The sequence below is a fragment of the Chelonia mydas genome, chromosome 18, assembly GCF_015237465.2.
Source record: "Chelonia mydas isolate rCheMyd1 chromosome 18, rCheMyd1.pri.v2, whole genome shotgun sequence".
Classification (NCBI taxonomy): Eukaryota; Metazoa; Chordata; order Testudines; family Cheloniidae; genus Chelonia; species Chelonia mydas.
In genome coordinates this window covers 23148655-23220743 of record NC_051258.2, presented here as the reverse complement: position 1 = coordinate 23220743, position 72089 = coordinate 23148655, and the positions used below count along the sequence as shown (strand labels likewise).

General features: G+C 42.6%; 1 protein-coding gene and 2 long non-coding RNA genes across 5 annotated transcripts; 2 read left to right on the top strand and 1 right to left on the bottom strand.

Annotated features, from left to right (window-relative positions):
• Window positions 1–9545: 9545 nt before the first annotated feature.
• Window positions 9546–26307, top strand: LOC119563950. Its single transcript, XR_005222738.2, has 3 exons — window positions 9546–9836; window positions 12744–12852; window positions 22719–26307. It is a non-coding gene; the product is annotated as an uncharacterized LOC119563950 (long non-coding RNA).
• Window positions 22259–32317, bottom strand: LOC122463287. The gene is made up of 3 exons (XR_006286485.1): window positions 32183–32317; window positions 29961–30052; window positions 22259–22378 (listed from the first exon to the last, which is right to left on the bottom strand). It is a non-coding gene; the product is annotated as an uncharacterized LOC122463287 (long non-coding RNA).
• An 11581-nt stretch (window positions 32318–43898) lies between these two features.
• Window positions 43899–60924, top strand: ERRFI1 (ERBB receptor feedback inhibitor 1). 3 transcript variants are annotated; one of them, XM_027822750.3, is made up of 5 exons: window positions 43915–44042; window positions 49254–49384; window positions 55760–55955; window positions 56087–56163; window positions 58266–60924. In XM_027822750.3, exons 2-5 carry the CDS (start codon window positions 49312–49314, stop codon window positions 59462–59464), a joined length of 1545 nt encoding a protein of 514 aa, XP_027678551.1. In that variant the 5' UTR covers window positions 43915–44042; window positions 49254–49311; the 3' UTR covers window positions 59465–60924. The 3 variants fall into 3 exon arrangements, with proteins under 3 accessions (XP_027678552.1, XP_043387791.1, XP_027678551.1); XM_027822751.3 differs by lacking the exon at window positions 49254–49384 and having other exon boundaries at window positions 43899–44042; XM_043531856.1 differs by lacking the exons at window positions 49254–49384; window positions 55760–55955 and having other exon boundaries at window positions 43904–44042.
• Window positions 60925–72089: the final 11165 nt, after the last annotated feature.

Here is a 72089-nt window from a genome sequence, read left to right as displayed (position 1 = left end):
AGAAAGATGAAGCAATTGGGTTTGGAATTTACATTTTGCATCAAGGTTATTGTCTCAGACTTGTTGAGTCTCTAAAGTCTGTGTACAACATGACCTGTACATCTCAACTTTCCTCCAGCTGAGTCAGAAAACTACCTGCCTGTGACACAGTTAAACCATTTTCAGTCAGCCAGTCCTAACTGATGACATAGGGATTTTACTAGACCAATCAAGAGATTTGGAAGGGACACAGCCTTTCAGCTAGTACAGAATTTAAATGGAAATCTCCATATTGCTCTTTAAAATATGCTCCCAGTAGTTTGTGTAAAAATTAGAAGGCCAAGCCCTCTGCTTTATGTACAGGGGTATGTTCAGTATGACTGGCTGTATGTATAACAGTGCAGTGTAAATAATATATCAGAACTGAGTCACGTACAGCTCAGTGACACTGAATGAAAAAGGAATGCCTCTCAGGCTGGTCACATTGCCTAATATGGATGGGCAGGTAGATGTTATTGCAAAAGGCAGCATCAATGACCCAGATGAGCTCCTCCCCATCAGGAAATTGTTCCTGATTTTCTGGACAAGACAAGACAAGAAAGGGGATTTGGGAATAATTTTCTCTGCAGAGTCATCTGCAGTAGAACAGAACAACTATCAATTTGACTTTGTGAAGGATCTGCAGAAATGCCAAAGCCATCTAGCACAGGAATTCTCAAACTCATCTGAGATATGGAGCACATACCAACTAAAAGATTGTCATGGAGTAACAGCCCTTCTTATTTGGGACACCACAGACTCAACTACCCTCCCACTGATGGTTACATCACTGTAGCACCTGCATCAATTGCTTTCATGGAAAACTCACATTTGGGAAACATATAATCTATTTTTAGCTTTTAATGCATTTAGCATCTGGAAATGTCCTCCAGGATCAATGGGTTTATCTCATGAGGGTGTTTCTAATTAAGCCAATCACCTGTGACAATCTGGTCAATTGCTTTTGAAGTCAAAATGGTCAAGAGTTTGTTTCTGCAATGGAGGAAGAAATGACCAGTGAAAACGTGTGAAAAGGCCATCTCTGCATTCTGTATGTCAGTGGTAAATGTAAAATTGGTGCCTGGCATGTCCAAATATTGTCCAAAATTGCTTAAGCTAGCCTCCTCATCAGGCAGTTGAAAACCCTGAACGTCAATATCTGTGCCTTATCTGAGGTGCACTGGCCAGGAAGTAGGGAAAACAAAGTTGAGGACTATACATTTTTGTTCTCAGGCAGCCCTGCTAGGTTGCTTGAGCAAGTGTAGATCATGGTACTCTCACCCAATGGCAGACAAGAATTGTAGGATTGGCACATGATTAATGAGCAATTTATCAGTGTTTGATTCTGTACTGACTGCAGGCATCATACCATCATCTCTGTGTATGGTCCCACCAACGCCAAGATCAATGATGCAGCTGCAGATAATTTGTATCAGCAATTGTAGACAGTTGATAATGAAATCTCGATAAAAGACGTTGTCATTACAGTGAGCAATGTTAATGTACAGATAAGAAAGGATAATGCCACCTGGGCAAATATGCTCAGGAAGTTTAGTATGGGACAGAAGAACAGGAATAGGCAGGTATCGCACTGTTGTTGGTCCCAGGGAAAATCTTTATTTCTGAGGTAATGTCTAGAATCAGTATTGCACTTCATGGCAAAGTGTGGCTTAGTGCACCTTTACACACACTATCGACCAAATCTTTTCCTTGAGAGAGCTTTATGAGAATTTAATAAGCCGTGCAAAGCACTCATAGACTTTCCTCAGGCCTTTGAGTCACTGCATGGAGCAAGTTTATGGGATCCGATGCGGCAACTTGGCATCTGTGCAAAGATAGTGTCATTGATAAAAGAGCTATATAATGGAAGAGAAAGCAGTGTTCAAGTCAATGATACATGGCATGGTTTCTGTCCCCAAAGGAGTTACTCAAGGCTGCGTTCCAGCACCACTGTTGTTCAATATTGGCGTATATTGGTTGATGAATAACTTTGAGGATGCAGCCACTGGTGGCAATGAACTGAACACCATTTTACTTGGAGCCCTGAAATGCATTAATGACATTGCCTTGTTGGCTTAGATGGGTGACTGCTGGAGCTGATGGCTGATATGGTCAGGAAAGAAGTAGCATGCATTGGTCAGGTTATTAATCTAGATAAAACTAAATCCCTGACCTTACCATTAAGCAGTATCCAATGCTAGATTACAACCTGTTCAGTAGTAACCTGTCCAAAGAGGATATCGCACAGGTAGCATCTGTTAAGTACTTGGGTAGCATCACAGACAGGACTGGGATATGTTCAGAAGATGTGGATATTCATATAGCAGCTGCTGCCACCACATTCTGGGTCCTTCTGCGGAGATGTCAGGACATCAGGTTTACTACAATGCTGTGGATATACAGAACCACGATTATACCAACTCTATTGGAAGGCAGTGAAACATGGGTGCTAAGAAACACTAAAGAACAATGAATTGACATTTTCAGTTTGCATTGTTTTTGTCAGCTGCTCCATATTAAGTGGTAGGACAAGATCAGCAATGAAGATATTCATAGCCAAACCCAGCAACCATCTCTGTTAGCACTGGTTTAATTTTATCAGCTTTCTTGGTATGGATATATTACTAGACCAATGAATTATGAAGTGCATTTGCCAAGGAAAGCCGCTATGCAGTCAACAATCATACTATTGCCAAAAGCTTTGAAGGTGTGCTAATCTCACTAATGACTGAGGTAGACTGAACACCCAGACAGACCATATTAAGGACCTAGCTAGAGATCAATTCAGGTGATGCTCAATCTGCAAGGAGGTTACGTCCCTTTTGGATTTGTCTTGATGATGATGTGCATTTGGAAATGAAGAGGAGGAGACAGCAATGTGTGACCAGCCAGCTTTCTCCATGTAGCAGTTGGAGAACCTCTGCTCTAGCAAACACTTCAGAGTCATGGGGGTTTGATGCTTGGTGCATAGAAAAGTAAATTCCAAATGCTCCAATGACTTCCTGGAGCTCACCAAGCATTCTCTGCAGTTGCCTAGTTTTTTTAAGCTCTTCCACACCATCTTCATATACTCCCTTTTCTCATGCTCCCTATGCCCTGATCTAGGTTTCTTCATTTGTCCCATGGTCCTCTATCCCTGTTTGACTCCCCAATACCCTTCCCTTGATCTTCCATGCTCCTCTTTCCATGATACTTCCACGCTCTGTACCTCTCCTCAACACTCAGTACTCCTACAGATGTTTTTGTAAGTGCACCTTTCCCTCATTCATGATTCATTAACACCCAGTCATGGGCCACAGAAAAGGTGCTAGCTCCTTTCCTCCATGTGATTAAAAAAGAGCTGTTAGAAATTGGAAAGTGGTTCATTTACTGGAGATGGGCAGTCAGAAGATTGGGAAATGACTCACTTAGATGACTCCAACCATATGGACTTTCCAGTCACTGGGCTTCATACCAAGGCCAATGCTGTTTCTAAACCTTCTTTCTTTGTTAAATTTAAAAAATTGTTGTTTTGTAAAATGCAAACAAATGGAAAAGAAAGTATAGAGATAAATGTGTTATGTAATGAGAGAAGATGGGGTAGGGCTGGTTCACACATGTGCTGCATAAATGTCCATATTTAGTTTTATAGATTTATGTAAAATACCAACTGTTAATTGCTTATTTATTTTAATTAAAGTAATAATTCACTGGTGTCATGATACTAAGTGAAGGCTCCAGCTTATGTTTGTAAACATAAATGCTCTCAAAATTGTATATTACAAGGATGGAAGGTATCCAGTGTTTCATAAGTAATTGAGAAGTCCTTGGTAAAATAATTTCAGTATCTATTAACAATATATCTGTAAAAGTTTCCTAATGTTCTTACAGGTTTCAGAGTAACAGCCGTGTTAGTCTGTATTCGCAAAAAGAAAAGGAGTACTTGTGGCACCTTAGAGACTAACCAATTTATTTGAGCATAAGCTTTCGTGAGCTACAGCTCACTTCATCGGATGCATACTGTGGAAAGTACACAAGATCTTTTTATACACACAAAGCATGAAAAAATGGGTGTTTTACCACTACAAAAGGTTTTCTCTCTTTCTGCTGGAAATGGCCCAACTTGATTATTATACACATTGTAAGGAGAGTGATCACTTTAGATAAGCTATTACCAGCAGGAGAGTGGGGTGAGGGGAGAGAAAACCTTTTGTAGTGGTAAACACCCATTTTTTCATGCTTTGTGTGTATAAAAAGATCTTGTGTACTTTCCACAGTATGCATCCGATGAAGTGAGCTGTAGCTCACGAAAGCTTATGCTCAAATAAATTGGTTAGTCTCTAAGGTGCCACAAGTACTCCTTTTCCATGTTCTTACAGTTTGTTTTTTACTGTAAATGATCTGAGTATTAATAAAGAAATATTCAGTGTTAGATTATTTTCTCTGTGTTGAGCATTGCAATAGTAGGTTGAGTATCATCCCTTCTACGTAGAAGTCATAGACAGCCCATACTTTACTAGTACTTTACAGTATACAATCAGTTCATGATCAGTAAGCAAGTTCTACGTAAACTGCATTTCTCCCTGAGAGTCTGACTATCTGGTCAGAGAGTTGTTCCAGAGGCCATAACTGGTCAGGTTGTTCATCGTAACCCATGGATGGAATCTGGACAGGAAAGGCAGTCTCTTAGTCATGGGGACACAGTGTGTTGTGCAATTCATTTAATCATTCATGCATGCCTGGAAGCAGCTGGATGAGCATGGGCATGACTGTAAAATAGACTTGCTTTAATAATTTTCAGATAGTGTTATTTCCTGCCAGCAGGAAGGAGGAGCCTGGTGCAGTTGTCAGAGCCCATCAGAAGCTGACATAGGAGTGAACCTCCATCTAGCCAAATAAGAGCAGGAGTATTCATGAATGATTCATAAACTGGTTTTCAAATTATAAAAGACAGGTATGACTCATGGAGGAAAAGCTTTAGTGCCCTAAATTCTGATGTTTCTGGGATCTAGACTAGTGTCTTACTATACAAACTCACGTATGGCACTAATTAGCATATTTTTACTCATCTTGCTTCTAGTAACCACAATGTGGTATTGGTGTAATATGACACACTGTTCAAAACCTCGTGTTTGATGATATCTGTTAAACTGCCATGTTTGGCTACACTTTTCAGCATGTTTCAGAGTAGCAGCCGTGTAAGTCTGTATTCGCAAAAAGAAAAGAAGGACTTGTGGCACCTTAGAGACTAACCAATTTAGTTGAGCTTAAGCTTTCGTGAGCTACAGCTCACTTCAGCATGAATCACCAGAAAACATCTGGTTTAAAAGTAGATGCTACAATTATAGCCACAGCTGACATACTGAGCAATGCTCTTGAGATAGCCTCCTTGTTCTAATGGGTGTGTTTGCTGCTGAAGGCAAACTGACGTGAAATTGAACAATATGGGCACAAGTGCAAATTATGACACAGAAAATGCCACCAATGATCTTGTCAGTCTGCTCCCCAGACACAAAACAAATGCTGAAATAGTATTTCCAAGCGTTTGTGATTTGGCACATAGTCAAATAATCCAGAGGAGCAGGATTCACATAGAAAAAAAATGCAGCATGTTAACAACCCTCAGAGGCCTTCTGTCTCTGGACGGTCCTACAGGGAGACACCAAGGCCAGCATGTCACTGTGCTGTGCTAGAGCCCAAGCCCTGTCTGAGATTTACCCTGTGAAAGATCAGCAATACCTGCAGCCAGGACCTAAGGGACACAGCACCTTTTATTTAGATTTTCCTTATATCAGGCTGTGGAAGGAATATTCTCAAGCCATTTTTCACTCACATTTTACCGCTGGTGCAAACAAACATGGTCAATGTATTTAACAGGGCAGCAGCCATAACCTTTCACTTTGTAGCATGCCACCTCCCCTTAATGAATCATATACCTTACTCCTAACAACATCAATGGTAGTCTCTCTCTCTCTCTCTCACACACACACACACACACACGACTGATGTGTCTTTAAGATAATCAAATGTCTTCATGCTGTCTTCTTCCAGAGCAACAGCTTTTGAATGGATAGGACAAGCAATTTGAAATCTCTCTGAAGTATTTGATTTCCTCCAGTAATGCAGTATTATCTCCCCCCCATCTATCAGAATCTGTGCAGTTGCTACATGCTGAGAGGACTGATCAGTTTTAATTTAGAGTGTAGTGTTGGCTTTTTTTAATATGTAAGAGGTTACTGCAGTCAACTGCTTGTATGCCTCTGCCAGAATGTTCATAGACTAGGAGCCTCAGCTCTTGTCCAGGGAAATTTTTCATTCTAACCCTGAAGTATAATTATTGTGTAAGACAAATAGTAATGGATAGCGCCCAGTAACTGGGAGAACTACAGAAGATTATTATGTACCAGGTCAGTAACTTGCCAAAGACAAGGCTGGCAAAGGGTCAAGAGAAAATGTCTATTCTGGCTTTTCCACCTGCATCTGGGAGCTCAGTTAAAATACGCTATCACTCTCTCTGATAGCCCAGTGCATCTGGATTCTGTTGAGCTGCAGTGACTCCTCACTGTATGGACTAGACCAGTGGTTCTCAAACTTTTGTAGTGGTGACCCCTTTCACACAGCAAGACTGAGTGCGACCCCGCCCCGTTATAAATTAAAAACACTTTTTAAAAATATTTAACACTATTATAAATGCTGGAGGTAAAGCGAGGCTTGGGGTGGAGGCTGACAGCTCGCGACTCCCCCAGATAATAACTTTGCGACCCCCTGAGGGGTAACGAGTGTTCCACTTTGTTTAGAAAATATTTTTAAAAGCCTTTTCTGACAGCGGTTTATGCATACTAGATCTTTCACAGGGGATAGATCGGAGCTAAACAAATGGTACTTTTCCAAGCTCTGCCCATGCGAATCACCAAAATCAGATGCCAGTCACAGCAGCTTGTGCAGCTATTTAAAATATAATTGTGTTACCACTTGGCTACACAAGTTCCTTGAGCTTGAATATACTCAGGCATTCTAGCAGGCTCTTTGGCCTTGTTTTCTCCTTGGTGGTGTCTCCCAATTGCTGCCTGCTTATGGTACCAAAATGAGACATCACTTGCAGTAAATTGTGTAGATCTGTGATGCTCACAATCCTGTCACATATGAGGCGTGAAATAGTTAATTCAGATGCCCAATGATTATAATTTAAATGTTTACGTTGTTGACTCCTTGCTGAGATGAATAGGGTAGTTCACACCTGACTGAGCTATTAGTCTAGGCTCAATGCAGACTCAGGCAGACATCTCTGCCTTGGCTGCACTCGGTTAATACTTTTTAGGCTTTCTTCACAATAATAATAGACTTACATTTTTAATAAAATCTGAAATTCTAGAGAACAAGATAGTAATTTCAGAGAGGTGCCAGTTCAGCAGAGATGCATGTCAACTGGTTTTGAACCCTGCCCTTTAAACTACTACAGACTGAGTTACTGAGAACTAGATTTGAATTGCATTTAAACAAGTTTGCAGACAAGGTTTTCCTATATAGCGAAGTAGGTCACAGTGAATCCAGAAGGGAAAATCCTGCCCTGGTGAATAGATGTTTCAAGACTTAAACTTCTCTGCTAGAAAATATTTTCTGCATGTGTTACAAGAATGTAACACAAAATTGCTAAGGAATGCTCCACATTTAGTGTAGATTTTTCCTTTTGTTTAAAAGTATAAAAGGGTTTTTTTCCCCCCTCGAAATCACAAACTTGCAGCAGCTCTGGGATTCAGCAGAAGCCGCATAGCCCAGATGTGTATCATTTCTATGCTTGACTTGAAATTCTGGGAGCATGCCTCTAATTAGCTGGGTTAGGAAACAGGCTCAGACTGAGAGTTTTAAACAGGAACCAGTTTCTTCATTTTCCTCCTACTCTCCAGGCAGCCAGTGTGGGTGCTTAATAGTCACTTGATCCAATGAACCCACCCTTTATAGAAAGGAAATGACCAATCCTCCTCCAGTGAGAGACTGCTAGGTCTTTGGGATGTTATCAAAAATCCCCCTGACAGCTAAACAGAAAGCAGATAATGGGATATAAATGCTTCAGCCAACAGAGAAAGAGAAAAAATTGAAGAACAACAAATAATCCCTGTAAATTACACAGCTACTCAGAACTCTGATCATAACAATAGTTGTTCAAGTCTCACATCCCCACCCCAAATTAAATACAGTAACTGTCAGAGTATAGCTGAAGCCAAAACATTTTCAAGAACACTCAGAAGGAAGACTGCATCTCCACTCTGATGCTTTTCTGTTGTGCCCAGCGACTGTAGCCCGTATGTTCCTTTGTCAGTGCCTCATACATAACACGTGAGGAACAAAGTCCTGGCACAATCAGGTTTCTCTAAATGTAACAACCAGGGCCATCCTTACCCACACGCAAAATACGCAGCTGCATAGGCCACGAGGAAATTTGGCAAATTTCCTGCTCTGCGCAGCTGCCTGCCGCTCCAGCCCCTGCTCTGCCCCAGCCCCGCCCCACTCTCCTGAGCTCCGTGGCAGGGCGGGGTCGGCACTCACCATGGCAGGAAGTGCAGCAACCAGGCCCCAGCCACGCCACCGGGGAGAGCTGGGGGGTGGTGCCCCCCAAGCCAGCCCCAGCCCCCCACGGAGGCCTGCCCCCACCCCCTGCGGGGGGGGGGGGCCGCGTAGGGCCCAGAATTGCTAGGGACGGCCCTGTAACCACCAACAGCAATGCTTCTCTATGTCATTCCCTTTACTGTGATTCTTCTGTGCATGTCTTTTTCAGTGGTCCAGTCCAGATTCTTCACACTACATATACATATTCTCCCCGAGATCCAAAGAGCTTTTCTAATGAACTCCAGATATAGGCACCCGTGTGCACCCTGTAGGGCAGGCATCCCATTCACAGGATTGGGGTGTAAAAATAGGGTTACCAGTTTTGGTTGGATGTATTCCTGGAAGTTTCATTAGATGACATAATCTTTCATTAAAAATTAATCTTTAATTGCTGGAGACTCCAGGACAATCCTGGAGGGTTGGCAACTCTAAGCCAAGCAAACCCAGAGAACAAAGATCCTACTATTCATAGACCAGTGCTCTCTCCAGTTACTGTGAGTTATGTGCATGCCCAAAAATGCAGAGTCAAACGCTGAAGTTCTTACACAGAGAAAATTCCCATTCACTTCCAAGAGACTCTTACCAGGGTAAGGACCTCACAATATGGTCCTCAGAGCACACTCACACATACACAGCATATACTCTCTCTATCACACACATGTGAATGTACACACACACACAGCATAGAATTTCTTTCTGGGAAGATAGTCAGCCTTATTAATTTCCCACTGCATTTGATGATAATTATCGCCATGCAAGTAGGATTTATATGCAGTACCAGGACAATGGTGCCAAGGGCACCGTACCCACATTCAGAAGGGGCCCTGGTGCCTGGATCGTGGCCCCGCCCCACCCTGCTGCTCTGCCCATGCTCCACCCCAAGGCCCTGTCCCCACTCGGCCTCTTCTGCCCAAAGGCCTACCTGCCGCTCGGTCCACTCCGCCCCCTTCCCCTCTCACTTCCTGCTCGCTTCTCTCCTCCTCCTCCCACCATGCAAGCAGCAGGCGGAGCCTCGGGGGAAAGAGGGCCAAGTGGGGCACGGTCCAGGTGCCGGGGCCCACAAAAGATTAATCTGGCCCTGTTCATGTGATGGTTTCTTCTTATTATCTTTGGGACAGTTCAGGTTTCAGGGGCTTAAATAGTGTTTTTTTTTTTCCCATAGATCTTGCCCCTGTTGAGGCCAACTTAACTTTTCACTCAGCAGCACTGCTAAGAGAACATCCTCTTTCTAAAAGGTAAGGAAACATTGCTGTGAACTAACTTGTTCAAGTGGTAGCAGAAAAAGGGTCATAACTCCTTTATGGCTCTTTGAAAATTAATAGCTAAAGGCAGGACTGAGACTGTTTTGAAAACAGGCTAGTGTCTAGGAGTGCAAGGGTAGGGTAGGTCAGGCAGCAGAGGAAAAATTTTGCCTGCATTGTCTGCATGAATTCAGAGTGCAAAAGGTAGAGAGATTAATATAAATGAATCACTGGTGCCGTCCCTTTGGGGCTGACAGGCAGCAGGCTCTTGTTCAACAACATTTCTCTCCCCGATCAAAAGAAAGACACTGTGTCTGACAAAGACACAGGCACATTGTGTTAGAATTAGAAGCGGGGAGGGGGGTAGTTTTCTCTAGTGTCTTTTATTGAGTGCAATCCCAAATCATGTAATACAGTAGGGAGTTAGAGTCATAGAATCATAGAATATCAGGGTTGGAAGGGACCCCAGAAGGTCATCTAGTCCAACCCCCTGCTCGAAGCAGGACCAATTCCCAGTTAAATCATCCCAGCCAGGGCTTTGTCAAGCCTGACCTTAAAAACCTCTAAGGAAGGAGATTCTACCACCTCCCTAGGTAACGCATTCCAGTGTTTCACCACCCTCTTAGTGAAAAAGTTTTTCCTAATATCCAATCTAAACCTCCCCCAGTCTAACAGTCCCTTGTCACTCAACAATAGGCACACAGGATCAGATATTGAAGAGGCTAAAACTGAGGCTTTCTTCCAACCTCTCAGCACGTTAACTACAATAGGAATTAAGTTACACATGGAGAAGGTGGACCCTCTTCTCCATGTATAACTTAATTCCTGTTTCACATCACTCCAATTTACTGCAAGTGATGTCTCATTTTGGTACCATAAGCAGGCAGCATTTGACCCATCAGCCTAGGTAGACATAAGTCACGCCCCAGAGGGCTGGCACAGGAGGGTGTTGCAAGCAAAGCAACTAATGCAGGGATGGGGAGGAGTGTAACATAGGTGTCAGTGAAAGAAGCCCCTTTCCCTGCTTTCACATGTTTGCACACAAAAAGCAAATATGGACTCTCAGCCTAGGTGATTTACTGTAGATTAAGGAAATATAAATACAGAGCATATCCCTTGTTCTGCAAGAGCCTCTATCTTGCAGGTCGTCATGGCCCTGGCCCTTTGCAGACAGTGGAAACTGCACTGAGATGACTTACACACACAGATGTAACACATGGACAACAGAAGTGAAGATGCATGTACATAACTTACACCTACTTATGCTTTCATCCTGCTCCTGATCTGGCCTTCTTCTGGCTGCAACTTTATCCTGACTGACACCAATGCATAATCCCTGAGATGTATACCCATTTATCACACATAGGTGAGGGTGTAAGTTACAGGTTGCTATATGGGAGGGTCTGAGCTGGTGTAACAAACATTGATGGGTCAGAAGAAGGTGAAATTTACACTAATGCAAGTGTCCTCTAGACATACCTGGACGGACTCAATTCTGAACTAACTGTGCTAACTCAAACCATCCTGAGGCCTTCTTTTCACTGCAGTGCTGCCTTCTAACCTCCCCTAAGGCTGCTGGGCCATGGAGCTAAGCCACGGTTACCGTATTTGCAAGTATTTACGGGATGGAACCTCCACCACCAGGATTTGAAGGGTATCCATAATTAAATGGCAAAAATAGACATAGGGAATATCAGAGTGCGCAGGTATATGGCACCATAACAGTGATTTAAAAACTAACAGCGCAAGCATGTCTTGGCGGCAGCTGTCGGCCTGGCAATGGCAGCTTACTGGCTTGGCAGAGTGGGGACAATCACCTGATGCAGACGTGTGACCTTTATGCACCAGGGAGTCTGCAGCTCAAAGTTCCAGCTTCTAACCCTGAACTTAGATGTGTTCCGAGGAAGCCCTGCCAGGCCTGAACAATCCCCGTTGGGGGAAAGAGAATGAAATCCTGGCTTCAGTGGCGTTAATGATAAAACTCCTGTTGACTTAAATGGGGCCAGGATTTCATGCAGAGAGTGGAGCCTCCCAGCTCTCAGCCAAGAGACTGAACCCGGTTGATGTTGTTCCAGCTGACCAAAATTAGCCCTATTAGACAGGAGACTTTATCCTCCAACTGTGGAAAGGCCCAGTGAATATCTGTTTCCTGTGGTGTGTGGAGGTGAATGTAGCTTCATTGCCAGCTGTAGAAGTCACTTAGTGCTGGGGAAATGGAAATGTCCTGCCACCCAGCTATTGGTAGCTGGAGAGATGCAGGGAAAGGGTGTTCAGTTCAGAATGGGATGAAGAACGAGTTTTATTTGCTCAGAACTAACTCAGTCTGTGTATTACTAGTCAGAATTCAAAAGGAAAGGATATTATCTTTGTCTCAGGAGTGAGCATCCCTCCCATGATTTTATGGACTCGTGTATGATGGGTGGCATAAGCTATGTTCAGCTGTAAGGTGTGTGAGGACCTGCTTTCTCATGCCAGTAACCTCAATTGACCAGGCTCTTTAAAGCTGTCTGCTATTTAAACACTGGGTGTCAGCTATGCCATAATAATCAAGCTCGAAGAGGGACCCACTGTTGAATAAACATCTCAAGATGCACCTGCCAGTTTGGTGCTGTCACCATTTTGTGATTGTAAAGTGCACATTTGCACATCTTGTAACTCAGTTTCTACCTACAGAGTGCTGTGAAAATATAAATTGCTCTATTTGAGAAGGATTGTTATTAAATTATTCTGCGTAAAGGCCTATGTGAAAATTTGGCCCTAAAACTTCAGCTTAATTGTGTAGCTGCATTGTAGGGCTTTTGTATTGTGATGCCTATGCATATGCCAACTACACATCTCTTCAAATATGTACCCCCTAAATAACTGCCCTTGTTTTGATATGTGTGTTTATTACTATTACAGACTGCGATCTGTCTCTGAAAAGACTCAGTTGTGACAGAAATGCCTAGAAGACCAAGTAGTTGTGTGAAACTCAGTGATGGCCAGAATTATTTTCATCTGTTTGCTACTGGTGAGTGATTCCAATAAATAGCATGTAGTGCACACAGAAGAATGAAGCATTCTGAAACAGTAAAAAAGACTGCAGGATACGCGCTCTTATAATTAGAGACAAGCCAATGCGGGAAAGTCATTTTCCTGTTCAGCAACCACAGCATGTTGCTTTGCAGATATTCCAGGGTTTACTGCACAAACAGTCACTCAAAATGAGATTCTAAGAGATAATGTGTTTTCTGATCCATAAAATACAATCTCTTTCTTTAAAATGTTTTTGGCAACATCTTCTCTGTCCTTGCATACCCAGTTCTCCTTTCTATTGAGTCTGGAGGGTGCTAGTGGGGTCTGTAAGGACTCTCCAAACCATTCACATACAACTACAGACATAGCCAGGAGTTGGGGGCTCAATGACTAAGGCTAAGATTTTGTCAGGGATATTTTTAGTAAAAGTCACAGACAGGTCACAGGCAATAAAGAAAAATTCACGGAAGCCCGTGACCTGTCCCTGACTTTTACTAAAAATATCCCTGACAAAATGGGGAGCCCAGCTGCAGGGTCCCCACACCACCTGCAGAGGTTAGGCAGCTATGGGGGCTGCTCCAAGTTCTGGGGGCTCGGAGCTCCAGAGTCCCCCGGCTTGGAGCTCCAGGGTACCCCTGCCACCCACGGCCAGGAGCTTTGAAGGACCTCAGGCACCCACGGCAGCTTGGAACTCCAGGGGCCCCACCGCCCTTGGTGGCTCAGAGCTCAGGGGTACGCCTGCCACCCGTGGTGACCATGAGCTTCAGGGTACCCCCACCGCCTACAGCGGCTTGGAGCTCCCGGGTCACCCTGCCGCTCGCTCCTGGCCTACAGGGCTGAATTCATGAAAATTGCTGGATGTCACGGATTCTGTGACTTCCGCAACCTCCATGAAAAAATCATAGCCTTATCAATGACCCATGAGTTCACTGCACCTGACTGCATTCTCTGAAGTGAGGAGGTAACTTACAAATGAAAGGAGTGTAGTGAGTTCAATATCTCCTCCAATGGTTTTTCATAAACATCAGAAAACCATCTCTGGTATCAGGTACAACTGCCGGTGATTAGTGCAGTGGAAGTGGAGCAGAAGGGGTTTTGCTGGGCAGGGTTAAGGTGCTTTGGCAGAATTGGGTATCAGGGTCAGGAATGGAGTTGCAGCAGGAGAAAGCTGCAATAGCAGAGTTTATGGATAGGAGTGGATAGGCTTAGGACCAGTGCAAAGTTCATATAAAGCCTGCAGCCTTCACGTCCAGGTTCATTCAATTATATCATTCATTATTACTTAGATGGTAAGCTCTTTGGGGTAGGGACCATCTCTTTCACTCTGTATGTACAGCACTGCGCACAATGGCATCTTGAGCCATGATGGGGGCTTCTAGGCACTACCATAATAGAAATAAATAATAATTATAGTAATAAAGGTTACAGACTTTTAAAGTCTCATCCTCTCTCTCTCTCCTTATCAACCATGTTCCCTACTAGCCTATATCCAGGTACGACTGCTCTCTCCCTGTCTCTGGGAGTGCAGATAAATGTATTAGGGTGCTGATTAGAAAAGGGAGTAGGCTGTGCTGTCAGCTGGGCCTGGGCTGGTATAGCTGATACAGTTTCCTCATTTAATTGCTAAATAAACTGATCTAATGAGTCAGTTGCTGCAATAAAATGATGTAATGTGTAATAAATCTGAACTAGTAACCTCTGGTGTTCTGTCTGCCTGCACAGCAGTAACCTTCATGCTTTCCCTGGAAGAGGGAAATGAAATGCATGCAGCTTCCTTGGAGACTCAGAAGCAAGAGAAGAGGCTCTGTGCCTCAGATAGATTCATATACCACTGATATATCCTAGATGTTAGAGAGACTATTCTGGATGAGGGGTTATCTTTTATTGCACCAACTTCTGTTGATGAGATAGACACGCTTTCGAGCTTATACAGACATCTAAAAACAGCATCCTGGATGATCATTCTGAAAGCTGCAGACTCCCTCTTCTGAAGGGGGAAAGCACATGGGGCATACAGACCGTGCTGGTTGTGGGGTCAGTCCTGGTTTTTAGAGCTCTTCTAAGTGTAGTCCATGGATATACTCATTGGAGGGTTTGGGTGTTAGGGGAGCACACACATCTTTTTCCTTCTGTCTCCTACAAAAGAATGCCAACTGTGAACATATTTAAAGTGTTCTATACAAAGTTCAAATCCCACATCCAACTTTCACTTTGCTCTGGCTTTGTTTACTTTGTGCTTAAACTCCTCAGTCAGAGAATCTCTAGCAGAAGCAAAACCCCATGATCTGGTGCAATTTGCAGGCGATCTGCTGCAGTTAGAAGTAACTGACACTTAGACATTGAAAAACATACAGGGAGGTGTCTTCTATTGTCTCTCTATATAGTCAGAAATGGCTTCAGCCAATATTTATATAAGGGTTGATATGTCTGAAGGGCAGAGGTCAATAAAACTGCACAGGCTGTGTATAGGACCCACCAATGAGACAAGAGCATGAGGGAATTAAAATTCCCAAGAACAAGTGGCCTGATGCCCTGGGTGCAGTCTCTGAGCCAAGCAGCCGTTTTACACAAAACTAAGTATTTACCAAGCACTGGGTTGAAAACTACTCCAACTAGAATCAGTGAGCAGTTCCGCCAGTTGAGCACTATTCAGTTTATAATTAGCATATCCAACACACTGCATATGTAATATCTCATTTGATATGCCAAAGAAGTATGAAACTATTGAACATAAATTCAGTAATAAAATTGCATCTCAGCAACCATAATAGGAAAGGATCAGATGGCTCTGTCAGTCTTACTGGGGCTGCATCTCTCTGCACTAGATCCTAAGATAAGCATGTGAAACCAGAGGCAATCAGGAAATAGAGGTGAGCCTACAGCAAATTCCCATGCAGATAGGAGCAGTCCGTCTCTCCAACATGCATCCTGCCACAAAGTCTCCAGTATAAGGTAACTCTGTGCAAATGGGGTCATACAAATAAGGCAGAATAGAGAAAGATGTGTAACAGGTAATCAGGACAAACAGAACCCTCAGCCATGGCACCTGCATTGCATGCATCTGATTCTTTGTGAATTGAACTCCAGTGTTCCTCTTCAAATTCCAGTTTAACTGAAGAGAGTTAAGACAGGTTTCAGAGTAGCAGCCGGGTTAATCTGTATCCCAAAAAGAACAGAAATACTTGTGGCACCTTAGAGACTAACCAGTTTATTTGAGCATAAGCTTGCGTGGGCTACAGCCCACTTCATCGGATGCATAGAATGGAACATATAGTAAGAAGATATATATATATATACACACATACAGAGAATATGAAAAGGTGCAGTAAGAGGCTAATTAATTAAGATGAGCTATTATCAGCAGGAGAAAAAAAAAGATACAACCGCATTTGCTCCAATCCATCAGACAGAGACAAACACTTACAAGATCTCTATCAAGCATTCTTACAACTACAGTACCCACCTGCTGAAGTGAAAAAACAGATTAACAGAGCCAGAAGAGTACCCAGAAGTCACCTTCTACAGGACAGGCCCAACAAAGAAAATAACGCTACTAGCTGTCACCTTCAGCCCCCAATTAAAACCTCTCCAACGCATCATCGAAGATCTACAACCTATCCTGAAAAATGATTCCTCACTCTCACAGATCTTGGGAGACAGACCAGTCCTCACTTACAGACAGCTCCCCAATGTGAAGCAAATACTCCCCAGCAACCACACACCACGCAACAAAACCATTAACCCAGAAACCTATCCTTGCAACAAAGCTCGATGCCAACTCTGTCCACTTATTCATTCAAGTGACACCATCATAGGACCTAATCACATTAGCCACGCCATCAAGGGCTCGTTCCCCTGCACATCTACCAATGTGATATGTGCCAGCAATGCCCCTGTGCCATGTACATTGGCCAAACCGGACAGTCTCTATGCAAAAGAATAAATGGACACAAACCTGACATCAGGAATCATAACATTCAAAAACCGGTAGGAGAACACTTCAACCTCTCTGGCCACTCAGTAACAGATTTAAAGATGGCAATTTTGCAACAGAAAAGCTGCAAAAACAGACTCCAACGAGAAACTGCTGAGCTTGAATTAATATACAAACTAGATACAATTAACTTGCGTTTGAATAGAGACTGGGAGTGGCGGGGTCATTACACATATTGAATCTATTTCCCCATGTTAAGTACCCTCACACCTTCTTTTCAACTGTCTAAATGGGCCATCTTGATTATCACTACAAAAGTTTTTTTCTCCTGCTGATAATAGCTCATCTTAATTAATTAGCCTCTTACTCCACCTTTTCATATTCTCTGTATGTATATATATATCTTCTTACTATATGTTCCATTCTATGCATCCGATGAAGTGGGCTGTAGCCCACGCAAGCTTATGCTCAAATAAATTGGTTAGTCTCTAAAGTGCCACAAGTACTCCTGTTCTTTTTGAAGAGAGTTAAGGCACTGGCTTTAATGAGGATTTCCTGTTACACTGTTTGCAATGCGGTAATATGCCTAGGCAGATGGTTTAGCTGTGCCTTTGAGAGCTCACATTTGTAATTGTGATCAGCATATACCAATGATCATAATCCCACTCCAGTTGTGATAATTTGCTTCTCACACACACACTTTTCTAATCATTCACCAAAGGAGCTGCATGTGGCTAAAGAAGCAGACCAGGGCAGAAGTCCCATGGCTTCTTAAGTGGCACTGGAATATTCATCTATTAAGCTTTCTAATGCCTCAATGTGACATGTAGGGACGCTGAACTTCACTCTCTTATTGGGGAAGTGGAATCAGAATCTGCTTCTGCCCACTCCCTTGTTCTCTCTGGCTCCTTGCAGCTTCAGGAACAGAGAAATGCTTCTCCCCTCCCCCCACCCCCCGCTAGTCTGCCCAGTCTTTACCATGCTGTCTGTGTCCCAAACTGCACATAGTTACTGAGAGTGTTAGTGAACATAGTGTTAGTGAACCAGTCTTCGCATTTTGTGCTCAGAACTGAAGAATCACCATTTGCTGCTCAAGACCATGGTTACAGTCTAAAGAAACAGAGAAAAACCTGCTTGAGCACGTACAGCTCCATATGGCCCATTTTGTGAACAGCAAGGAAGACAAATGGGTCCCACAGGCCCTTCACAAGGAGTGGCTGCTGCCTTTCCTTTAATTAATAATGTGCCATTCTTCAGGGAAATGGCTTGGGTCTCTTGGCCAACCTGTGCACAGCCTCAAAGGTGCAGGAAAACTCATTTATGGAATTTAACTGAAGCTCATCACATGAACAAGCAAGGAATCCCTGCACCTGGGCTGCTTAAGCTTTAAAGGGACTTAGTGGGAATAACAGGGGATTCCTCCTGTTTATATAACCCTAAAGCTCCCGGAGTCCCAGCAGAATAATTGTAGAAATGTAGAGACGGTGCTGACGTGAGGCAAGTTCTCACCACATAAACTGCTCACCTTGAAAAGGGCTGGAAAGAAAAGTCTCAGCATTAACCAAATTCCTGCTTCCTTGTTTTTTTAGTTATTACCTAAAAGCTGGCAAGTGCAGAGGTGTGACATAAACTGTGCTTTCCCCTAACCCCACAGAATTGGCCTATGAAATCACACTCTTCCAGAGATCTGATCCTACAGGCTAATGCTTGTGATGTGGAGATAAGGACATTTAGAGAAGGCCCCTGCTAGTATATTGCTAATTATGCAGTTGAGAGTTTGCCTGTGTGAGGGCTTAAGTTTTGTACTGATGGTTTTCTAATGTTTGTACAGTGAATTAAAAGCATCTTAAGAAAACAAAGAACAACCATCCCTCATGGGTTTAAAATGCAAACTCTAGCTCATGAAGGTAGCAGGCAGTTTATTATGCTTCTGAATAAATCTAAATGGCATTCAGACCCAGTTTATGCTCTGTAGCTCTTTGCAATGACATCTGGCCAGCTGTTACAGTAGGTGGTTTGCAGTATCCTGTGAGTCACACATGAGTAAAGCTGCAGTTCCTGCACAGTACTGTAGGCGCTAAGATCCGGTATTTGCTACAGAACCGTGGGAGCAAAAACTAACAAGGGAGAATAGAAAACAGCTGGGAAATGAATTCCCCTCTGATCAGTATCCAAAGGACTACATCCATCACCTCCTACTCTGGAAAGAAAGGAGGCCCTGTGAAGACTGTGGCTTCCTCCTTCACCTGGAGTCTGCTCTTCTTTGGTTTATATTTCTCTTTTACATGTCTCTCAATTTATTTTCCATGCTGGTGACTTTAAAGACTTGGTCTTTCTTTCCTGGGGACCCGTTTTGTTAACTTGATCCCCATTGATGCTCAACTTTACAGATCAATCTATGAAGTCTGGTCTCTAGGGCTTTGTATTTTCCTTTCTTGATGCAGATGCATGGGAGAAACTTTCCCAGAATCCTCCACTTCTTAGATTCTGAGGGGCTGGAGGAACCTGATATTAGTATAGTGCTTCACCATCATTAAATTCTGATAAAGCAACAAAAGCCTTAGCAGCCTCGCTGTCTGTTTCTTGCATAAGATACCATTCCCCCACCCATAGAGGTTGTTGTTATGTTAACAGGAAACTGAAATTATTTGTTCAGAGTATCTTAAATAGCTAAATAAATGCTTCCAATTTTCCTCTGATCCCATTAGCTAATTTCATATCCCACTGGATTTGGGCTCTGCATTTCTAGGCTGGTGCATATTGCTTTCTTGATGAAGAACAAAATTCTGTATGTTCTAAAGTTACTCAGAATGCTAAAAGAAGCATTAAGGGACTTTCTGGCTCCTGCAGATTAAAGAAGTATTTATTCAGAAAGCAACATACAGGAGGTGTCTCCCTTTGTGGGTGTCATCTACATCACTGAATGCATCCAGTGAAGTGAGCTGTAGCTCACGAAAGTTTATGCTCAAATAAATTTGTTAGTCTCTAAGGTGCCACAAGTACTCCTTTTCTATCTACATCAGTGGTTCTCAGAGTCGGTCCGCTGCTTGTTCAGGGAAAGCCCCTGGCGCTCCGGACCGGTTTGTTTACCTGCCGTGTGCTCAGGTTCGGCCGATCGCGGCTCCCACTGGCCGCGGTTCGCTGGTCCAGGCCAATGGGGGCTGCGGGAAGGGCGGCCAGCACGTCCCTTGGCCCACGCCACTTCCCGCAGCCCCCATTGGCCAGTGGAAGCCGTGATCGACCGAACCTGAGGACGCGGCAGGTAAACTAACCGGTCCAGCGTGCCAGGGGCTTTCCGTGAACAAGCGGCGGACTGGCTTTGAGAACCACTGATCTACACTGTTACTGATAAGGCCTCTCCTTGAGCAATTGCTTCCTCTTTCATGGTGTAGTCAGAGTCTGGAGCCATGGAAATTATTTTAATGTCATAGTTTCAACATAATCAATTCTCAAAGATCAAATGAAAAGAGAGACTGAGCTGTGGGGAAGAAACTTACAGATTAAAACACAAATATCTGTGATAATCAATGCAAGCAGGAAAGAGAACTCTTGTTGGACTCTTCCCCACTTTGAAAGCCCTGAGACGTGCACCAATTTTCTATAAGAGGCATGTTAAAAAATGTCAGTTACTGTCTAAAGCACAGACAAAAGAAAAAGGTTCATTACTGGTAGATGAAATACAGGAATTGTGATTCTGGACCAAAGCATGGGTCCATCTAGTCCAGCAGCCCTGAGTGAGCAGTCAGCCATCTTAGCACAGATTTGGGTGACAGTCTGTCTGCAAAGTGACAAATAGAGAGTCACAACCAACTGTGCCCCCTTTGCCCCTTATTGTGCCAACAAAACAGAACACATATTATAAGAAGGTCCATTTTGTTTCATAATCCAGTAAGGAGATTCACTGGAGCACAAATCTGCAGGAAATTTTCTGTGCTGATGTCACCACTTAGATCACCTGCAGCACACTGCATCTTCAAAGATCTGTACAGGCAATAACTGTTCTTTACAATGTATCTGTGAAATAGGTAAGGAATTACATAGTCCTCCTAAACTCCCAATCCTGTTCTCAGACCACCAGACAATGCTGCATCAAGTATTCAATCCTCCAGGTCTCAATCCTGCTGAAGGAGTAATGCACGCTTTTATATAATGTAATGGGTGCAAGCCACTGTCAGCTTTGCAATCAGTACACCCTCTGTACTATGGGAAGCTCACTCCTGCAGTGCATTCGCTACAGACACTGGTAATGCAGACTGGGCTGTTGCCTCTCAGACTTTCTTAAACTGAAAACATTACCTCTGAATCTTTCAAGGAAGGTGCTGAATCAGCTGCAGTGAGCAGCACCATAGGAAAGGCCAGTAGCGTTCTCACCATGCCCTTCCCAAACCAGAAAAAGTTCATTTGCCTGTCACCTTTCCTCCTATAAGCCTTTGCAGGAGTCTGGGCAGCTGACACAAGCAGTGTTGTGGCTGGGTAAGGACAAGTTTCCAAAGCTGGAGAATCTCTGTGGATGAGTTGGGAGAGCTGATTGGTGGGAGGGAAAGTAACCCAAGGAAGTGCCAAAGCCTGGATAACAATATTTTAGATTAGACTGTGTCATTCTGCGTGTCAAACAGGATTGTAACTGACTGGAATACTGATTTGCAAACCCTTTTGTTCTCCTATCTGTAAGGCAGGAAATTCCTCCAGGAACTCTGGTGCCTAGATACCATGGTGACTGGTGCACTAAGTATACATATGTATTATGACCCTGGTCTGGAAAGGTGGAAATATATAAAGTTTCAAGTAGGAATTAGGTCTAGTACTCATCTTTCTGGAAGAAAAACCTGTAGGAGTGGTAATATGCAGAGCCTTTGTATGGTCATCAGCACAGAGAGCATAGCAGATTCTCACCTCTGGGGTGGGCTGGCAGCCAAACAGGGCAATGAGTGTCTTTGTACCTTTGTAAATGCTCTGGGTCTATCCACAGCGCAAGTGCAATAACATCAGGGAACATGATTACGCCACAGTTTTCCCTGACCCAGTTATAGCATGGGTCCAACCTGCAGTATAGACTGAAACTCAACTATTTCACAGCCAGGCTACTGTATGGGTCATGGCCAGGCCATCGAGCTCACTCTCTTTCATACACACATTTGTTTTCCAGAAGAGCCTCTTCTGGAAGGAGGACAGCTAGATCTAAAGTACTTTAAAAAAGAAGCAGCCTCCCTGGATTCCAGCCCAACCTGAAATACAGGATCCGCTGGCAGAGGCCTGCTTGAGGTTGCACTTGTAACTGTCACACCACATACAGCACCTTCATTTAACCACTTCACTTCCTCTTGTGTTGCCAGAATTAATTTCCAGCCAATGCAGTCAATAGAATCCTTGCCAAGCTCTGAGTCAGACAGTGGGATATGCTGCACATTTCTCTGGCCACCCAGGACTATGCCAGCTTCCTTTGGGGAGGTCCCTGCAGTTACCTCACCTTTGACCAAATGCTCAGTCTGTTACTTCTCTCCTGACTCAACCTCCTCCAAGACCAGAGATCAGGTTCTTTGCCTCAGGAGCATCCAAACATCCAGTGCAAAGCTCAGCTGGCATGGGACTGAAAATAGAGAGCAAAAAGGCAATTTAAAAATTAGCAGAATAAAATCAAAGCTGGAGTGCCAGTATGGGCAGCTAGCTGGGCCTGACCTGAGTTACCATCAGTTCAGCAAGATGGACCTGTACACTGCACTGAGTTCTCTGTCTCTTTCTACAGCAGCATCACTTGTTCCTCCCCACTCCTCTGGAAATCTGTGACATGACCCACCATACTGTGTCTCGATCAGTTGCTGTGTAACTGGAGATCCTCTCGTTATAATGCTGTGAGACTGTCAGCCAAGGTGTTAAACTTCGTAATCAGTATGTTAGACTTTACCTCACTTTTCATTTCAATACAATAGGTTTTGGTCGTGGATTGAAATCCCCAGAATTCTTCTTTCAATCCGTGACTGAGTCCTCAATGAAGTGATCGGACAGCAGAGTGGATTGCAGGACGTCGTTGTGGAAAGCAGGTACATAACTAGGCTCACTGACAATCGATGAACTACAGCTGCCGCCGAGTGGTGCCCACGGGTACTGAAACGACCACTCGACCGACCTCCAAAGAGATGGGAAGATTTTATCGTGAAAAGACATGGCCGCACATGGAGAAGGAAGGCCAAGATAAGAGAAGAATGGACGATGTGTTGTGATTGGTGCAATACACATGAGGGTTGAAGGACCGATCAAGCAAGGTGATCAAGGTGACAATAGCTTTCAATATAAAACTAAAATAATTTCTAAGTTGCGACCTATTTGATTGAGTTCATACACCATAACTTTGTTATTTTCCCTCTTATTGGACTGGTGCATAGTGTTGCATTTCAAAAACGATTTGCAGTGTTGCCATCTTTCATGATTTCATCACAAGTCTCCTAACATTTGATGCTTTTCTTTCAGTCAGAGTGCCTGGAATTCTGTACTTTTGTGAGAATATCAGATTTCATTTTTAATATATTAAGTTTCCAGCCCTCAAAGCTCAAAACTAAAGGCAACTAGGGAATCTAATATATTATATTATGGGTTTTTTTTAATCTGATGATATTTAAGTCAATCTAATGATTTTGGGGTGCCTGACTGATACTTTTGTACACTTTAAGTTCGCCCATCTCAGAGAACTTTTTTGAATCTGTGTAAGTGGATGGTTGAAAACACAAATGATGGCCAAAAGCAAACTCAACCCCACAGTGAAGGACTTAATGGTTATCTTTTATATCTTGGCTCTTTGGAAAGGGTTTCCACCTCCCATTTTGTGTCTGAGTAAACATTCTCCTTTAGGAGTGCTTCTCTGCTATCTGGAAAAACACTTTCAGGCACAATAATAAACTTGCTAACATTTATATAACAAATTCAGTTCATACTAAAAATGATAATCATATGAGCCAAGTCCTGCAGTCCTTATTCAACCAAGTATCAGTGAGCAATCCTCTGAACTCAGCTACACTAGTGCAACTCCATTGACTTAGTGGGATTCTAGCCTCAATAAGAATGAAAACAGACTGCAGTATTTGTACATAAATCTTGTAAACACTTTCCTGACAGGATTATTCTTATACTGCAATTTGTGATTACAGATATTTATATAAAAGTACACATCTCCCTAACCATCCTGCTAGCTCACCGACTAGAAAATTCTAGGGTTCTGTGGCTTGATGTTCTCTTGGTAGCAGGTGTTATTTGTGGCAGCTAATTCTGTATTTACTTGCTCTCAAAGGGTATTTTGAAATTTGCAAATAGCAAATAAAAATGAACACTGCAATTCTACCCACACGCTTGCTCTGAACTAAATTGTCAGCATCATACCCCACTCTCCAGAAATCAGGATCTGCAAACATGTCTTGTGGCAGAATAAAAAGGGAACCAGATCAATGGAAGAAATGGCAACAATTGCAGTATTCCACTGATTTGCAAAAGACAGTGTTGGTAAGAGCTAAATGGCTGTTTTGTTTAACTGTGTCCATGAACTTTTGTTATTACAAATGTATGTGAATGGAGTTTTGTTCACATGAATGTTTGAGAAGGCTCATGTTTATACAAATATCTGTTTGAACAAGAGTATTCACTGTATATATGTGTGTGCTATTTACTATTCATTATTATGCTTTTAATATTTCAGCCCTCCAGTCAGGGAGCAGAAATAATATCATGTCATTTAGGTAACTAAACATCAAGTGTGAATCTAATGAAGCAAACTGTTTGAACAATTATTAGGCTATGAGCTATAGTCATACATCAAGATCCTTAAGTAACTGAATAAAATGCAACCAGCAGTGACAGTATCAGCAATCAACTTTCCTGCATTTTTTATAGAGCTTCTGGTGAGTTTCCAAACTTCAAATTTGTCCAGGTTTCAGCAATTCTAATACAGTGGAAAGTCTATGTAATTAACAGATAGATTTACTGTGATCTTCTGTGAACTGTTATTTTAGAAACTTGTCTTAGAAGCAGCAACAGTCTGTCATGCTCAGTTCCCTCACGACAGAGACTGTTTCAGAGAAGCAGAGCACGGACAATACATATAGCCTGTCTCTGAATGATCCCAGTAGTGGCAGTAGTGTCCTGCCAGTAGGGAGATCCCTTGTCTATAAATTCCAGATCTTACTGAATCCTTGTCCTTTGCTCTCTGTTAAGTCAGTTGCTTATTTCTGAAATAAAGTAATTACTTTATTCATGCTGAGGAAACTGGCGGTGCCAGTTTTAATTCCATAGCTCTTCACTCTCTGGTCACTCCGTAACAGACTTAAAGGTGGCAGTTTTGCAACAGAAAAGCTTCAAAAACAGACTCCAACAAGAAACTGCTGAACTGGAATTAATTTGCAAACTAGATACCATTAACTTGGGCTTGAATAGAGACTGGGAGTGGCTGGGTCATTACACAAATTGAATCTATTTCCCCATGTTAAGTATCCTCACACCTTCTTGTCAACTGTCTGAAATGGGCCATCTTGATTATCACTACAAAACAATTTTTTCTCCTGCTGATAATAGCTCATCTTAATTAATTAGCCTCTTAGAGTTGGTATGGCAACTTCCACCTTTTCATGTTCTCTGTATGTATATATATCTTTTTACTATGTGTTTCATTCTATGCATCTGATGAAGTGGGCTGTAGCCCATGAAAGCTTCTGCTCAAATAAATTTGTTAGTTTCTAAGGTGCCACAAGTACTCCTGTACTTTTAGAAGAGACCTTTCTAAAAGTAATAGTGCAGTTTGTTTACAGATATTTAAACAGAGGACATGTCCTACCCAAACCCACATATGCACACACTGAATAGATGGAATTCAGATCCCTTGTTAGATGAGAGACTCAGCTAGGATTTGAAATGAATTTCGAGCACGATATCTGGAATTTGCAGCAGAGAGCTGGCTTCTGCAGAAATCTTTGTCTATGTCCTGGTCATCTCTACCTTGATATCTATAGGTTTGAACCTGCTCCTCCCTGCCTCCTCCTATGCCCCACCAGCCTACACAAGATCCACTGCAAAAGTAATCCTCCTCTCCTGCTTCTCTGGCTGCCTTTCCACTTCCTTGATTTCCTGTCTTTTACAATTTTGGATCCAAACATCCCCAACCCCATCTTCAAGGCCACACAAAGCCTCATCACTTCTGCATCTACTCTGCTTTCATCTTCCTCCTTCCTTCACTTGCCCAGTCCTCTCTCCTTTTACTGCACCTTTCATCTGCCTTCCACTCTTGGTTTTGCACCTTCCTCCATGATACTTCCTACACTTGAAGCAGTCTCCCACTTCCTGTCCAATAAGAGCCCTCTCTCTTCTCCAGGACTCCTCCCTATGGTACTCTATGATTCCCACCAGTAAACTCTCCAAACTCTCACTGAGCTAAACTGCTGTTCTGAGCCTTGTGTGTCTTCTAGTCTGTAAACTTCTCATAGCAGGGAACATGCCTAGTTGTATGTAAATAATAATAACAATAAATGATTATACAAGTGACACACAGAGGTGATTTTACAAGACTAGCTCTCAGTTACGCTCTGATCCCACAGGTTGCAATGATCCTACAGGGGACAGTGTGTGGTGTACATACCTAGCCTGACAGTTCTGCACTACACCATGTACTAAGGAGATTACTGATGAACCCAGGAAGCTGAGTAGCACATACCTCCTTCTCAGCTGCCCCGGAACCTGCATGGTGCGTAATAAGCAAAAACTTCCCCTGCAAACCCCGCCACTGGCATTTGGCAGCCACTGGGGAAGCATAGCCTGCCCTGGCCTATTATACCTGCTGCCTATGGCAGACAGGAGGGATTTTATTCTTCATGCTAAACAGTCACATTCTGTTTTGAACATGGAGTTTTTGTAGGTACTTGGAACTCTCATATTTGTCACTAACTAGAACTGAACTGAGCAGATGGCAAAGAATGACCACATCCCTGCACTGCTGAGAGAGATATTTGGAGGTGTGGAGAAGAAAGACTAAGACCCCACTAATGTGGAAAGCTGGAGACAGGTTTCCCTCTGGCAAATGACTGCTGAAAAGCTAAAGCCCAGAAAAGTGATTAAGAGAAAGCCAAGATTAAAAATCAGAGAGAGTCAAACAGCCTTTTTCAGGGGAAGGTGCCTTTACGGATACTGTGTGCGGAGCACAGCCCCAGATTATTTAGCCTGAGAAAAGATACAAAACAAGGTTAATGATATCTATATAATACTGGATACCAGCCAGGTGGCTCAGCATGGCTATTATAGATGAACAAGCCTATGGGGTTGCCTTGAGTTGAAGAATTGTTGCCTACAGTATGTTCACAAGGATCCAATTGTCAATACATGAACTTGGTGATCTTTCCTGACTAGTTCCTTTTGAAAAGACAACTGTCCCAGGAATATTTGGTCCCTACGTCTCCACTGGCACTCATGGTAAGGACGTGCTAGTGAACTGTTGTCCATAATCCCAGGCATATGCACAAAGGGGAAGAAACTTTTAAATACTTAAGTACAACTGGAATCACAACAAGTTCCTGCCCCAGTTCCACATTGGGTATTATTTATACAGTTCCATAGGTGTGGATGGCACTTTACAGATATATAAAAAGAGGCAGTCCCTTCCCTGAGGAATGTACAGTCTAACTTGGATTGTTATGGACAAAAATGGGAGCTGGAGAGAAGGAAGGGACTGAAAGGCATGTAATTTAGATTGTTAGATTAGGCTCACTTATTCTTGCAAGGGTTTTCTAAGAAGTTCATGAAAGCAGATCATGGAAAATTTATAATTCTGATATAGGAGCAGAAGCATGGGCAGCACTTGGAGGCATGCTCAGTTGATTTTCCGATGTAGTTTCAACTAGACTTTTCTACTTCCTCCCTGAATCTGATGTCATTTTTCTACATGCTGTTAAACAGCTGCTACCTTTGTCTCCAGGGGAGGCTGCATATCAGTGTGGCTGAAACAGTTCCTTTATGTCTTGTTTGTAAAGCATTTTGGGATCCTTCTGGATGAAAGGAACTATAGAAATGCAAGATATTATTTTTATTTTAAGTGATTGAATGATAGATGGTGGGTGTGACAAAGAAATAAGAGTAAATTTAGATACATAATTTAGAAATGATGCAGAATCCATCTTAGCTGAAAAGTTGTTCCTGAGATATGAGAAGAGAGTCTATGGGTGTTTGACAGAAGAGGAGATTTCCTGTTTGAGCTCTTGGGTCCTTGCTTTTTGATGTAACTTCTCATTTTTAAGTCTGAATTCTGCTGTGTCACAGAGATTTCTGTCTGAGGCAAAGATAGTTATGGGGATTTCAGAGATGTCCAAAATTTAAGAAATTACTGGGCAATTTAAAATGGGGAAAGAAGAAAATATAATTAAACTAAAGTTCAGCAGTTGCTCAATTTTCCCCTGGACATTTTCTGTGGTGACCAAACTGACAAACCAGTGAACAATGGATCTCTGCAGAGTGCTTTTTCGTGGTTGGGATGGTGACTGCAGTGATGGAAACTAAGGCTATGTCTACACTGCACACCTTACAGCGGCACAACTGTGCTGCTACAGCAGTGCCACTATAAGATACGCAGTGTAGCCACTCTTTGTTGGCAGGATCTGAGAGCTCTTCTGCTGACAAAATAAAATCACTCCCAACGAGGGGCAGAAGCTTTGTCGGCGGGACAGTGTCTCCCACTGACAAAGCACTGTCCACACTGGCACATTTCATCAGTAAAGCTTTTGTGGGTCCAGGGTATGTTTTTTTCACTCCCCTGACTGACAAAAGTTTTATCGATGACAATGCAGTGTAGATTGTAGCCTAAAACTCTCCAGTTTTTTTCCTGGAAAGACAGATACTGCTGCTCAAAGTAGAAGTCCTAATCTAGGGCCGTATTCAGTAACTAGTTAGTATGCACTCTTATACTGATCTTCCACTGACAATGAGGCACTTAGTTGTTCCTTAGAGATTTCTCTTCACAGAGGAAAGCTAAACAATTTTTAAAATAAAAGTACAGTAGAACCTCAGAGTTATGAACACCTCAGGAATGGAAGTTGTTCGTAATTCTGAACAAAACATTACGGTTCTTTCAAAAGTTTACAACTGAACATTGACTTAATACAGCTTTGAAACTTTACAATGCAGAAGAAAAATGCTGCTTTCCCTTTATTTTTTTAGTAGTTTATGTTTAACACAGTACTGTACTTTATTTGCCACTTCCCCCCCCCCTTTTTTTTTTTTTGGTCTATGCTGTTCCTCGATTGTGTACTTCTGGTTCCAAATAAGGTGTGTGGTTCACTGGTCAGTTCGTAACTCTGAGATTCTACTGTACAGCAGTTTGAAAGGGACAGGTTTTGCTTTCTCCCAAACAATCAACTTAGAAATCATAACCAACCAATTTAGATTATTAAAAGAATTCTACAAAGAGCAAAATTATTTAAGCACAACCAACATTATTGGGGGGGAAATTATGGAAACATTCACATGCAGTTACATTAATAGTTGGGAAAATGACTCCTATAACTGTGGAAAGTTTAGTCCTATTTTTACTTTAAATGTAATGCTTATTTTCCACATAAAAAAATCTTTCCTAATTTTGGTCTAAGGTTGCTCAGCTCACCAACCCAAACCATAAAAACCAAGAAGATAAGCAGTTAAGTCATTCAACACCACATTGCACTCCACTAACAAGTCCTCTTCTCAACCACCCATAATTCATCCTCCACATATCTCCAGGCCTCTCCCAGACAACAAACTCATAGCCTTAACTCTGGCCATGTGTACTAGTTAGACATTCATTTTGATAATTAATATTGGGTTGGTGTCACTTTCGTTGTAGGTAGCTCTGTTCCTGCTTTTGTTTTCAGATTAAACATGGATTCTAGTCAAACTAATAGATAGCACTCCAGTTACTCCTCAGTAATGATGAGCACCATGAAATATGCACCATTTGAATGGGCAGTATAGCCCTATGGATATATACTGACCAGCTCATCTTACCCCTGCCCTAAACACAGCAGAAATATTTTCAGAGGCCTGTTCTGTGTGTACATAAGGTTATTGTTAAAATTATACCAGCTGGATTAAAAAAAAAGAAAAGAGAAGGGAGAGAGAGAGAGAGAAGTACTCTGTCATATGAGGGCCTAGTCTTGAGGTAATCTTAAAACACTTACCCAACTCACTTCTTCTGAACAGAAGATGATATATTTCTGGGCCTTATATCACAGCACATCGTTTCCTGGAAGTATTGGTGCTGAGCCTGGTGCTTTCAGGAAGAACAAGAACAATGGTACTTGGCACCAAGATTAGAAATAGCCCATGTCTAAATTATTAGACTTATTTATCCACCTCAGTTCCCCCAACAGACTATTTCAATAGTGGACTCTCAGTTCAACTTATTTTCAGGGGTTTTTTTTAGCTTGTCCAGACACAGGTCTGGCATTTGTGGAGCGGACATCTTATCATCTGAGTAATTTCTGAAAACAACACATAGAAATAAACATTTAATACAGATGATTAATGTTTAATATAAATGATTATCACATGCTTTGATTCTAGCGTCACACTACTAATATCTCTGTATCACTGTTTTTAATTACACTCTGCATTTTCCTTCATGATTCACCATTGCATAACAAACTAAGATAGAAGCTTTATGGATGTGCTGCAGGTTTGCACAATCAACTGAGTTTGTTGGACTGTAAATGATGATTTGTACTAACTGAAAGGGCCATTTGGCTGCATAATATGTGGGTGTTGGTTTATTAGAATAGAAAGTGCCAATCAGAGAGGGGGAAACAAATATAAACTAATTATGTTTTAAAGAGAAATACCAAAGACTGCTTGGAAATCAGTCACTCAGGGAGAGAATTCCTCATTGTTAACCTATAAGAAATAAGTACCAAGTTGCTCCTCCAGTGTCTGCACGTGCTCAGGAGTGGAGGAGGAGTATGAGGAGGAAGCATGGAAGACAAAGGAGATAATGAGGAAGGGATAGGAAGTCGATGCTCAGCAAGTTAGTACACTCTGCAGGGTTGAAACTGGCCCCTCTGCATTTAAGGACAGCATTATTCTTCATGCCTAGGCACAAAAATACCCCTATGCCACCCTTGATAGTTTGCTTCACTTCATTAATAATAATCTGTTCTGTTCCTCATTGCAGACTATGAAATACCCAGAGACAATCTGAATGGACTCAGTCCAGGAAGGAGCCAATGGGCTTCACCAGACAAATTCTAGTGCTCAAACTTCTATTGTCCCTTTTGACTGTTACTTAATTAAGGAAGAGAGTGTGGTCTAGTGATTAGAATAGGGAACAAGGAGTCAGGACTCCTGGGTTTTATTCTTGGCTGTGCCACTGTCCTTGAGTAAATCACTTAACTACTTCTGTATAAAACAATGAGAATTATCTTGGCCTCCTCTCCTCTGACACCTTCTCCTGCTTACTATACTTCCCCCATGCTTCTCACCTGTTCACGTCTTTTGTCTCCTTCACCTACTCCCAACTTCATGTCTTCTTTCATGCTGCTCTATTCACCTGGACCATTCTCCCAATTAATGTCTGCCATGCCCCATTCCTTCCTTCTTTCAAACAGCTTTTTTACAATCCCCCCCTAATCTGTGACATAGTCTGGCTATAATGCTCATTGAGCATCCTGTGTTTATCCTGATTTATGGTTTATCATGCCCTTGCAGCTGCTGTTCAAGTTAGGCTATAAACTCTATCTGCTGTTTATTAAACATAGTTTATCATGCCATATGCATTGATGGCACGATATAAATGAACAACACAAGCTGCATGGAGTAGATCTGGCCAGCACCATCACCTCACCTTCAGTCAAGTCTACTATCCAGTTATGAAAATAGTTTGCAACTCTGGGGTCCTCTGGACTCATTGCTAATGTGCGATGCTCTCACGGGGCTGATACACCCCATAACCCTTTGGAGGCAGGGGAGAGGTTAGTCTGTAGAGCTGCCCCCTGTCTCGGGGCTGAGTGGCCCTGTGGTCTAAGTCAGTATCCCGGCCCTTCCTATTGGGGCAGTATGGCCTAGTGGCCAGAGTCTATAACCCAGCCCTTGCTAACAGGATAGTATGGACTAGTGGCAAGTGAGTAGTACCGGTGAGCTGGGCCACCACCCCGGGGCATACACTGCCCTCTAATTTAACCTTCTTTCCTGACCCAGGTATTTCCTCCGTTTTGTGGGTTTTCTGGATAGATAGACAGACTGGATATGCAGCATGCTGATTCTGCCCAATGCATGTCAGATTCTTGTGGATGCAATTACATCGGGCCAGTGAAGTATACATGTTCCTTAAATACAGAGACAGTGACTCCTAATCCTAAAAGGAAACCAATATCATCAGTGCTACTTTCTGCTGATCTTGCACACTTACTTGTTAAAATATTGGCTCTCTAATCTGTGAAACAAGCAGGGTCCCCTTTAGACAAGCAAGCACCTGGTTTAGACAGAGGCCTGACCTGAATCGTATATAAGGGGTCGGTCAGATCTGTATTTGGTGATAAAACCGGAAGATGATGGGAGGATCTGTGTGGAGAGAGATTATTGTCAGCTGTAGCAGAATACTAATGAGTATCAAACATCTAATCAAGGTGCATAGTATAAGGGAGCTCACACAAACCATGTAGCCTTTGGGCAGCAAGCTCGTATCAGAAAACAATTCTGTAGGCCAACTGCTGAATATGATGTGTCAGCTGATTCAGATGATCTGAACACCTTAAAGACCATTATGGGGAAATATTAGTCTTACAGCAAAGCCTGACTTATGGGCTCTGTGTGAAGGTGAGTTTCAGCAGCAAACTGGCACAGCCAATCCATTGCCGTTGCTACAGGCTCTGGGCCCAGCCAGGGGGACCTGCACTCTCCCTGTGCTAGGTTATTGGGCCATGGATGTGCATAGTTCACAGACCAATTGGCTAGGTCCACAGTCGTCCCCCTTGCGTGGCTATGTTAGGATATAGATATTCAGGCCTGTCTGTAAAGGCCTCTACTCTAATTTAGGTGTATTCTTATCACTTAGCTAGTTATAGAGGTATAAAAGAAAGAATCAAAATCACTGTCTGCCGGTGTAAGGGCCTTCTCTTACTGTGACAGTCTGAGGCCCTGTTCTTAGGCTAAGGCCTTTGGCTAAGCAGCAGAGGCAGCCATAATCTGGGAAGTGAACGGTCACATCCTCACATTCCAAACCAGTCACACTGAAAGAAGGTGCTATTGGGTTGTTAGGAATACAATCCTGTCCTGATAATGCCTATCACCTCCAGAGAAAGGGAAGTGTCTAGAAGATGTAAAAGGAAACTTAGTTTGATAGCATCCTGTCCGGCAAGAACTCACTTATCAATAGATGTAGTTGTGAAATCCTCACTTCTGTATTGTTTTGTCATTGTAGTTCCCACTTTGCTATTGTTTACTTGCATGGTCTCTGTCTGGTTCTGTGATTGTTTCTGTCTGCTGTATAATTAATTTTGCTGGATGTAAACTAATTAAGGTGGTGGGATATAATTGGTTAAATAATCAAGTTACAATATGTTAGGATTGGCTAGTTAAATTTCAGTAAAATGAGAGGTTAAGGTATAGCTAAGCAGAACTCAAGTTTTACTATATAGTCTGCAGTCAATCAGGAAGTAAGGGGGGGAAATGGAAACAGGGAATAGGAGTGGGGAATTGGAATCACGTTTTGCTAAGGGGGGGAATGGGAACAGGGACACAGGTAAGGCTCTGTGGTGTCAGAGCTGGGAAGGGGGACATTAAGGAAGGAAACTGGAATCATGCTTGCTGGAAGTTCACCCCAATAAACATTGAATTGTTTGCACCTTTGGACTTCAGGTATTGTTGCTCTCTGTTCATGAGAGAAGGACCAGGGAAGTAAGCAGGTGAAGGAATAAGCCCCCTAACAGGCTACAGTAACTTCCTCCACCCACCACTGCTCCATGGTGTTCAAAGCACCCCCCTCATGGCACACCATGGCCTGCCACCACTACAGCTGTTCTATTGAGATGTATTTACCTGCGTTTGTATGTCATGATTTCTCTCAATATAATACTGGTGCCCCTGTTTGATCTCCCTCACTTCAGAGCAGTATAAGCTCGGACCTGTATGTGATTAGGGAGTGTACCTTACTATCTGTATACTCTGTTCTATTCAGGTTCTTATACAGCTCCCATCGCCATGATACCTAAGGGCCAAATACAGTTCTCCACCTTCAATGTCCATGAGCAGATCCTCTATGCTGGACTCCCTTCTGTACGCCTGGGAGCTTTGCTCTAGACAGAAAGGCATTCTTTGGATTTTATGAAATGCGGAGACCATTGGCATTAGAATACTCCACTGAAACATGCAATATAAGAACCTGAATAGAATCATCATCATCATCATCATGTTCCTATTATGCCTCTGGTGTTTAGGGCAGTGACAAAGCTCTTCCACTCCAGTCTGTTTCTGGCAAGTCTTTCAGTGGTTCCTCAGCTGTGCCCCAGGTTTTTCAGGTCGGCTTCCCCAGCTCTTCGCCATGTTGTTTTCGGGTGACCTAGTTTTTGCTTGCCTTCAGGTGTCCATCTTATTGCTACTCTGGTGATGGAATCAGTTTCCATCTGAAGCACATGACCGATCCGTCTCCAGCGCCTCCTGGCAATGGTTGTGCTCAGATCCTCTTGGTTGCACAGTGTCAATAGATCTTGGTTTGAGATTGTTCTGGGCCAAAAGACACAGAGGATTTTTCTGAGGTAGGTTGTATGGAATGAAGACAGTTTGGACATGTCATACTTTCTCATTCCCCCGCATTTTACACTATAAACTAGTGTTTAAAGTACACAGATCTGATAAATCTTGAGTTTGGTTTTGGTGTTGTATTTTGATGATTTCCAGACTGTATTTAAGCTCCTGAAGGTGTTCCTGGCTTTATTGATTTTGTTCCGGATGTCTTGGCTTGTTCCGCCGTCCTGGCTGATGGTGCTGCCCAAGTATGTGACTAGAATAGATTCCGTGGAATCGGGTACAGACAATGCATCCTCTGTATTGTAACAGTCTTATTTTGTTTATAGTAGAGGTATGTGAGCTGGCTCATTTTCTTTTCTTTTGGGGTCTGAGACTAAGACAAATTGGTGTGGTTTCAGGCTGATGAACAATTAAAAAGGTGGGTTTCAGAGTTGGGCCAGTATTACCTATTAGATGATGGGAAAGGTTTGTCCTATATTGTCCCTTATTGTGTTTGATTCTGTTCTTGTTAAAAAACCCATAAAGTGACCATATCAAATAACTAAAAAGACAACACGTTTACTCTGCAAAAGGATCTTCAAATGAAATGTAAAAGTGTCTGTGTACATGGTTGGTAATGTAGATAAAGGTGCCAAGGGTTGCGGCATAACTGTACTCAAGGAACAAATTATATCCATTTCTTATCATTAGGGCAATTTCTCATTAGTTTTCTTAACTGATGACTTACCATGGGCAGCCTTCCTTGTCATTAAGAAGAAGGTGAAGAAAGAGTAAAGAATGGCTAAGCTGCTTATCTTTGCTTAAGGAAGTAACCAGCCATAATTCAGCTCACCAAGATGCAGAAATAAAACCAAGCCCCTGTTCAAGGACAACATCTCCCGTGAACAAGCCATGCAAGGCTCAGAAATGTTATAGCAGCCAGTATTGGAAAACAAGGAGATTACTATTTGGAGAGGCTTGGTCACAAAGGAAATTGTTAGCCACAGAATTAATATTCAATAAGGTATATGTGACATCCTATATTTAAAAAGGGAAATGAGGTCAGAAATATAAATCTTTCTACTTCCCATGTTAAAGAACTGTAGTCTGGTAGAAAGATTAGCTTTGATTCATCATGTTGCAATCTTAAAAGAGATTTTAGCATTTTTTTCAAACACTTAAGAATGCTGTTCAGAGTCATGAGCCATCAGGAATGACAAGAAGTGGCACATGAAAATTCTGCTTACAGCCAGCACTTAGTAAATGGAAAAGATCTGCCCCATTAGTGAGTCAGGAAAGTAAAAATTAGGGAATAAACAGCAAGGATTTGACTGTGATATAATGAATCTGGAGCATGGGTAATCAAAGTAGAGGGTCAGAAACAGTGTTTCTGCTATCTTCAGCAATTACAGAATTTAGGGTCAGGGACATTATCATCGTCTTCAGCAGAAATGGGAGTCCAGGATATTCCCAGTTTTTGTAATAATAAAATGCCTGTGAATTTTAACTGAAAGGCAAGCTGCCCTGTACCTGCAAACCCAGATATGGGATTTAAAGCTTCCTTCTACACTATCAAGCTGCTAATCAGAAACTGTCATTAGCAGCATTAACAAACCATGCTGTTCACATACTTAATGCAGAGTTCAAGAGACAGAGAAACTATAGAAATATGGAGTATTTATAACCATTTGGGTTTGCCCCTAACATAATTTTATAATATGGTGATAAGTGGTTTATAAATGTGTTTAGAGTTATGAGGAAGATAAGAGTCTTGAAGTATTTTTACATTGCAAAAATGGGGTAGAGACAACATTTCTTAACTTTTTCATCTGCAGATGCAAATTCTTAAGCATAGCAATCACCATGGTGACTCAGAAAGAGCGGACACTATTACTATCACTGCTAAATACTTTCTTGTATGTTCCAACAATAAGTGGTGTCATCTCTAAATGTCATGATCCAGTAAAATGGAAAACAGCCCCCAAAGCCCACTGCCACAAACCTGTAATCAGGACTTTGTTAAAAATATTGAGGGCCCAACAGGAGAGAGAAATTTAAGGCCATACCAGTTGGCTCCTAACTATCCTCTAAAGTGGCTCAGAAAGGAGAGCGGACCAACTGATAAAGGTCTGGAGACCTTGGAGGGATGTATCCAGGAGCAAGCACAATGATCCTTTGCTGGGCCAAAGGTGCTCAGACACTATCAAGGATTAAAAAATGAAACAGTGAGTATTCCCAGGATACTGCAGAAATGGGTTTGGGGGCTCTGTCCTGTTAAGGTAAAATCAGCACTCCGAAGTTCATTTGTGATAATAGCACTCTGAGCTATTAGCACCACATGCAAGGCAAGTACACATTACAACTCTTTGCCTAATGCATATATGCAGACTGGGGGTTGGGTGGGGTTAATTCCTAGTAGTGAATTTCAGATTACTCCAGTCCCGCTCAGTAGAAACATGTAGTCACCTGACAGCCCCCAGTGCACACCTTAGTGCAATGCTCCATTCATAACAGAATTATTTGTATAATCCAAGTGCAGTGCACCAGCAGTAAATAGAATACAATTCCTGCAGTGCACCACACCTTGCTGCAATGTACTATCATGAACTACATTCCTAATACAACTGATCCCCATGCAATGCATTACACTGCAGAATTTCAGCCCAGTGCTGCGGACCAATCCCCACTGCACCTCACCATAGTGCAGTGCACGAACACAACTGAATGCCGTGCCTCACCGCTCTTTTTCTCTCTGTTGTTAGGTCCCATCTTTCATTTTCCATGTTTTCTCTCTTTCCATAAAGTAAAACCAGTTTGCTTGCTCGTGCACACACCCAGCTTTAGAGAAATACTTTACTGTTTCTCACATGCATTCAACTAACTTGAAGAAAAACCCTCCCACTTCCCAACACCCCCCCCTTCCCATTCCTTGTTAATAACCTTTATTTTATGGTGCCATAGCAGCAGACCTATGTGATAAGGACTATAACAGAGCCATCCACCAATAAGAATGAGAGTCCAAGGGGGAGGGCTATTTCCATTGAAGGGAAGCTATATAGGATGCCCCAAAGGGAAGATAACAAAAGAGAAACTAACTGCAGATTTGTACAGTAGAGTTGGTTTCATCATTCCTCTTGCCTTTATGTTACAAAAGGAGATCAGGCACTCTTACCTACAGGGGGTATTTATTACCATTTGAGGTTTTCTCTGGATCAAATAGAAGCTAGCAGCACTTGCTGGTGGATACCATTTTGTGAGTGCTACCTTTTATACCCTCACATACAACATTTGGTACTAGGAGTGCAGCACTTGTCTTTATACAAGGAAATGGCCAACCTTTTATTTGCTGAAATAGTTTTACTGCACACTGCTTTCCAAGTCCCATCACTACTAATATTCAATTCATTAATATTTGTGAAGCACTTTGAGGTCCTCAGATGAAAAGAGCTGTAGAAACGCAATGTGTTGTCATTAATTATTATTGTTCCATTGGATCTGTCTATACAGACATCTTATGCACCATGTAAGAACATTGACACAACATTCTATCTGAGAATTCCTGTAGGATTTTCAATACAAAGAATTCCAACAAAACTTTCCATGTCAGTGTGGATTATTCATTGCATGAAACTTTGGGAAGGAGTGTCCAAGCAAGCCACTACAATGTCAGTGGAAGGCTCCCAAGGGTAGCCGCTACATGGCAGTGAAGCCAGAACTCTCAAAGACCCAGGAACAGATGGGATCCGGTGACATGCATTTTCCTTTTCAGGAACTTATATGGTACCATTAAAAACAAATAGTGTGTTCTGTTGTGGCAACACTCAGGGTATGGCAAATTAACAAAAGAAACAGTTTAGGATGGTTTCCTCCCTTAGCTCACAGGCTGCATACACAGAAGGTAAGGGCTTATGCTCAAATTCATTGTTAAATGTAAAATTAGGCAACATACCACTCATTCAAAAAATAAATAGATATGTATGAAACAAACAGCAGCGTGTACCAGCCAAAACTAGTTCAGTTTTCAGCAAGTTACTATGTAGGTAAAGTCCAGGAGGTATTGAGTGCTCGAAATTCCTAACTCCTCCCCAAAATAAAATCACTTTTACATACTGTAGCCCCAACACAGTTAAGATTTACATTCCTGGTTGGTAACTGTTATGATGCTGGTCAGTTAACTAGATATTTTAAGCCTTGGATTTCTTCCAGTTCCTTAATAAAGAGCTCATTCCATGGACAAAAGAAACACAATACAGTGAAGTTTAATTGATTAAACCTTTATGGGCACAGAGTTTCAGAAAACTAGTTGAGAATAAAACCCTTATGTTATTTCTTCTTACAGTTAAAGAAAACCAAAGCTTTCCTCACTATCCCTGAAAGAGGGAGAAAGGAGACAGACCTTAATGAGAGCATCCTCAAAATAGAATCATAGAATATCAGGGTTGGAAGGGACCTCAGGAGATCATCTAGTCCAACCCCCTGCTCAAAGCAGGACCAATCCCCAATTTTTGCCCCACATCCCTAAATGGCCCCCTCAAGGATTGAACTCACAACCCTGGGTTTAGCAGGCCAATGCTCAAACCACTGAGCTATCCCTCCCCCCATACATGAGTTTAGGTCCTTGTTGGTTTGGTAACCAGTTTAAACTTCTCATTTTCAGTGTCTCAGTAGCATGAAGAAAATAGAGGACCCTTCAGAATTATTTTTATTGCATAGAGAAAAAAGCAAATTTTTCTAAGTGAACAAAATCAGTTTTTCCAAAGATAAAATTCACAAATGTCCCATCCCCTTTGTGATGAGGTCAGTAAAGAGAAATATAATATTCCCCTCTAGGTTGGATGGACAGACAGATAGATTACATTGTGTATATATTCCATTGCATTGTGGGCCTTGAGATTGGAATTTCTGGAATCTCCTATTGAAGGGCTTGCCATTACTTAGAAGGGAGAGTGAGCACACCCTGGTGGCTTAGTTAATGAGTCACAACACAGGTTTCTGCATATCTTCAGAAAAGATGCTGAGTAAATAGTTTAAGTATTTTTAGAGGGCAGAAATACTAACTGTTTTTGCAATGAGACTTACAGAAATTACTCTCTTGGATTTTTTTAGGTAATATGAATCTACAGAGCCATCAATAAATAATCTCTGTATTTCCCCATAATAACTAATAATGTTTATAAAGTTGAACACACAGAAAAAACAGTTCTGGAAGTGAAATTAGGAACTAGAGATAATTCCAGGAAATATATGTGTTTGGTATCTGGCAGTATTCACTAGGAAGAAGTCAGGAACTGGATTTGAGTAAAGAAATAAGCCTTAATGGAAAAGCAGAGAACTAAAGCTACAGTGGAATCAAATGATAAAAAGACAATTGAGAAACATCAAACAAATGATTAATTCAGTTCCAAATAGCCTTTTGTCTGTTGGGACAGACCTCACTGAACAGAGGATTCAAGGACAGATCATGAGAGAGGAGCAGCCAGGTTTGCAGGTAGCAAAATAGTTATACATATGTTTTTGGTGTTGCTTTCTAATTTAGGTGACAGTTGTCATCTCAGTTAAGCATATAGCCCTGGCACAGAAACAGTATAGAGGTATTTTTAACACATGGCTTTTCATTTAATATTTGTTCCAATTTATCTAGTTGGGAGGTGGGGCACTGACCCTTCCCACAGCCTTATGAATGAAAGAGATAAGCACATAGACTTCAAATCATATTTGTGGCTCTCCATACTTTTATAAAAAAATATCCTGTAGAATTTAGTAGGGGTTAAACAAATAGGATTCTATAAAAATGTAATAGGTTCTACAGAAATGACTTTAGAACTACCTACAGAACTTAATATAAAATGCTAACCTTGATTTAGGTTTGTTAATTATTTCATAGAAGTCTGTAGAAGGGATATAATTTTCTGTGTAATATAGTCCATTAAATTCCAGAGGACTTTTCTGTAAATGTGTATGTGTGTGTGTGTGTGTATGCATGTATATATACATATAAACCAGCTGGAAACACACAAACTAGTTCATAATGAAAAGTGCTAGTTCAAACAACCTGCAAGAAGTTTGAGAATTTTTTGACCTATTTCTTTAAACATTTACTGTAGCATCTTTCTCTAGCATTGTTGATTAATGTGGATTCAGTTGCAGTTAATAGTAATGATAAATGTCAAAATATTTTAAGGTTTCAGAGTAGCAGCCGTGTTAGTCTGTATTCGCAAAAAGAAAAGGAGTACTTGTGGCACCTTAGAGACTAACAAATTTATTTGAGCATAAGCTTTCATGAGCTACAGCTCACTTCATCGGAAGCTTATGCTCAAATAAATCTGTTAGTCTCTAAGGTGCCACAAGTCCTCCTTTTCTTTTTGCGGATACAGACTAACACGGCTGCTACTCTGAAACTTAAAATATCCAGCCTCTCTCAACGTATCCCTGAGTTGCATGCATGCCAGTCTGCTAGGAGACCAACAGTTTATCTAGTCCAAAGCAGGATTAACTACCTTTATTAGTGTCAATGGACAATCAAGGTGTGCTAGGGCACATCAAGGGGATAGCGTAAATGAAGAAAAATCCTCAAAGTGGAACAATGAGGCTTCTGTTCCCTGGGTTTCATGGTACATTCCCTTCCCATGCAGCTTTTCCTGAAATGAGCTTGCATAGTAGTTCAGTCAGCTACTTACTTGCCTCTACAGAAAAAAGAAAAACAAAACCTAGATTTAAGGCCTGGTTCAATAAACCATCACCTGCTGCAACAAACGATGCATTGTTACCCCTTGGAACTTAGACAGCTGACTTCCCAAAGGAAGAAAATTAAAAATGATAGCAGAGACTATTAAATTAGAAATCTCTACTTTGTTCTTGTGGCTCTATCCATTTTTCCTGTGTATATTTTTTGCTAATGTGATACTAGTTAACTTTCTATTTCTAACATTCCCATTGCCATGGCTTATAGTAACTGAATAAAGGGTATGCCATGGTATCTAGGAGCTAAAGTTGTCCAAAGGGACCTGACCCTCTCCAACCCTCCATGCTTCTTTCATTTTTGTTTTTCTCTATTCATCATCTTCTTCCTAATTTTTCCCACCTTATTCTCAGTATGTGGTCATGTGAAAAAAATTGTTGTTTTAGAGGACAGTGGGGCATTTGCTCCCAAAAATTGCATTGTGTTCTGAAAACACTCAGACTAGGTCTCCTGCAGTTATGAGTTCCACTGTCAGGAACCTTCTTACTATTTATTATTTATATTACAGTGCTATTGCCCCAGTTAGGATTGGGGCCACATTGTGCTGTCACTGTACAAACATAAAATAAAAAATTTCCTGCCCTACAGAGATTGCAGTCTAAATGACCATCAAGAAAACTTTGTCCCACGGTCCCAAGAGTTTCATCTTGGCTCTGTCAACTGCAAAGTTCTTCCAGAATGTAATGTTCTCAGTGGGTAGCAGCTAGAGAGGCAACCTCTCTAACAACCATGGCCTACTTTTGCCCCCTTATTCACATAAGTAGTCCTATTGAAAGCAATATTAAGGTACTACACAGTGTAAGGATAGCAAAATGTGTTTTAGGGGATTTATAGATTGGGAAGAGGATTTCAATTTGATATGACATGAATAGAAGCTGGACCCAGAAATAAATAGGAAGCCAGTGGATCATGTGATGCTTAGAGAGATGTGCTCTCTTAATTTGCCAGTGGCTATATGTTATACATGTTGAATTTCCATAATGCCTTCATTTTCACCACCAGAAATCTAAACTGGAACTGAGGAAAGACATTGATCATGATGGAAAGGTCTGTCCACCTGGAGATGGGAGAAGGTCATCCTCATTGCTGTTGCAGTCTGTGTTGTCCAGCAACAGAGAAGAGTACAGTATGATGCACACAGATGGGCAGATGACTTAGATTTTTATCCTTTATTGAAGACAAGGTTTCAGTCACCTCTCCAGAATGTCTGTCTCTTCCTACCAATATTAATTCTATCTTCCCTGGTTTAGGTTTGAGTCAGCTGCTTTTCATCCATTTATTTAAGTCTTTTAATCAAGACAAGAGACCTTTCTAAAAGATATGCTGTCTGTAGCTCAAGCAGAAGTTATGGGACTGATGCAGATTTTTTGGGTGTGAGATACTACAGTCTGTGTTATGCAGGAGTTCAGATGAAATGATCAAAATGGTTCCTTCTAGCCTTAAAATCTATTAATCTATTTTTCTTCAAGGCACTATGAGATCTTGGTCATATCTATAGAAAGACAGATGTTAAGATGGGAGTTGTCAGCATAGTATTGATTCTGAATTTGTCCACAAAAATTATGAGAAAATATGACCTATGAGGGAAGACTGAAAAAATTGGGTTTGTTCAGTCTGGAGAAGAGAAGACCAAGAGGAGATATGATAACAAGTTTTCAAGTACATGAAAGGTTGTTACAAGGGAGAGGGAGAAAAACTGTTCTCCTTAACCTCTGATAGGACAAGAAGCAATGGGCTTAAGTTGCAGCAAGGGTGGTTTAGGTTGGACATTAGGAAAAACTTCCAGTCACGGTGGTTAAGCACTGGAATAAATTGACTAAGGAGATTGTGGAATCTCCGTCATTGGAGATTTTTAAAGCAGGTTAGACAAACATCTGTAAAGGATGGTCTAGAGATAATACTTAGTCCTGCCATGAGTGCAGGGGATTGGACTAGATGAGCTCTCCAGGTCCCTTCCAGTCCAACAATTCTATGCATTAACAGGGTCAGACTTACAAAATACGTTTTTATGAACAAATGTGGTGCACACTATATATCTGTCTTTATCCTCATTAATGCTGTAGCAGAGCATCTCAAAAGCTAACATATGGTCACTCAATACCTGTCAGATTGGGCACTGCTGTTAACCCTGTTTCACAGATGGGGAACTGAGGCACAGAGGGGCTAAGTGACTTGCCCAAGGTCACCTGGCTTCTGTGGCAAAGCAGTGAATTGAACCCCCACTCTTCTCCCCTACCCACTAGGCCATTCTGCCCCTAGCCCCTATAGGCACAGACCACAGAGGGGCAGCACTCTGAGCATTAGTCCCTTGCATAGCAGTAGCACCCAGGGGCTGGCTGTGCAGGGCGCTGCACAGAGGCAGTACATGGCACCAAGCAGGACAGTGCGGTAGCAGGAGGAACTAGGAGGCAGCCCGCACGCCAGGAGCCGTTGCCAAGGCAACGCTCCGCCCGCGCAGCTGCACGTGCCATTGGCCGTTCGCACACAGGCGTGTCCCTGTCTCGCGCACGCTGGGCCTCACGGCCCGCGTCAGCTTGCCTCAGAATCGCGCCCTCACGCGGCACCCGCCATCGCCCCTTTAAGGCTTATTTTATCTCTGAAGCCAGTGATGGCGGGGGGCGCGGCCCGGCCAGGGGCGTGGTCTTCAGGGTTGGCCACGCCCACCAGTATAAGAACGGCGGCTGCGAGCCGCGGGCGCGCAGGACTTACTTGGAACGTGCTCGTGGGGTACTCGGGGTTTGAGTGTGGCGCACGCGCAGTGTCCCCCAAGGCGGGCAGGGATATGCGGAGCCGCGGCGCCGTCTGGGTGAGTGATTCCCGGGGCTGCAGGGCTGCGCCGGGATCGGCCCCCTTCGGGGCGCTCCAGGAGTGCGGGGCTGCCCCGCCAGGGACCCTGGGCTCGGCCCCCACTTTCCCAGGCACCGCTCTCGGGAGCACTCGTTGCCATGGCAGCCGGGCCCTGCTGTGAGGCGCGGCGGCCTCTGGCTCCTCGAGCCTGGCTTTGCCCGCGGCCGCCGGGACTAAACAGTCGCGGCTCTCGGGGAAAGGCCGCTCCCCGCAGCGCGGCGGGCCCGGAGCCGCGGCGGGCAGCCGAGCGAAGGCGCCCCACGCTCCCCGGAGCTGGGCAGGGGCTGCTCGCGCTGTCCGATCGGTGCCAGCGCGCTGGGAGGGGGCGAGCCGCCGCGCCGGGCAGAGCAGCTGCCTGGGCTGGCAGGACCGGGACTGGCGGGTTAGTCACGCACCCGTGGCTCGGGCTGGGGCCGCACTGTGCGGAGGCGTATGGGTGACTTCAGGTGCACCTGCCAGCCAGGTGGGGCGGGACTGGTGACCAGGCAGCTGTCGGGTGAGGGAAAGGGAGGCCGAAGCCCGAAGTGCCCAGTTTTTTCCTGGCCCCTCGAGACCCGTCTGCGTTCGGCGCTGCGGGTCAGTGACCGTTTAACGTGGGGGTTCACCCGCGTCTGTTTTTATCCAGGTTCTAGTAGACTGTGTTTGGCTTCCCATAGGCTGAACTGCTCCTAGGGCTGAGATTCTAGAGATGCAAGAGCTCTCTAACTTTTTTTTTTAAAAGTTGTACTTTAAGTCAGTGGTTCTCAAAGGCCACTGTGACCCCCTTCTGACAACACGAATTACTGCGAGACTCAGGAAGGGGGACTGGAGCCCGAGCCCTGCTGCCCTGGGCAGCGGGGCCAAAGCTGAACCCCAAGGACTTCCACCCTGGCATGTAACTTTAGCCTTCTTGCCCAGGGCTGAAGCCCTCAGGCCTTGGCCCCCAGCAAATCTAACACCAGCCCAAGGGACCCCATTAAAATGTGTTCATGATGCACTTTGGGGTCCTGACCCACAGTTTGGGAACCCCAGCTTTAAGTGCTTCCCTAAATTCAGTTTACAGATACTGGGATCATAGCGCAACTAAGGGCCTGTGACTAAAACTTTAGCTCCAAGTTCTCTGGAAGGCAAGGAAAGTCTTTTAGTCAGTCTTCACCATTAATTGTTTACCTTATTACAGACTAGCCACAGTGGTCCTGAAAGAAAAAAATATTAAGTATGTAATGATATTTTATAGGATGAACTAAGTTACAAAATCACCTAACTTCTGAGTCACCTGCCAGTATTTGAAGATAAGATGTTTTAGGTCCAAAAATTTGTACTTTTGTTGATCCAAAAAAGATGATACTTGTATCTTGTCTACTCTTGCTTCTCTCAGTCATAATTATTACTGTAACTTATTATTTAATAAGGCATTCAAGTGCAATGGTTAACTAAATATTTGGATTTTAGAAGGGGCAGGGGAGACATTTTCCTGAAAATGTTTATTATTTAACCTGGCTATGTTGTTGTGCTATTTGAGCATACTGCAGGCAATTTAATTACATTAATTTTGCCAAGTAGTAAAATACACGATATATAAAAGTTCCAATTTTAAGCCATGATCCTACAAACACCTAAGCATATGTGTAACTTTACTCACACCAGTAGTCCCAGTGACCTCAATGTGCTTAAGTATTACACCAGCATTGAGGGCCCTCATTCTTCATCCTAAAATGTTGTTGGCACATTAACAAGACCTTCTGTTATGAATGAAGAAACTGAGCCAGAAAAAGATAATTTATTTTTGTTTCTTTGAAAGCTAGTAACTGAAATTCCAGGTACAGCTTGACATGAATGTGCAATTGACCACTCTATATCACCTAGCTGTAGAAGTTAGAGAAAGCAAATGTATAGTTTAAAACTCTGCACCAGTATGTATACTTCGTAAGCAGCATAGAAAGGAAGGGTTTTTTTGTATAAAAACTTATACAAAGTTTTATGAAAACTAGTTACACTTCACACATTTACTGTCTAACTTATTGCAGCACACTTTAATGTGGTTAGTTATAGGTCTGTATTCCCATTACACACTTCTGTTTTCAGGAGTTATAACTCTGCCATAATTTTTTTCCTCTGGACTGAACCATCAGAGTGGGTAGTAGCAACTTTTTTTCCTTCTACTTGATTTGTTAACCTTTAAATAAACTGAAAGCATATTATGGGTTCAGATGCTTCTTTTTGCATACTAATTTAAGATGACTTAAATTTTCTTGATCACTCTAGCCCTTAATATGGGCTCATGGCTTGGGTTTTTTTCAAAATAGCCCATTTTTAATGTTCAAAACCAAAGACAGCACTGTACACTTAATGTATAACATATATCTTCATTTTGTACACTTCCTGTGAATACACACTACTCTACTTGCACAATATGAATGGTGTATAGTGGCTTTGAAACTTCAGTGGTCTCATGGAACTTATCCACAGCTTGAGGGTTTTTAATAGTATAATTTAGCCATGATCTGTTATTCCCGGTCTGCAGGTAAGGATGGTATATTGGATGGCAAAGGCTCTGAGGGACAAGGTCACTGGCAGATTTTTGAATCTGTCATTCTATGGTACAGTGCTTGAAGGATGCACACCAGTGTTCAAAGGCGCTCTTTCCACCAGCTCCCAGTGTTCTTTTCAGCTGCTGATTGTTGGCAGGAGAGAGCTCTCCCGCCCATAGGCACAGACTCCGTGGATGCTCCGGAGCTGGAGAACCCATGGGGAAAAAATGGTGGGTGCTGAGCACCCACCGGCAGCCACCCTATCATCACCTTCCCCTCCCCTCTGCACCTCCTGCCTGCCTCAATCAGCTGTTTGGGGGGAGGGGAAAGGAGGGAGGACATGGTGCATTTGGGAGAGGGGGCTGGAAGAGGTGGGGTGGGGTGTGGCCTTGAGGGAAGTGTTGGAGTGGGGGTGTGGGCCTCAGCAGAGCTGGGGGTCGAGCACTCCCCCGGCACAGTGATAAGTCTGTGATCCTGCCGACAAAAAACTTCCACCCCAACCGCAGGAGAGTTTTCCTGCGGACAAAGCGCTGTTTGTTGGCAAAACTTCTGTCTTTCAAGGGGTGTGTTTTTTTTTTTAACACTGTTTTATCCTTCAGTTGCCAATGTAGACAGCCTTTACCTTTTGAAAAGATCAGGAATGTTGAATCTGACTTTCCTAATCTTGGCACAGGGAGGCAGGGGAGTGGGGGCTTGCCTCGGGTGCTTATTGTGAGCTCATACACATTAATTGAAGGGGTGGGGGTAAAGGGAGGAAGAGGAGAGTGTGAATCTTTAACAAAGACAGCCTTTGTCCCAAGTATTGAATAGACACAGCAGTTAAAATAGGTAGTAGCAAAAACAAACAACAAACCTACATTTTAAAAAGCCAAACTGAAGTCTCCCCACTTTTAGTCTCTTTCAGTGTTATTTTAGTAGTTCTGCCACCACCGTAGAGTTCTCCAGGGCAGATGTGGTCTGCATTTCTCGTGAAGAAAACAAGCAGAATATTTTAACCAAGCCTCTCAAGCGTTCTTTATGTACCATAAAGAAGCTAAAAAAGGCCACAAAACTCATTTGTCTGTGCTTTGCAAGTTGCCTTCAAAATCCAAATAATCTAATAGGCTTTCATCAAGTGTGCCCAGGACAGAAAGCTGACAGGGTTCTTTAGGGCTTAGTTAACACCTTTCTTTTGGAGAGAGAAATTAAAGTTTTGATTCAAGACCCTCACCTTCCCTCCTTCCCAGCGCAGGAGGTATTGTACAAGTGAAAAATCTTAATTCTGAATTTCTGGTACAGTAATGTGGAATTTATCAAATTTAGTATAGTTATTTAGGTGTTGGCAGAATTTGAACCAGTTATGCATTAAGTTGTGTGTCTTATTTTTTAAATGTGAGCTGGCTATATCCACTGTAAGACTTCATGATACTATACACCAGTGGTTCTCAACCAGGGGTACATATATCCCCGGGGGTGGGGTTTGGGTTTGGGGGGTGGCAATAGAGGTCTTCCAGGAGGTATGTCAACTCATCTAGATATTTGCCTAGTTTTACAACTGACTACATAAAAAGCTTTAGTGAAGTCAGTACAAGCTAAAAATTCATATAGGCAATGACTTGTTTATACTGCTCTATATACAATATCAATGTTTCTCAACCTCAGGATGGGTTTAGGGTGGTTGCAAGTGCAGGGCCTGCAGTATGGGGTGGCAAGCAGGGGCCCCATGAAGCTAAGATACATGCTGAAGCCCAAGCCTGCCTCCTGGGGCTCAAGCCAAAGCCCCGCTGCCCAGAGCTGAAATCAGACTCCTGAAAGGGATACAGTAGTTGGGAAAGGTTGGGAACCACCGCTGTATACCAAGGCTGAATATGAGACTGAAATCTGACAAGCAGAGGCAGGGCAGTCATTTCACTACTTAATTGTTAGGTTTTTAATCCGCAATTTAGAAGTTCTCCCAAGTAGTGTTTTTGGATCACCAAATTAAGTACAGTTAAAACCTGGGCTAAGTCCCCTGTAGATGGCAAATAGAAAAGTCCCTTCATTCCATCCAAAAATCACTGTCTCCCACAACTCTGTCACATAATTTGGCTGTTCTAGTTGCTTTAGCTGTTCTTCTGCCACAATTTTAAGCTTCTACACAACTCCACTTCTGCCCATCTCTGCTTTTATTTCTATCGTCCATCTTTTTCCAAGCTGCTATTTGTTCCTTTGTCGTCTTCACCCTGCTTGCTGCCCTTTATGCTTTGAACAGTCTTCCTGTCTGTGTGCACCAAGCTACCACTTGCTCTCAATAAAGGATTGAATTTTCAGTCTTTGGTCACATGAAGTACTGTGTGATTTAAATTGCAGATGTGGGTTGGAGACTTGTCTTGTTCTGAAAAGCACTAAGCACACTTACCATGATGCTCTATAAATAAGATGCAATCATCTATAAAATAAATGATTTTAAAAAAGCCATGTTCTTAGGACCATTCGCCAGATGTGAGTTTCTTGGCATTGTATAATGACCACTGGAGAAACTCGACTTTCAAAGCCTAATTACAGCATGCCTTGAGTTTCAGGAAGTAGATTAAATAGTAACATCAATAGGCTTTCTAATTAGGATCTGAAATGGTTAAATGTTAAAAACAGCGTAAAGGGTTAGCTATCATTCCAAATTAACAGAAATCTCCTTCTAAAAGTATATTATAGGAGGAAATTACATCATATTGTCAAATAAGGAAGAGCTAAGCTGAACGGATGACTTGTATGACAAAAATGTGCCCCTCCTATGAATTGCTTCTGAGATTCGTTAATGATACGTGGTGGCAAGGTGAGCAAAATTAGGTTAAGAACATGTGTTCTTACTGCTTTAAAGTAGCAATGTTTTTCCTTTTAAGAATGTGTAGTAGATGGATGCAGCTTTTACTTCCTTATGTCATAGAGCATGATCTGTTATCCCTTCAGCAGGTAGCATCACAGAGTGTAATCCCTGTCCAGGTTTTTTGTAGGCATTCAACAATTTTCACTGCAAATTGCATCCAATTCCATTACGTGTAGTGCATCCTGAAGGCACAGTTTGACCTCCTGTGCATATCAAAATTTGATACCCCTGAGGGAATTCTGTGACAACAAAATTAATAATTCTGTGCACAGTATTCTAAAATTCTGCAAATTTTATTTGTCAATAAATAAATGCAGAGGCTCCAGCATGGCAGTGGGGAGCACAGACCACTGGCTGCATGAAGGTGGAAGATCATCCTGCAGCCGCCCCACCCTTAGGACACGACTCAGCGGTGAGGCTGCATCTGACCCTGACACAGCACAAGGTCTGGGCCTGCCCCAGAAACACCCAGGGGCCATGCCCTTCTGCGCCGGGTTGGGGGCAGGTAGGCTCAATCAGGCAGGATCCAAGTATGGAGGGGTTCAGTGTGGGGTGAAAGGATTCTGTGTGGGACAATCTGGGTGCAGGCAGCTCAGTGGAGGGTCTAGGTGTGGGGGGATCTGGATGCACAGAGGCTCATTGGGGGGTTCCAGATGCAGGGGCAATGGGACTCTGCAGGGGCTTCCAGATGAAGGTTGTTGGGGATCAGTGGAGGGGTCTGGGTGTGGGGGTCTCAGTGGGGGGTGGGGGCTCTGAGTGCTGGGGGAGTGGGGCTTGGGGTGGGGTCTGGGTGCAGCTAGTTGGTGGTCAGTGGTGTGGGGGTCTGGATGTGGGGGCTCAGGGTAGTGGTTTGAGTGCAGGGAGCTCTGTGGGGGGTGATCTGAGTGCAGGGGTAGGTCTGGAGGCTGGGAGTCTGGATTCAGTGGGGCTCTAGATGCAGGGGTTGAGGTTCAGTGGGGTGGGTTTTGGGCATGGAGGATCAGGGGGGTTCTGGATGTACTAGGTGAGGCTTGGCAAGGGTGTCTGGGTATAGGAGGTCTGGATGCACAGGGGTTGAGTGGATGAGGCAGCAGCTCCCCGTACAGTGACCCCTCCCCTGATAGCTGAGGAGTGATGGGGGCAGGAAGCAGGGGAGGCTTCTGAGGGTTGGTCTGGGGGAGGCTTCTGAGGGTTGGTCTGGCACAGCCTCAGCTACTTCTTGGAGGGGAAGAGGAAGTCCATCCTCTCCTGCCTCCAGCCCAGCTGGGACTAGCAGCTGATCCCGGCTCAGGGTAGGAGCCACTGGGGTGCCCCCAACCCCGCGGTGATTTACCTCTCAGCCGTCTGCTCTGGGTGCCTGAAATGCTGTACCTGCGCTGCTAGGGAGTGGTGCGTGACTGCTCTTGCAGCTTCCCTTTGCTTCCTTGTCAGAAAGTCATTTTTCAGTGTGGAAGCTAAGAAATCTGCGGGGGACATGAATTCTGCGCAGAATTCACCCAGGAGTAATTTGAGTACTGTAATGGTGATTGCCTGACAGAAATGCCAATAAATAACTGAGGTATCTGAATGTTCATAGCTTTCAGAAAAAATGGCTGCAGCCTGATAAAACATTGCTGCAAGATCATAACAATAGACTGAGTTGGAGCTGAGAAATGAAAATTCACATTTTAATTTCTGGTCAGATATGAAAAACAAATATTGTAGCTGCAATGTAATTGTAGTATGTGCATAGATATATTTTTCAGAAGGAGAGCTGCTAAAAATCTACATAGGGCATGCCATATATTATATACTATTGTAACATCCAAATATTTATACTTGTGGCAATATGGTCTGGGAAGAATGTTTTTAAATTCCCTCCTTGTCTAGTTACATTGCTAACAGTGATGGAGCGCAATGGCTGATCACAAACTGTCACAAACCCATTATTTTACATTGCTTTAGCTTGGGTCTCCTGAGTTTAGTGACTGAAGCAAGAACTAATTGCAGTTTTCCTTTATAGTAATTTAGCTTCTTGACTAGATACAAGCCTGTGAGGACTTCCTGAAAATATTATAAGTTGTGTATCTTTCTAATCACCTTAGTCCAGGCAAGTAGGGTTTATCAGTATAACTGGGAAACCCATTGTGAAAACCATACTTGCTAACTCATTCATTTGCACAACAAATATCATAAACCAAGGACACAGTAATTTAGCTTTATTTATGGTATGGCTAGTATATCCTATTATATTTTGTAAAATGAATTAAATTGCCATGTGATTTCATGAAAGTACAATATTTTATTAAATCTTTGCTAATCCACAAACCCAGTAACTGTCACATAACTGATGGTCTCACCCCACCTTCTCTGTAAAATGAGTTTCTGCTGCAAATTAATGTTGTTCATAAATCCATGAACAATACTGACTTTTTCGAATGTATTCCTCAGTAACCTTATTGAGAGTGTACCATCCAAAAGTAAGAGTTAATGCAGCTGTCTCTCATAGATTCTCAGGGTTTGCTCTTTACTAAGCTTCAAGTTAGCAATGCTAAGCAGTTTGCTACATATTTTAAAATAGTAGCACAAACTCTTTAAACCCAGGATGCAAAAAGGTAAAACTGACTTGGTAGTAAAGGAGAACATGCAGTTATGTTGCCCTTTTTGCTTCCCCTCCTACTCCCACTTCAAGAACATAGGAAGCTGGGACAGTTTCATAACAGTCCATTCACATTTCCCTATTGAAATGTAGAGGCAGGTCACCTTCTATGAATTCACAAAGAGATTATTGTTTAAAGTGAGTAGGCTTTATGAACGCACAACTTGTCTTTGTTTCCATCACCTAGTTTTCTGAATTAAAAAAATAATGAGAAGTACCTTTCTGAGTGTAATATTTAAGTATCTATTGAAATGGAAGCTTAGAACTCCAAGGGGATTTCAAAGCAGGTAATACTTGCACAATCACTCTGAAAGCTGAGATTTAGACAGCATTTTAGGAGGTTGACACATACACTAATTACTACTAGTGGTTTTGGCATGGGAACAGGTGGAGGCTGGTCCTCTTAGAATCCCTGCAGGCTTTTTCATGTAATCAGAGTAAGCACTCTAGTCTACATGTGCTTTCAAACTATTTAAACACCAGTCTCCTTCCTATTTCATCTTGTTTTTTATACTGCAACAGACACTTTATAGTCTTGCCAGTTCTTGTAAGCACAATAAGGTGAAAACACTGGGGTAAATCAAATCTAGTACAAATGCTTGGACCCATTCTTAGTATTTTAGCCTACAGATTAATTATTTTTAAACTGCATTTTCTAATTCTTGCCACTTCTAACAATTTAACAAATGTGAAGTAGCTAGTAAATTGAGCCCTTACCTGTCCTCTAGGCAACAAGTGAAGACTTAAAATGTTGACACAACTTCATGACATAAGCAGTCAAACTCTAATTGGAACAAACATTTCTAGTTTAGGACACTTGCTCAATGTGATATAAACTGGCATGGATTGATGTCTTTCTTTAATGCTACATGAAACTGAATTTGAGGATCAGTGTCCTACTTGAGTCTCAGCCCCGTAGTGGATAGCCCTATTTGTGCTTGTACAACTGAAAGAATGAGAGGTTAATATTTTAACTGGAGTCTCATGTATCTGTAACTCATTGGCTAGTTATCCGCTAATAGAATGGCTTTAATCGCTTTCCAGAATTACATATCCATGCATTTCTTAAAGAAAATTTTAATCTTATTGGTTGGTAACCATTCAAACATGTTGATTTGGAACTAAATATAGCCGTTACACTAAATTTGGTACTTTTTGCTAACCAGGAGGATACACTGTAGCTATCCAAGTTTATTTAATAATTATATAGCTTAACATACATTTTATTCAGGTTAATAGCTTTTACTTTTTTTAATTTATGCCTTAATGTAAGTTATCATAATTTCAAATAGGTTTATTTTTAAAAAGAAAAATGTATTTAAATAAAACAGATTTTTTGTTTTTAATCATAGATTTTTATCCACCCTAGCTTCCATTGTTTGACAAGTGTCTCTAACTTGATTTAGTGATGTAAGAATTAACTAGATAAAGTTAAAAATAAATGCTGCTCTTTAGTGTCTCATAGTTAAGAAGTTTATAGTCTGTTTCAATAGTGAGTATCTATGAAAAGGGAAGAGCTGAAATAAAGATTTTTTTTTTTTAAAAGACCATGGTGCAATCCTGTCATAGAAAAAATGGCAGCGTTTGAGTCTTGCACCATTCCAGCAAAGCTGATGTTCTCCCTTCTAAATTCTGGCAACATGTCTGACTAAGGCCTGGTCTACACTACGCGGGGGGAATCAATCTAAGATACGCAACTTCAGCTACGAGAATAGTGTAGCTGAAGTCGACGTATCTTAGATAGAATTAGAATCACTTACTTGGCGTCCTCGCGGCGTGGGATCGACGGCACCGCTCCCCTGTTGACTCTGCTTCCGCCTCTCGCCCGGTGGAGTTCCGGAGTCGACAGCAGAGCGACCAGGGATCGATTTATCACGTCTACACTAGATGCGAGATAGATCGATCACTACCCACCGATCCGGTGAGTAGTGTAGACGTGGCCTTAAAAACACTTGGGTTGAGGGAGAAAGAAAGAAAACCACCTGCATTGATGCAAATGTGTGCATGGTTGTTTATGGTTTGTAAAACCTCCATGTTGCTTTATCTTGTATTACTGGCTCTCATTAAGAATTACAAACATGTATACAGTCTCAAACTATTTTGCAGACGTTTATCTTTCTTGCCTCTATGAGGCCGAAAAATTAGTATTTCCCCCATTTTACGGTTGAGGGAACTGAAGCAGAGAAAATAAATGACTTATTGCCCTACGTAGCAGCAAGAGTTGGTGTTAGAGCATGAGTTAAAACTCTGGAGAGCTTGCCTTGCCCCATACTTAGGACTGAGTACCATGTCCCCTTAAAACTGCAGATGGTTCTGTGGAACCTACCTCTTCCAGTATCATGGGAACAGGAGGTTAATTTATCGGTGCAGAAGAATGCACTCTTATTCCTGTACCATTACCAAGGCAGGGGAGGTGGGAGAGAACTGAACTTACCAACAGTACAGACTATTCATTGGGTATCCCTTAAAAAGCATGCCAGAGCATGATCTGGTCCCAAACACATGTTGGGTTTTACTTTTTGGAGAGAATTTCCTTTCAAGTACCCAGAGATGTGGAGTATAACTGATCATGTTCAGTAAACATCTGTCTCTTCATGATCATGTAAATGTCATTTTTATCTTGCCCTAAACAATACACTGTACTCCTTGAGCAGGTAAAGGGTCTGTTCTAAAGTGATTTTAGGGCATTTAATCTCTCTATTCAGGTGAGGAGACTGAGGTTCTCCTGCCTTGTTATATTTAATCCTCCTCACTTTATGCAGTTTTGTTTCACTGAGTTGCAGTTTCTCCACTGTCCAGAATGTACAGCTGATCTTTCAGAAATTGTGGGGAGAGTAGGTGGGTTCACACAAGCAAAACCTTGTAAAGCAGCATATTCCATATATTACAATTTCTAATTGAATTTCAAGTGTTTGTCAGAACTTCTGTTTCCCAATGTAAATGTGCCTACTAAACTATTGTGCACAGATTCAAAACAAGCTTTGTAGAAAAGGATGACTCTACTTCGTTTAGATTTGCTCAACCCCATAGCTTGGAACTGTTGTGGTATATATGCTAGGAGGAAACCTTGTGAGACCAACAAATGAATTTCTAGTAGCTAACACTTAAAGTGATTAATTATTCAATATAATGATCTTATCTGAAACCCTTGTGAATTGATCAAACCTTTGATTTAAGCAGTCACTTTATATTTAGTCTATTAGAATGAGCCTTTGACCAGATTACATTTGAAATCAGGCTATTGTGTTTCGGCTTCCTTTTAGGTTAAAACCCTTGGCAAAGTGACTCCTTATCACAATAATACAGAAGGAGGTTTGTCTAATACAATGTTATACAACGATTTGTATGTTTTGGCAAAGTTGGTGTGTCTGAGTAACTGTCAATATGTGTACAAGGTCTGAATTTGCTGGCATAAAACTTCTGTTCATCACCTGTTTTACTGAAACTTGAAAATCTTTGGATTGATGTTTCTCCAAAAATGAACTCTTACAGAACTACTTCTAATTATTGGATTTGTTTTTACAGTCACAGAAACAGAAGGACAAACACTTTGATGTGTGAAATATTTCCTTCTTTTCAGCAGGTGTTTGGGCCAGAGGGGCCCTCTCACAAAGGAGTCACTGTAATTCAGAGAGTTGGGTGGCATTTAAAATGAGAGACTCACTCATGTTTGCTTAGTGGTACTTACACCCTCCTCTCCTCTGAAGGGAATGAAAGCTGCAGGATACCTGGCAAGAACTGTGGATTTCTAAAATTTGGAGACATTGCAGAGCAAGGCACAATGTCAACGGCAGGAGTTGCTGCTCAAGAAATGAGAGGTCCATTAAAAACTGGATTTCTCCATAATGGCCAAGGCATAGGGAGTCTGAAAACCTGCTGGACCGGCCACAATGGGTTTGAAAAGTAAGTGGGGAAAATTAACCTTGCAGGTGGATTTGAGAGTTCTTACCAAGCAAGTGACATAGGTGGACCCAATAACTGGGATTAGGGCTTGTTCATGGTTCACTGACTCAGAATATTTTTTCCCTTTTCAGGACTTTCTTTAACATGGACCCTATAACAATGACATACAATCTGAATCCATCAGCACAGCAACATTGTACATCTATTGGTATGTACACAGAAGATTTTGAGATGTATTGATACAAACTGTTTAGTGGAAGTGGTTTTGGAGAAAATCTGTCCCTTTTAATATCTACAATAGGAGAAAGAAAAGGAGTACTTGTGGCACCTTAGAAACTAACAAATGCTCAAATAAATTGGTTAGTCTCTAAGGTGCCACAAGTACTCCTTTTCTTTTTGCGAATACAGACTAACACGGCTGCTACTCTGAAACCTTTCTGATTTTAGACACCAGGCTGCCCTCTAGTGACAGATTTAAACACTTTGGCTCTCCTCCAACGTTTTTCTGACTTTCTACCTAGTATCTTAATAGTATACTTTTATTTGTTCTGAGGAAAATATTTAGTGTAAATAGTTGAGTGTTGTCAAATATTTAGCAAAACCTGCTCATGAGGATAGAACTCTGTGGAAATAGTTGCAAAGTGGTTGGGGCAAATCAACTGCATGTTAAAACATCTCTCATGGAGAGACAGCCCTGTTTTAATCTAAGTTATGCCATGGGTCTCTAATTGTCTTATTTAACTGGAGCACTGCTATAATATAAGTCATATATATATATTACATGGTGTTGAATATTCTCTCTCTGATACTCCTGAGGGCATTCTGCACCAAAAAATTTAAAATTATGCACACAATATTAAATTCTGCAAAATTCAGCAAATTTTATTTGTCAATAAATAAATGTGGCTCCAGTATGGCAGTGGGATGCACAGAAGGAGCATTGAGGTGGGAAATCACCCTGAAGCCCCCACCTCCCCCCAGTATAGAGACTCAGCAGTGAGGGTACACCTGACACTGACACAGTGCAAGGGCTGGGCCTGCCCCAGAAATGCCCCAGGGCTATTTCCCTCTGTGCCAGGTGCACCAGGTGTGGATGGGCAGGCTCAGCCCAGCAGGATCCAAGTGTGGAGGGACTTAGTGAAGGGGGATCCAGGTGAGAGGTTTCTGTGTGGGGCAGTCTGGGTGTGGGTGGCTTAGTGGGAGATCTGGATGCAGAGGCTCGTTGGGGGGTTCTGGATGCATGGGCAATGGGACTTTGCAGGGGATCCAGGTGAAGGTAGTTGGGGCTCCGTGGGTGGGGGGCTGGGTGTGGGGAGATGGGGCTTGATGGGGTGGGGGTCCAGGTGCAGCTGGTTGGGGATCAGTGGTGTGGGGGGCTCGTTGGAGGGATCCGAGTGTAGGGAGGTAGGGCTTGTCTGGGCGGGGGTTCAGTGGGCCTGCTTAACGGGGGAGCCCCAGCTGTTGCCAAGGGGATGCCACATACTGAACTCTTACTTCCTCCTGTGATTCCTCATCCCCTTTTCTTTTCCATCCCCCACCCTCACTCCTACCTTCCCCTCCTCCTGCCCTATTCCACCCACCCTTCCTTCCCCACTGCCTCTTCCTACTCACCCCTCCTTCCCTCATTTTCCCCCTCCCCCCCCAATTACCCAGCCCAACCGTGGGCACTCTGTTGCACGTAATAGAAAGCAGGAAGGCTCCCAGCACACAGAAGCGGCGCATGACTGGCACTAGGACCCAGGAGGCAGCGTTCAGCTGCAGAGTTCTCAGAGCTGAGACACAGCCTCCTTCAGTTGGGCAGCTCTGCGCTTGCAGAATGAGGGGTGGGGCAGTGGCATGTAATCCTGTGTGCCCCCCATGCCTCACCTCTGTTTGGAAGGGGGCAGTTCCCCCCACGCTCCCAAACTGCACCCACGGTCATCCCTCCGCGCAGCTTCCCTTTGCTTCCCTGCCATTTTCTGCAGGAAAACACAGGAAATCTGTGGGGGGCCATTTTCTGTGGGTGCACAGTCCCACAGAATCCCTCAAGGAGTACTCTGAGGATGCATGCTGTGAAGCTTGCTTAGGAATGGTGCAGTGTCCTGTGTAAAGCAAGCTATATGTATGGGACAACAGCTGACTGTTCATAAACATATTGTTATGCAGGTGTGTTTCAGGATTACTGTAGTTAAGAGTTCTGTTAATTAAGGTATTAAGGATGCATTTTTCCTAGTGCTGAATTGGGAACAAATGAATGGCTAGATCATCTGTCACAAATTCATGGTGGTGGGGATGTAGACAGACATTCTTAACTTTATTTTCCCCTCCTAGGGCACATTTCAAACCCTGTACCAACAAATGGCTACTGCTTTACTGAAAGCTGTGTCAGGGTCCCACCTCAGAAATCCAGCCCATCTCCTCTTAGTCCCAAAAGTGAGAAGCTTAGTTCAAAGCATGAAGATTATCTTGTTCCTAGTTTCAGCAAACTGTCGGTAACTGTGGGGTGTGTTTCTGAGGAGATGCCTCCTCATACACTGACAAAGAGTGGACCACCTCAGTTTTCTTCTGCATCTTCCAATGACCGCAGCTCTAGGCCACTACCTCCACTGCCCATTTCTGAGGACCTCTCTCCAGATGATGTCGACAGAGAGGTGGAATTCTTAACAAGTTCAGACACTGACTTTTTGTTAGATGATTATGAACTTCCTCCTTTTAAATCCAGTGCTCCAAGTAGGCGGAGTTTTAGGGGTTGCGGACAGATCAATTATGCCTATTTTGATGCCCCAGCAGGACCAAAAACAGAAGATAGCAACTCTGCAAATAACCTAAATGGATGTACACAAACCCCATGTCCTCCTCCACAACAGCTGCATCGGCGTTTACGAAGGTCTCATTCAGGGCCAGCTGGATCATTTAATAAACCAGTAGTGAGGCTATCTAGCCACTTAAATAGGGCTTCTCCTAATTCTGATGAAGACAAACCAGAGGTCCCCCCTAGGGTTCCCATACCTCCTAGGGCGCTCAAACCGGATTATAGAAGGTGGTCAGCAGAGGTCACTTCTAGCGCATACAGTGATGAAGACAGGCCTCCCAAAGTGCCCCCGAGAGAACCTTTATCACGGAGCAATTCCCGTACACCGAGCCCTAAAAGTCTGCCATTGTACCTCAATGGGGTCATGCCCCCCACACAGAGCTTTGCCCCTGATCCTAAATATGTCAGCAGCAAAGCTCTACAAAGACAAAACAGTGATGGATCTGCGAACAGGGTCCCTTGCATTCTTCCCATTATTGAAAATGGTAAGAAGGCCAGTTCAACACACTACTATCTGTTGCCTGAAAGGCCTTCATATCTGGACAAGTATGAGAAATTCTTCAGAGAAGCAGAAGAAACCAGCTCAAGCACAGAAATGAAGTCCTGGTCTGGTGACTGCACCACAGCTGCTGCCACAGCAAAGCAGGACTCAAAAGCTAGAATGGACATGGTTGGCCACGTGAAACGGAAACACCTGTCTTATGTGGTTTCTCCATAGATTCTTGGAACATGATTCACGATAGTTGCTTAGGATGGAGTAGATCTTAACCATGTTGCTAAGTTTTTGAGATCCAAGGAAAGGTTTTCAAATAATGAAGTAATGGAATTCTTCCTGTTTCAGCAGAAAAGTGGAGTATCAATGGTAAAGTCGTCTTATGATGCGTATCTCTGAATTGTTTGTCTGGACTAAGCCTATCTTGGTCTGGATAATTGAAGACTGTAAAGCATTTATAGAAACACATGGAGTAACCATAGCCATGTTGGCCAGTTATACACTATCCTAGAGTAATATATTTTGTAAAGGCATATTAAGAAAAAATCCAATTTTGATGTCTAAAACCGAAATCAGGGAAGAAAGTGCAGTACAGTATTTTTGTTTTATATCACAGGCATTTCCAAAGTAATAGGCTTGGCATTTTAAAATCTTTTGCAGAAAATAGCATTGCTGGGAACAAACCCTGTTCTCTTTAGCTTGGATGTGCTAACCTGGCTAGAAGGAAATTGACATCTACTTAAAGACTTGGAAGTGTATTGGGAAGTGTTTAGACTTTTTTAATATCTTCAATATTTTGAAAACTTAGTAGGATATAAGTAGAATTTTTTAGTGAAGTGGCTTCCGACAGGGGTTAGACTTCTGCTTTTTTATGGTGCCTCTTGGATTCTTTCACCCACTAACAGGCACATAGCAGAATTCTGCAGATTTTCTTAGCAGAGACTTGGACCAGCTACTGCTAACCTTCACCCATTGTTCTCTCCATAAGGGGTCCAAGGAATGCATGTTAGTGTCCTAAAATTGACAGGGGAAAGGTATCTATCCACAATTGCTAGTAAATGGTCAGCGATGACTACATCCTTATTTGGTACAGTATACAAACTTCTGACTGTATTATAAACAGAAACACACAACACAAGCTGGTCTTGTGTTCTGGTTTCTATTCAGTATTTTCTGGTTGTGTAGTTTGTTTTTTTGGTAAATTAAACATGATTCCATTTACAAACCGTGTCAGTCACATCTGCCTTTGCTTCAGATACTGCTTCTTTGTTTGTTTTTTTCCCCCCCATAGTCTGCCTCACCGTTCCATTTAGGTCCGGGGAGATGCAACACTTGTGCATTAGCTGTTTCTCGTGCATACTTCCACATATTTATCCTTTTATAGATAAGCACAAGAGAAGAGGTGCTCATTAATGGAGGTCCATTACTATAATGCTCTCCTCCTAATAGAAATGAACAAGCTGTTTACAGTTTAAACTGCTGAATGAGATATTTGAGCTATTTTAAAGCTTACTTTTATGTTTTAGTACAAACTAAATGAAGGTGAAATACATGCTATAGAAAATGCACTGATATTTCTGCATCATGTGTACAGTATTGAACAAAAGGATTTTATTCACTTTGTTTTATTTTGAATATTGTCATGTCTTGAATTTAATAAAGTTATAATATACTTATTTATGATACATGTAATGTTTCTTGATTTATTTGGTGGTTTATGGAAGTCTCATGCATTTTAGTTTTCAGTGTGGTTTTTCTAAAAGGAAAATTTGCATAAATGCATACCATGTTAATACAACATTTTAAGGCTTCACAGTTAACTTTTGCAATTCTTGATCTAATCTTAAGGTTCCTACAGCAGTGTTTACTCATTCACGTTGCCTACATCTTCTGTTCTTGTTTCATTTCATTGTGTAGCTTTGCCAGCCTATTTTAGGGTGTGTCTCTAATTTATCATGTTGGCCAATAAGATGTGCCATAAATTCATGATACACAGCCTATCAAGATTAGTAAACCTATTATTATTTATTGTTTCCGGTAGCACCCACAACGTGCTACCTGCTGTGCAAACACAAAAGAGGTCAGTAGTGTTCCTGACCTGAAGAGCTCAGAGGCTAAAAAGTCCAAAAGTGGACAGAGGGAAGGTAGGGGGAGGGATGTTTTTTCTAGGTGAAATAAAGTATAACTCTATTCTCAAACTAATTTTTCTGTTCAACAGGAAAGACGCTGGCAGCATTGTTTATATAACACAATACTTACCTAGTGCATGAACCCTGAAAAGATATTAGTACAGAGCACCAATGAATAGACAAGCACGCAGATAAAGTCCCTGACTTAATGATCTTGTAATCTAAGCACGTTAGCTAGTAAGTCCAAATAACCCTGTGAGGTAGGTAAGTGATATTTCAAGATAAGTAGGGCCCATGTTTATAGGGGTTCCATATCCATTGAATTTCCACACCTAGGGCTTTTTATTTTTGCAACAAAAGCTAATTATTTAGCTCTTATGGTTAGAGAGACCTCTAGGCTACACCTGCATGAAGCTCTCTTAAAAATTCCCACCATTGCTGTAGCTCTGGTGGCATGGTGACTTTACCACAATCTCATCTAACCCTGCTCAGAGCTGTTGGTGCCATCATCAGGCCAGTCGCATACGTACTTGCAGGTTCACTGAGTACCAGTGGAGTAAAGGAGAGAGATGTGGGTCGCTGGGCTTGTGCTGTCCCTAGAGCCCTCTGCAGTGAGGGTTGCTGTGGATCCCAGAGGAAAGTTAAGTGGCTTTCAAGTAACCACTTGCCTGTTTTTCCAGTCCTATTGTTGTCTGCTCTGGACCCACCCAGGTGAGCCTGTTCCCCTGCTAGTTTGAGATCTACTGGAATACATCATCTCAGCAGTATTTCTGTGCTTGGGTTTAATACAGTCTATAAGAGCATTGGGGCTTTTTTGAATTCCTCTCAGGCAGGGTATGAATTTAGGAATTGCCGCTACAGCCTGTCATTAAAGTGGAGCTGTATTTAATTACGTGCCTGACCACACCACACGTTCTCAAGTATCTTCCCACAGTAGCTGACAAACCAGCTGCAACACTAAATTGCAGCCTGTTTTCAGTGCTGATTATCAGCCATGCTGTAGCCTAATAGGTGTCGCTTCACTAGAAATGTTTCTCCTTTTGCCTCGCCCCCTTACCCTGTCTGCTCCACCCAAGCTGCATGACTAACCACCCCCTTCATGTCCTCCTCCCACTCTTGTCTCCAGGCCTTGTTCCACGTGGCCCCAGATTCCTGGAAACCCCTCCCTAGCCCAGTCGGTCATGCCTTCACCTTCTCTTTCAAGTCTCTCCTCAAAGCACTCTGCTTCTGAAAGGCTGAGAGCCTTAGTTCTGCCCTCAGCAGAGGTTTCTCAGATGAACAAAATACAAAACCAAGGTTAAACTCAAATTAAGAAGCAGATATCTCTGTTCACTCATAACACTGCTGCAGTTTATGTCATCCCAATCTTTGGCTGTGCTATCTCTTTTGACTTATGAGTTCCTCAGGACAGAGACTTGGTCTTAATACTAACCTAAAGTGTCCAGCTCACTAACAGTGACCTTAACTTACTTTATGAGAGGGGTAGCCCAGGCATCAGTAATTCTATTTTATAGGGGAGCAAGAGATTTTATTTAGATGGAGTAAAGCTGGAGCAGTTGCTGAGCTTTAAGTTGCTAGTAATCATTGTCCACTAATTTTCTTTAGTAAGAGGATGAGCACTGTGAAAGAAAAAGCAGTCCTTTGCAAGTTGTCATTCCTCAAGCTGACCTAACATAGCACTATGGGCTAGCACCTGCAGACCTTCATGCTAAACGCATTAAACTCTGACACTATTAGATTGTTAATAAAATCCAGTCCATGCCCTGGAAAAGTTCTTCTCTGTTTTTCCTTTTTTGCCTCGCTGCGTTCATGAATAATAGTAAATAGTCCAATTCCAGAAATGTTCCATGGCCTCTTCCGGGAAGAATATCTGTATTGCGGGAACTCCCAGTCATATATGCTCAGTACTGATTTATTGCAAAGAACATGAGTGGAGATGGTGAACTGAACACCAGCGTGTTGAAACCTTTTTGCTGCCAATCTGGCTAAAAAAAACCCTGCTCCCTCTTTTATCTCCTCTGTTAAAACTTTGTATTTTACTGGTGTAATCATATCAACCTCTGAGTTTCACATCTCTGGGAAATAACCTTTGCTAAGAAGGATGCTGAATTTTAATCAGGCAATTAAAGTGTGGAGTCAGAGGCTAACATACTGTTACATGGCGTCCTTCATGGTAGTCATATACCTTTTGCTATGGTGGCAGAAATACGTTCATTTTCAGGTGCTTATAACTTTGTTTTTTGGGGGTGGGGAAGGCAGAGAAGTCCTTCATCCTCTGAGCTGACATGTCTCCTGTTCATCTAGCCATGTCAATTTTCCTTCTCAAGCTGGAGGCAGTTTTTGTATATGGGCCTGTTACACTTGCTTAGTAATGAGAAGCTTGGGCAGTTCCTGTGCATCTAAACTCATTAATCTTCCTTTCACATGTCTTTCTCCCCCCCCCCCACCCAAATTTCCAAAGTTTTGCAAGGTTTAGTCACCTAACTCTCAGTTTTAACAGGAATTGCACACTACAAGCCTGTGCGACTCTAAATTTACAATCACTGGTGTCTTTCTATGATGGTGCAAACGCTTTCTCTCCTGAGCTGCTACCATTCTTATTTGTCAACTGAAGCATAGACGTTGGAGCTGAACTGCGTGAGCTAATAGGCCTTTTCCATTTCATCAAGGACAGTACAGGATTGTTCCATACAGCATGCTTTCCAGTGCTCTGACCACTTTCCCTTTAAAAAGCCTTATGGGGGGATGTTTCCCCAGGTACCCTGAACCTATGCCATGGCTTAATGCTTCTCACTGGCAGCAAATTTAGGAGGGCATTGGCCAAGGAAATCTTGTGTACATTCCTCGACTGTGCAGGATTCCTGTATATTTTCAGGGATAAATCCTGCGTGGGGTGCAAGTCATGTTTCCAGCTACCCAGATGAGCAATCAGCCTCTCTGCTACAGGGGCAGCTCTGCAGGTTCCAGCCAGCAGAGGTTCTTCTGCTCATCCACTGGCACATAAGACTTGCACAAGCAAGATGTGATGCCTTGACAAGAGCTTCTGATCACAGGTTTGAATGTGCAGGGGTTGGGCAGCATGTGTTCCACCTAGGCAGAAATTGACAGAGTTCAGTACTGCATGAGAGAAAGGCCCTTGCTAGATGGGAGGTCTGGTCAGGACAAGCAGATTTCAAAGTATGTGACTAGAAATATGGTCCTCTCCTTAACAGCCAAGGAGTAAGCAGAGAGGAATATGAGTATATATCAGTACTAGTGACACCACCTTCCATAGCTCAAGAGTTGGGGTGACCCTATAAAAGGTCTTCTATATGGATAATTTATTTTTTTTTAAGTGCTGTACAACAATCTCCCAGTGGAAGTTGTGGAAGCTGCACTGCTTCAGGGGTTTGAAACCAGAAAAGGGAACTCTACTGCACTAGCCCCTCTCAGATGGATTAGATGTGATTTAACATATTTATAGACTCCATGTCTATAGTTGAGGGATAATAAATGCTTCCACCATTCCTCCAGAATCCCCATCTCATCCATGAGGGAGACTGGGTTGCCTGCTAGGTGACACATTGCTCTCACTTAACTGTGAGCCCTTTCACACCTGTATATTTGTCATAAAGCAAATGATGCTGTGAATTCCTTCCCAGGGTATAGTATACATAGTCATAATGTTAGGTATCTTATACCACTGGTTTTGGAGGTTTTTTTTTAACCTCATGAAACAGAACCAAAGGAGAAAGTAAATCAGATTTTGGGAGGGCTGACCGATCTTGTTCTAAACTTTCTGCAACATTTTAAAAGTTTATGGCACCATTAACAATTGCTGCACCCACTGGTGCCATGGGGCCTCTGTGGGGTGAGGGCTCCCACGCCCCCGGGCTTGTGTATTTTATTTATGGCTGTTGCAAATGTCGTCGCTTGGTTTCATTTTTGTCTCTCCCAGGCCATAGGGAGCCGGGCCGGGCCTAGGAATAAACGTCAGTTAAACTCAGCGTCCTTCAGCCAAAAAAAACCACACAAAAAACCAGCAACACCCTAGTGTTCCTAGGAATTCCTAGGTGGCAACAGACACTGGTCCCATTGAAGTGCAATTAGTGCAGGCCTCCATACCTGCAGTTCACATTTTCTTCTTGTATGAACCTTGGTTTTATTCCTGTGTAAAGATTTTGTGATGCAAATCTAGGTTTGGAATGACAGAGAGAAATGACACCTTACACAAAGATGCCATATCCTAACTGGGGGCAGATTCCTGTGGTATACATATCAAGGCAGCTTTGTCAAGAATTCAGGGTTATGCACAGGCTCAGAGCTTGGTCAGGGTGTTTCTTTCTAGTGGATTAATAATTATTTTTATTACCATAGTGCATGAAAGTCCTGGCCCTAGATCACACACACCCCCATCCCACCTCCTGTCCCATGCTAGCTTATGCACAAACACAGAACAAAAAGACAGTTTATACATTCTGGCGCAGGAACAAAGTGTAAGACAAGCGACAACAGATGGCTATACAAAGACAACTGGGAGTATGAGGATCATGGCCCTTTGGCGCACGCAGCACAACATAAATGCCTGTCTCTCACAAGTAAATTTGAAGAGGAAAAGGCTTACACAGAGGATAGCAAAAGATGTTAGGGTCTTCACTTTTTGTATCAACTGCCAGTCTTCTACAGGCCTGATCCATGTAAAACTGACTCATTTGCTGGAAGCATTGTGTTCATTTCCTGAAAATATTTTCTAAAAGTGGTAGCATTAATAAAACCTAGCAGCTGAATGAGTGTTTTTGGCAGCTGTTTCTCAGCTGTCATTTCCACTGGAAATTTAGTGCATGGTTTTAATTGTATCATATGTACTTAATATTGGTCAAATATAATTGTAAAGAATTCTACCTAGTAACATTGTGATTAGCCTTTGTATAGACTGAAAGAGGTGTTACCCTTCCCCTGCCACACACACACACACACACACACACACACCCATCCGGCATTGTAATTCTGGCCTTGCTTAATCCCTGCCCAAAATGCCTATTTTCATCCACACAAAACTTTTTTTTTTTTGGTGTGAGTCATACATGGAAGCCACACCTGTGGTTGCTCATAAAATGTTGTTGTATTATTTAAACACTGGGATGCGCTAAATCTAGCTGTGGTTAATTTTGCAAAGGTGTCAGCTTCTCCAAATCTCAGATAGCAACACTCATCAAAACTCTGGAAACACTGACACTATTCATTGCTACACAAAATGATTCAGGCAAAGTGAGGAGCTTCTCTGCTTAAAGTCTGCAGCTTCCCTTTGAGCCCAAAACATGTTATTACCACCTACATGTTGTTACCAATCTGAGTTTCATTCTTGGCTCTAACAGTGTCCTCAGTATTACTCTTTTCTGGACCATCTTTCTTTTACTGCACCTTCCTCCACCCATGTCACACACATACAAGTGATAGTATATGCATCTCTCTCCCTCTGTGGTGAGGAGTCCATCCTAACATACAACAGGGGATAGGCTCAGAAAAATTAAAGGTAGCTCCATATTTTCTCCACTTCTTGTCTTTTTTCTCATGAAACCCTGATAGATGGGAATATGTGGCATCCTTGCTGATAGTCCCTGTGCCAGTTCAAGCATTCTTCTTCGCATACTAAGGCATAAAGGAGTGTGAATGACCCCAGCGGTGTTTTACTCATTGCCCTGCAATTTGGGCATGGTAGTTTAGTGGCTGTTGTGACAGTTCAGAAAACGCAAGAGGCTATGAGCATATTAGGTTGCATCTTGTGATTTATCATCCTTTTGCCATCTATCATGTTGACAAGTTAGTCAAGAAGATACTGCCTGTGTCCTGGTCACACATCCAAGCATGTGTTCACCTGGGAGAGATTGACAGAGTTCAGTACTGTGTAAGGAATCCTTACTGCGTAAGAGGTTGCTTCCAAGCTTAAGCAATGTTCTGTTATGATGTAAAATCTGTACAAGTCTTCAGTGCATTGACAGAGGCCTTTCCCCTGCCACAGGCCTATGACTCAGGGCAGAGATGTCACTGGAGGAGCACACCCTGATGGATTCTCTTGTACTTACTCGGGGATTAAACTAGCCCCCACTGCTTTCATTTGCAGAAAACCCCTTTTCTCTTTGGTAAACATTTTGTATAGGATGTTCCAGGCTCTCTGCAAAACCATTTAGAGAGAATGTTCTGCCTTTACAGTTACATGGGGTTGTATTGTTCAGGCCTCCTACTCCAGAAACATTCTGAGCTTGTGTTGCATGCAGGTGCCACAAACATGCTGCCATAAATCCTCAGGAAAAGCCAGGAACTTTTGTCATGACGCTATCAAAGCTGTGCCTGGTGCACCGATCCTGAGTCGTAGGCAGGGTGCACTGTGGATCTTGTGGAGGAGGGGTATAAAACTGACTTTAAATCACCTCTGCATCCCCCCAATCCTTGGGCTGTCTGGCCACTGGGCCATACCCAGCATAAATTAGAGTACCCACAGGGCTGTTCTGTTTTATGCTAGCAGCCAATGGGTCATTTCAGTGATGCCCTGGCCGTGCTAACCTTCCCCAGGGAATGCCCCTGTGCCAATGATTTATCTCCATCCATGAATAAACCCAGTCAGTGTAGGGAATCAAAGAAAAAGCCCAGCAGAGGAAAGATGTGAGGCTGTTGTTTGAGCAGCAGTGGGGCTGAATCTGGGAGATGGTCTGATGCATTTTTCTAGCCCATCTTACTTCCAGTTCCATTTGGAAGCTGAGAGTTCAAACTGTTAGCCACAGGTTAAAACACTTTATTTGATTCTGCTCACTCATGTGGCTTTGTTTTAATCAGGTAATGGAATTATTCACCTTTAAGCACTGAACGTTGTTTTTAAGTTAAACATTAGCCTGCACTGCACAGAGCATTCTAATACTGCAGCATTCAAAACTACTTTGAAATAAATGTGCTATCTAACTATATGTAAGCTGATCCCCAAGTTGCAAGCCCTCCCACCCTTTCAGGGAGATAGGGCAATGACTAAATATTTATTGTACTTATTTTTTAAATACAATACTTTGTTTTACAAAGATCAAAAGTTAACACATACGCCTTCTGCACTAGAAAGTAAAGTATTCCAATTAAGTCCTGCATGGCCAGAGGGTGTACCAGTTATGCTAACATTTCACTGGGGATGCAGCCTGAAGGTCATTTATGCTATTGCAATGTTGCTGTGACTATTACATCCCACAAGGTGGCATGACACTATCACCACCTACTCGTTACCAGTCTTAGTTTCATTCTTGGCTCTAACAGTGTTCTGAGTATTACTTACAAGGCAAACCCAAGAGTTGATGAGGAAAAAGCTTGTTACTAGGGCTGGGGAATAAGATGGGGAATAACATATTTCCAAAGCATAATTTAAACCCTAAGCCTGGAAGAGCCCTAGAAAAAGAGGCCAGACAAGGGGCGTACTGAAGAAAACTTACAAACCATTGAAAACTGGGACAAAAAGAGTTGAGGTTTTACAAAAGTAATTTAGAAATTTTTACTAGGGTAAATGTAGTGCTGGGGAGATGCCACAGGCCCTGTCACTGTCAGTCCCTAAGAGTACTTGACAGGCAGCAGCCTCTAGTGCTGCCCCATGCCTGAACCCTGACCACAGGAGCAGTCAGTCTCTCATCCACTTAATCTGGTCAGCAAGGAGGGACAAGTAGTGCTAGTTGTGGTTTCTGTGAGAATGAACAGGGATGGCCTTAAGGACAATGGCACCCTGGGCGAATGTGTATTTTCGTGCTCCGGCCCTCATGGGCATAGTGCCCACCCCCTCTTGTGCCCCAAGCACTTTACCTAACCCCTGCACTGTGCCCCCTTCACCCACATGGGGAAACTGACATGGATGCAAAATTCTGGTGTTTCTACTACCTTCAAACTGTGAAATGCTCCTGGATATCCACTCAATGTATCTGTAATGAATCTGTGCGGAACAAAAGCTGTTATGAGAGGTGGTTTCATTTAAAAAAAAAAAAATCTCTGTAGCTATTCAAACTGTTCAACTGTAGCCAACACAGTGGGCATTTTAAGCATCCTTGACCCACTCACATTTAGGAATCTAGTGATTGCATACCAGATAGGAAACTGGCCTACATGGACCTCCTGGGCTTGTGTCTGATAGTGGCCAGGTCAGAGGAAGGTGCAAGAAACCTCATCGTGGTCAATTAAGGAATAACCTCTTGATTAGGGTGGGTGGGTTCTAACCCCAGTTAGTGGTTGACTTGTGCCCTGAAGCAGAAGCAGTGGTTCTCAAGCTTTCCAGACTACTGTACCCCTTTCAGGCATCTGATTTGTCTTGCGTACCACACACCTCATTTAAAAACAACTTGCTTACCATATAATTATAAAATAAACCAATTTGAATATAAATATTGTACTTACATTTCAGTGTATAGTATATAGAGCAGTATAAACCAGTGGCTCTCAACTTTTCCAGACTACTGTATGCCTTTCAGGAATCTGATTTGGCTTATGTACCCCCCCCCAAGTTTCACTTTAAAAACTACTTGCTTACAAAAAATCAGACATAAAAATAGGAAATAGTAATAGTGTCCCAGCACACGATCACTGAAAATTTGCTTACTTTCTAATTTTTACCCAGTAGTTATAAAATAAATCAATTGGAATATAAATATTGTATGTACATTTCAATGTATTGTATATAGAGCAGCATAAATAAGTTATTGTCGGTATGAAATTTTAATTAGTACTGACTTTGCTAGTGCTTTTTATGTAACATTGTAAAACTAGGCAAATATCTAGATGCGTTGATGTACCCGTGCAGGGTGCATGTACCCCTGGTTGCGAACCACTGCCCTGAAGCACACATAACATTGAGTCCTATAGTTCATAGGCCTAAGGTATAAATATACTATGCCCTCTAACCATCCTATAGTTCTTCTCTAGTTCCAAAAGCAGCATTTGGAGCTGGGCTCTCAACTAGATGGGTGAAGGGAGGGTCACTGAGGCTCTGTGGTGGTAATACTTTCAGCGCACAAGATTTAATTGCTGGTAAGTGACTATATGGTGCCAAAGAGCCGATGGCTTCAGAGACAATTGCTAAGGAAATGTTCCCTGCCATGGGGGCAGCAGAGAACTAGTCTGGCCTTGCCACTGATGATGATGCTAATATCCCTTTCACCACTGCTTAGCAGTTATTGGCTGCGAGTAGTTTGCTGCCCAGCCTGGATAAGCAATCTGAATGGGTAACACTGGTGGTTCTTACTCACAGCAATCATTGGCTCTTGAATAAGTAAATAGCCTTTATAGACCCACAACTTGTCATCATACATAATGAACAACTCTTCTTTATAAGGCTTTAGGCGGTTTCTAACAAACATCAGTCCCGTTTCTATGCAAGCTGACCCCTGCTTCCATTACCTCATTGCTTGCGCTGCACAATTTTACTTTTTCCTCCTGAAACACATTCTGTTACATGTACTTTGTATTGTCTAGCTTCTTGCAAAGTTGGAAGAGGTGACCTTTTCTCTGGAGCACAACTCACTTTACTTCAATACACAAGAAGAGTGTTCTCTTGGCTATGACAGGGTCACATAGAACTGAAATAATGGTACTGCTGACTTCAAGCTTATTGGCACTTACCACTATAGGAAAACTGAAAGTTGATGATACCCAAATTCAGTGGACAAGACCAGATCACAAGGTAGCACACAATGATGTTTCAGAATGACTGTAACAGATCAAAGTGAATGTATTAACTTCACAGCAAAGTGCCTTCTTTGAATATTAATGCTAGGAATTCAGTGATTGTTTTATTGCCTCACTTGACCAGAGTAATACCATTTTGCAATGTAAGGACAAGTCTGAACTTCACTTTTTAAATTAAATTATATATGTGTCAGTGATTTAGAAATGAATCAGATGTGACCTCATGGTTCATGTGTTGTTTTTAATTTCTACTGTACAATAGTCCAGATCTAAGAGTCTATTCCTGTACTACAGTAATGGAGACAGACACTCCTGCCATGAATTTAACTTTCATTCCCGATCTGTTATTTACTTTTTTAAAGTGCTAGTGATGGTCTGACAACAGATTTCTTAAGGGAAAAACTAACAGCTGAAAAGCCCAAATGCCTTTTATATTTAAAGTATTAGAGGTATAGTGAAAAAATGAAGGATGAACTATTTGTTGTGCTTCCAATTAATCCCACTGTCGATCAGAAATGCTTCTGCCCTTGTGACCATTTTCAATGGAATAGCAAATTGTATCAAGAATATTCAGTGGCATGAAAGGGGTATATTTGTTAAACATGGCTGATACGCTGTGTTCTGCACAGAGACGTCAAGGGTTTCACTACTCAACCATCTGAGCCTCCGTGTGCTATAGATTGGAAATAGTTCCAGAGTTTTAACCAATGTTGGCATTATTGTTTATGCAGGGAAGTAGCATGACACTAATTTAACCATAAATTCCTTTACTAAAGGCTGAATGCTATTTATAAAATTACAAATCAGACCCAATCTGGTAAGATGTAGCCTGACTGTCCGTGCTTATATTGATTTTTGTCTAGACTACTGAATGCCAGCGAGGCTACACGCAGAGCTTGTCAAAGGAAGCACAATATGCTGGACGTGTTTCCCCTCCTTGCACAAAAATCCCATTTTAAATGTCAGTTTGACTTGTCTACTGTCTATACTTAGATTATTATTAATGTTTGGCTCCCACAAAGATATCCCCCCCCCATTTAAAA

Coding starts and splice junctions, on each gene's coding strand:
- ERRFI1 (XM_027822750.3), top strand. CDS start 49,312: ATGACTTGTATGACAAAAATGTGCCCCTCCTATGAATTGCTTCTGAGA. Junction 49,385..55,759: donor TAATGATACGTGGTGGCAAG/GTGAGCAAAATT, acceptor TCTCCTCTGAAG/GGAATGAAAGCTGCAGGATA. Junction 55,956..56,086: donor GGCCACAATGGGTTTGAAAA/GTAAGTGGGGAA, acceptor TTCCCTTTTCAG/GACTTTCTTTAACATGGACC.